Source organism: Pinus tabuliformis, chromosome 9 (genome assembly GCF_031772625.1).
Source record: "Pinus tabuliformis cultivar Carrire ecotype Pingquan chromosome 9, CPIR1, whole genome shotgun sequence".
Taxonomy (NCBI): Eukaryota; Viridiplantae; Streptophyta; class Pinopsida; order Pinales; family Pinaceae; genus Pinus; species Pinus tabuliformis.
In genome coordinates, this window is record NC_142307.1 from 910,773,439 (window position 1) to 910,845,527 (window position 72,089).

The following is a 72,089-nucleotide window of genomic DNA, read 5'->3' on the forward strand; positions in this document are numbered from 1 at the left end:
GGAGCCATAGATGGATGCAAATCACCAAATTCAAGGGGGTAGAGGATATTGGCCACATGGAGAACAAGCTTAGAGAAATGGGTAGGGAGTTAAGTGCTGTAAGACATAGAGAGGCAATCACAAGAACTCACTTGGAAGCAAAAAATGAGTTGCTAAGAAGGCAACTGCAAGAAAAGGAGACACAATTGGCATGCATGGCTAGCTGGTCTATGGAGGCAGTATAGTGCAGAACACCAGCAAAATCATATGGAGTATACCACAAAGACCAAGGGCTACAGTTTCAGATCAAGACTTTGGCACAGAGAGGCACAATGCCTTTCCAAGATTATAAATAGTTTATGGACCTATGTGACCAAATTTCAGCAGAAGACAAGGCAAAGATAGCAGAGTTCTATTTGCATAACATGGCCCTCACCGATATGAACCTATGGGACCCCAATGCTAGGCTAGGGGACTTGCAACTGATGGCCATGGCATCATGGATGAATCATGAGGAGAAAAGGGCAACACAAATAAAAAAGTTAATGGCAAAAGAGAAAAATCAACCCTTAATGATCAGAGCTGAGCCATCAGAGCCCGTGGCTCTCATCAGCGCACACCAGCTTCTTGCAAATAATCCTCAAATTGCCCCTAAATATATCAATGATCAGGCTCAGGCCATTGCAAAATTTGGGAACATGGAAAGATTACATGGGGAAGACTATATTCATGCTTGTATGAGGAGGTGGCACACTCTCCCACACAGTCCGAAAATCAGGGAGTATCACTCCCCAACAATGATGAAAGAAGCATTAAGGAGAGTGCCACTATACAAGTGCTCTATGTAGAGTTTGAAGGCCAATTGGATTGGCCTCAAATTGAGTCCCCCACAGCTGCTAGGCCTACTAGAAGGTAGAAAAGAGAACGAAGAACAACAACAGTGGGAAGAGGTGGATAGAAAGGCAGGATTCTATGACAAAGAAGAGGACCTCACATCAGAAGCATGGGATGTTAGGGAGGCCATCAGGGCCATCAAAGATGAGGAGATGGACTAGTTGCTGAGAGGATGAATAACACATTCAGGAGGGGGTGATGATGAGCCTATATGGGCTCTTTTTGCCTCCTAACTTAGCTTAATCCACCATTCTCATTATTTTATTGCATGTTTTTTTATTATATTTATGCTAATAGAGTGATTTGGGTTGGTCATTATGCCATGGAGTCTAATGTGTGCTTAATGCAGATTTTTGGTTAATTTTGGAGACCAAGTCAAAGATTTAATGGAAATTTGGCAGCAAATATTCAAAGAAGACAAGGGAGAGGATTTATAGGAGGGTATCCCCCTCATTTATGACTCCCCACTTCAAATTATCCATCATGCAGCTCAGAGCACAAGCAGCCACATCAATGCACCAAAGAGGCAACTGAGCAAGTGGAGGATAAATTCTGTTTATATCAAGTTTGGGAGCCAATCCTTCCTGATTTCAAGGAAGTTGTTGGGAGCTTCAGTTGTATAAGTAGAGAGGCCTAGGGCCTCATTAGATTGTTGGAAGTTAGTCAAAATTTTAATTTTTTTTTGCAGCTTTGCTTTGCTCAACTTCGAGCTCACTTTTGTTGACAGTTTCATGTAATCCTATTATTATTTTGATAATGAAGATGAGATCTTGTTCGAGGTAGCACTGAGTTACCTCAGAGGGCTGAAGCTCTTGGGTTAGGGCCCAATCCAAGAAGACAATATCCTCTTGTTTGTATATGTATATATATATATATATATATATATATATATATATATATATATCAGTTTATGAATGAGTTGCTGTTAGATAGATTTCTTTCTTAGTTAAGAATAGGTTGCTTTTGGTGATTTAAAAGGTTGTTTCAATTTCAGTTTGTTGTAGTAGGTTGAATAGTGATAGGAAAAAGATACAAAGAGGCCATCAATAGATCCTTGGCCTCCTTTCCTCCCTTTTGGACCATAAATTGAGGCCAAGACCCTCTTGCTATCACAAAAAACATAGATTTGCCTTTTCCGTAGGATTTCTAGTGTTGCAGTTTATCAAAAGGTTAATGCTTTGCTGTAGATCTATTTCACCATGCTCATTTCTGTCTTTGAAATAAATTTCCTTCCATGCTTTCTTTCCATGTTTTTCAGCATTTACTTTCCTAGATCAGAATTTAGACTAGCTTGATGCAAAGTTCTGTTTTTTATTTAGCTAGTTTCCTTGCTTGCTTAATCTCCTGATGTGAGTTTCAGTTATCTTGCAGCAATCCTCTTCTCACAATAAGTCAGCCAATCAGCCATCACCATTTCTCTTTGATCTATGTTCCACAGGTCACCCAAAGTCCGTCACAAATCTGCCTTAGTTTTCTACAATTTTCTCATGAACTTTCCTTTCTTTCCTTAAACAAGTCCAACCATCTTTCTCTTTCCTGATCCTTCTTGATGAACCATAAACACCTTAACACATCACCCCAGCCTTAAAATACCCTTTCCACCCACTTTCCCACCTTCAAAACTCCCAAAAATTCCCTCGGCATCCTCTTGTAGACTTCCTGTAGATCCCTTGTAGCCTCCTATAGATTTTCCTATAGGTGTCCTTTTGAAGTCCGATTGTAGGAAAAGCCTTCAGAAGGCCACCTGGGACCTCCTACGACCCATCCACACCTTCTTACACCTCTGCAAACTCCAAAGTCTCCCTCCATTGCCACCTAATCACTGCCACTTTCACAAACAACTAAATCACATGCATGACAATTTCACCTAAAAATACATAAAAATCCAAAAAGATGTTTTCTTCTCATTTCCTCCTAGAAATAACTTGATTAGATGTTTTTTACTTCCTAAGTAGGTAATGGCATTCATTTTATGGTTTTTTATCTCTCTTTTAACAAAAGTAGGATTAGTTGGTTAATTAGGGTTTGCTAGGTTTACCTTACATTTCAGTCTTCTTCTCTTTTTTGTAAGAGGACTAGCCTTTGTAGAGTAAGATTTCCTTTCTTTCATCACATATAGAGCTTCTTCTAGAATCCATAGAAGTCGGCTTGAGCTCCTGGTGATCTTGCGCCAGCTGACCAAGTGACAGCTTGCAGTAAGAACTAGTACTTGTGCATACAACACCGTCGCTTCCAAGTTTGTTACGAACTACTGGATTGATAAAAGTAAAGTAGGAAGCCCAGGAGTTGCAACATTATTGCTGCAATAATGGTGCTCACCAAGTACTAATTTCACTAGTATTATTACAAATGATGCGAATAGGAGCATCATATTCAACCTTGATATTCTTGAGTGTTTTATTCATCCAAAGGATATGAGTACAACAAGTAGTTTCTACTATATACTCAGATTCACTTATAGACGAGGAAATGGTGTTTTGTTTCTTACTTACCCAAGACATCACATAGTTCCAAAAAGGAATTTTGCACCACTTGTGCTCTTCCTTTCATCAATGTTACTTATCATATGTACATCAATATATGATCTTAAATTGAAATATTTTCTACTTCCATACCATGGACCATAATCAATTGTTTTTGGTAGATATTTGAAGGTCCTTTTTACTATATTCACATGGATCTCCTCGAGTTAAGCTAAAATCTAGCAACCAAACCGATGGATTACATAATAGAAGGCGTTGAAGAAGTTAGATATAGAATAATTCCAATCGTTGACATATATTTATTTTGATTTCCATTAGGGGACTCATCATCATTGCTTAATTTACATCTAATTACCATTGGTGTTTTGACAGGTTTGCACTCTTCCATACCAAACCTTTTCAAAATTTCTTTTAGATATTTGAATTGGTAAATGAAAATAATTTTGTTTAATTGAGATATTTTTAAGCCAAGGAAAAATGATATTTCATCCGACATGGAAATCTCAAACTCCTTCTACATTTCCTCAACAAATTATTGACCATTTGTTCTAGGTCACTCCTCAAACTGATGTCGTCTACATACACAACAATGAATAGCATGTTTTGATTATTAGATTTAATGTATGAGTTGTTTTTTGTTGTTACTCAATTAAAATCGTGGCGGTTATATATATTTTTCCAATATCGCTTACCAATCTCTTGGGGCTTTTTTAACCCATACAATTGTTTTTTTCACCTACAAACTTGAATCAAACCTTTAGATAGATAAAATCCCTATGAATGTTCAATGCATACTTCCTCCTCTAGTTCACCATTAATAAATGCTTACTTTACATCCATTTGGTAGACTTTAAAATTTCTATGACCTACAAATTCCAAAAACATTCTAATAGCTACATGGAAAACCTGGAAGGAGGTTCGTGATCTCAAAAAGAGAAGGGTTAATATACAAAGAAGGGAATCCGTTCTAGCCTTCCTTAGGCAGTGCCACGATTATATCCTTGATCATATTTATAACTTGCATTTCTCTTCTTTGTAAATCAGTACTGATGATGACTTTTGTTTTAGACTCGAAACGTAGACAACATAAAATGAAGACAGCGGAATATCTGAATTTTGAACCTCAAAAAACACACCACAGAAATCTTCAAATCACTATTGTTACCCTGTACGGAGGGGAAACCTGGAAGGAGGTCCGTGATATCGAAAAGACAAGGGTTAAGATACAAAGAAGGGAATCCGCCTTCCTTAAGCAGTGTCGCAATTATATCCTTGATCATATTTATAAATCGTGTTTCTCTTCTTTGTAAATCAGTCCTGATGATAAGTCTTGTTCTAGACTCGAAACATAGACAACATAAAATGAAGGTTGTGGAATATCCAAATTTTGAACCTCAAAAACCACACCATAGAAATCTGCAAACCATTATTGTTACCCTGCACGAAGGGCAAACCTGGAACGAGGTCCATGATCTCGAAAATAAAAGGTTTAAGATACAATGAAAGGAATCTGATCTAGCCTTCCTTAAGCAATGCCATGATTATATCCTTGATCATATTTATAACTCGTGTTTCTCTTCTTTATAAATCAGTCCTGATGATGAGTCTTGTTCTAAACTCGAAACGTAGACAACATAAAATGAATATTGTGGAATATCCGAATTATGAACCTCAAAAACCACACCACAGAAATATGCAAACCATTATTGTTACCCTGTACAGAGGGGAAACCTGGAAGGAGGTTCGTGATCTCGAAAAGACAAGGGTTAAGATACAAAGGAGGGAATCTGATCTAGCCTTCCTTAAGTAGTGCCACAATTCTATCCTTGATCATATTTATAGCTCACATTTCTCTTCTTTGTAAATCAGTCTTGATGATGAGTCTTGTTCTAGACTCAAAACGTAGACAACATAAAATGAAGACTACGGAATATTTTATTTTTGAACCTCAAAAATCACACCAGAGAAATCTACAAACCATTATTGTTACCTCGTATGGAGGGGAAACCTAGAAGGAGGTCCGTGATCTCGAAAAGACAAGGGTTAAGATAAAAAGAAGGGAATCCAATCTAGCCTTCCTTAAACAACACTGCGATTATATCCTTGATCATATTTATAACTCACGTTTATCTTCTTTGCAAATCAGTCTTGATGATGAGTCTTGTTCTAGACTCGAAATGTAGACAACATAAAATGAAGACTGTGGAATATCTGAATTCTGAACCTCAAAAAGCACACCACAGAAATATGCAAACCATTATTGTTACCCTGTACGGAGGGGAAACCTAGAAGGAGGTCCGTGATCTCAAAAAGACAAGGGTTAAGATACAAAGAAGGGAATCCGATCTAGCCTTCCTTAAGCAATGCCGCGATTATATCCTTGATCATATTTATAACTCACGTTTCTCTTCTTTTTAAGTCAGTCCTGATGACGAGTCTTGTACTAGACTCGAAACGTAGACAACATAAAATGAAGACTGTGGAATATCCAAATTCTGAACCTCAAAAACCATACCATAGAAATCTACAAACGATTATTGTTACCCTGTATGGAGGGGAAACCTGGAAGGAGGTCCGTGATCTCGAAAGAACAATGGTTAAGATACAAAGAAGGGAATCTGATCTAGCCTTCCTTAAGCAGTGTCGCGATTATATCCCTGATCATATTTATAACTCACGTTTCTCTTCTTTGTAAATCAGTCCTGATCATGAGTCTTGTTCTAGACTTGAAACACAGACAACATAAAATGAAGATTGTTGAATATCCGAATTCTAAACCTCAAAAACCACACCACAAAAATCTGCAAACCATTATTCAAATAACTCCTAATCTAGCTATAGCAGAAAATGTTTCATCGAAATCAATACCTTCTATCTGTGCATATCCTTTACACATCAATTTGACTTTGTTTATTACTACCTCCCCATCTTCATTTAGATTATTCTTAAAAAACCACTTGGTATCAATGATATTTTTAACTTTTGGTCTAGGGACCAATTCCCGGGTGCTGTTTTTCTCTATCTGATCTAACCATTCACTAATTAGCAATGTAAACTTTGAAATGGGACCTGTAAACTCAAAATGAGAACTCTAGCCAAAAAGCCCCTAAAACCATGAAAAAACAGCTCAAAAACGAAAAATGTTGATGATGGAATAACATTTTTTTTTTTACCTGTGTAAATTTTCAACATTTTTTAAAAATGGCAGTGAGAACCAATTTTTTTTGTGAAAAAAGCAACCTGAAAATGAAATTTGTTGATGTTGGAATAGCGTCTTTTTTTTAGGATAAATTTTCAACATTTTTAAATAATGGTGTTAAAGATAAATTATGAAACCTTAAAATTTCCAAAAAAATTACAAAAGAAAACAAAATTAAAACAATGAAAAAACAAAAGAAAAGAAAAAACAAAAAACAAAAGTTTAAAAAAATAATAAGAAGTAAATAAAAATATATATTAGAACACAAAAAAAGACAAAAAAAAAACAAAATTAACCTTAAAAAAAGAAAAGAAAAAAGAAAGAAATAAATATAAGTTATGAAATAAGGAAATTAAAAAAACATTTAAAAATAAAAGAAAAAAAAGAAAAACAAGTGGACAATTACACAAACAAAATAAAAAAAATAAAATAATTAAATAAATAATACATTAATAAAAAAACCCTTTAAAAAACACATTGAAAAAAATCATTAAAAAAATATAAAAAACAAAAGATATTAAAAGAAAAATGATAAAAAAAAAACATTCAAATATTAAAAATAAAAAAACATTAAAATTAAAACAATTATAAAAATTATTTAAAAAAAATAAGAAAAGAATAAAAAAGATTTAAAAAAATAAATTTAAAAATGTTAAGAAATAAAAAAAGATAAAATAAAAAACATAAAAAAAATTAAAAATAAAAACAATTATAAAGAATATATATGAAAATTTTTAAATAAAATAGAATAAAATTTAATTTGATGCCCCTTGGGCCCTTGGGCGGCCTCATCCGATTCATAGAATCCGATGAGGCCATCGAGGGGCCCGAGGGGCCATCGAGGGGCCCCTAGGTGGGGATCGGTTGATCCTAAGAATTGGCGAAGGTCCACCCGGGGGCCTGAGGGTCCTTAACCATGGGCGGTTTGAGGTCATATGAGCCCACCCACCGAGAGCTGAGGCTTCTCGGGCCCCTAGGCAGGGCTTGATCGATTTCGAGAAGTGGCCAAGCCCCACCTAGGGGCCAAAGGCGTCTCGGCCCCTAGCGGGTGGCTCACACGAGCTCCACCTGCCCAGGGCTGATGCCACTCAGGTCCCTGGGAGGGGCTTGGCTGATTAGTAGAACTGACCGATCCCTGCCTAGGGTCCCGAGGGACCTCATACCTCGGTGGGTGGAGCTCACACGGGGCCACCCGCCTAGGGCCGAGGCTCCCAGGGCCCCTAGGCAGTGCTCGGATGATTCGGGCCTCAGCCTTCGGTGAGTGGACCTCACATGAGCCTGCCCGCCTAGGGTCAAGGTTCCTTAGGCCACTAGGGTGGGGCTCAGCCAATTTAGGGCCTGTGGGGCCTCGACGTTGGGCTGGTGAGTTCACATGAGGTCCACCCACTCAAGGTTGAGGCCCCTCGGAGCCATGGGCGGGGCTCGACCTATTCCGAGAATCTGTCGAGCCTTAACCAAGGGCCCAAGGGGCCTTGACCCTAGGCGTATGGGATCGATATGCCTAGGGCTGAGGACCCTCAGGCCCCTGGGCAAGGCTCGACCGATTCTGAGCCCTGCCTAGGGGCTTGATGGTCCACAATTTTTATTTTTATTTTTTGTAAATGGTTTTTAAATTTTTTTAGAATGTTTATTTTTTTTAATAATAATTTTTTTTTTAATTGTTTTAAATGTTTTTTTATATATATATATATATATATATATATATATATATATATATATATATATATATATATATATATATATATATATATATATATATATATATATATATATTACTTTGCTCCTTGTGTGAGATTTTACTTTGAATATTTGATTATTTTGTTCTTTATCGAGTTGTCTTTAGTGAGACTTTTTGGAAGCTTTTCCGATGGTTACTTTCGGTCTAATTTCTCTCAACTTGGCAGGAATTTATTGAAATCACAAGCTTGTTGGGTAACCCCTGAACAATTGAAGTACGCTAGGGGTTTTTCAGGGTGATGAATCCATATATACAATAAAAAAGCCACTTTAAATAACACATCAAGATTTTACCTCAATTTTTTCCATCGGATTCCATCACTGGAAAGTCCAAGAAGTTGCACTAAAGACAATTCCATTCTTTATATTTTGAACCTTTACCTATTTCTTTATTTTATCTAATATAATTGGTTCCTAATAATTAATGCTATAAATTAAATAATATTATTCTTGATCTAGTCATTAATTATAGTCGTTTTATGAATGAAGGGTCTCTACATCAATATCTATTTAAGTTGGTGCCATGATTTTCCTCTTCATCTTGTCTTGGCGATGAACCACACTAGATGGTTCGAAACGTGTGGGCAAAAATTCTTCAATGTGATTTTTACCGATTTTTTTTTTTTTAATTCAATATTGATCACAAAAGCCTAAATTGAGAAATTAAAATTTTTAACAAGAAAACGTTATAAAATATATATATATATATATATATCGATATTTAAAAATGACAAAAAGAGTCAAGACCCAATCAATAACATGGAGTCAAGACTCTAATAATAAATAAATAAATTATTAATTTTTTTTGAAGATATAATAAATAAAATAAAAATATGAAAGACTAATTAATCAGGGTCAACCATAAAATAAGGGGCTCAGGCCCTACACGTAAATCAAGGAGCCAAGAAAAAGTAAAAAAGGTAAATACTTAAAGAAGCTAAGAAGATAAAATAATTAAGAGAGCCAAGAACGATCACAAAAATAAAACAAAATTTATTAAAAACCAATTATCAATCGAACAAACGAAAAAAATAAGATAAAGATATCTACATAGAAAAGAAAATAGAAATTGATAATTATTAGGAGGACAGGCTTAGGACCCAACTTCATCTAATATTCTAACCATAGTCTTTGTTCAGATTAGTGGGCCCTTTTTCGATTTCTAAGGCCTCCTTGAATTTCTGACGGTGGAAATGACTAATCTTGGCAATGACTTGGGCCTCCTCAATGTAGATGTCATGCTTATTTTTTTCTGTATGTTATGCGAAGGTAGAGGAGTGTGCCCTACCATGCCTGAGGTCAGTAGCATGTTCACGAATCCTTTGATTAATAGAGCGGCCTATCTCACCTATGTAGGGAGTCCCACATGAGCAAGGGATAACCTCTTCACAAATCATTTGATTAATAGAGCGACCTGTCTCACCTATGTAGGGAGTCCCACATGAGCAAGGGATAACGTCTTGTTAACTTCTTTAAGTTTTTTTTTTACTTTCTCCTGGCTCCTTGATTTATGTGTACAACCTTAGAACCTTATTTTATGGTTGATCCTCATTCATTAGTCTTTTGTATTTTGATTTTATTTATTATATCTTCAAAAAAGATTTAATAATTTTTTTAATTATTATTAGGGTCTTGACTCCATTTTATTGATTAGGTCTTGACTCCTTTTGTCATTTTTGATTGTGCTCCTTGGTTTTGATCGATTCTTCCTTGTATTTATTCATTTCAACCCTTAATCTATTTCTTATAATCCTAATAATTAATGTTGCAAATTAAATAATATTATTTATAAAATAACTGTTTATTACGGTTTCTATTTTTGACTTTGCTCCTTGTTTGAGATTTGACTTTGAATATTTGATTATTTTTATTCTTTATATTTCGAACCTTTACCTATTTATTGATTTTATCTAGTATAATTGGTTCCTAATAATTAATGCTATAAATGAAATAATATTATTCTTGAGCTAGCCATCTATTATAGCCATTTAATGAACTAAGGGCCTCTACATCGATATATTTAAGATGGTGCCATGATCTACCTCTTCATCTTATCTTGACGATGAACCACACTAGATGGTTCGAAACACATCGACAAAAATTCGCTAATGTAATTTTTACCGATTTTTTTTTTTTTTTTTTTAAGTTTCTAATTTTCACCTTTTTTTAAATGTATTTTTCCTTACTCTAATGTTCTTTATTTTTTAAAATTAAATTTTTTAATTTTAATTTTGAACTTTTTAATTATTTTTTATTTTTTATGTTTCTTATTTTTAATGGTTTTTTTTCTATAATTTAATTGTATTTTTTTTTATTCTTGTTATTTTTACTTCAGTTTTTATGTGAATCAATTTTTTTGGATATTTTATTTCAAATGTAATCATTTTTTATATAAAATTCATAAATTTTGTTATTTTTCCAAAAAAAATTGTTACTTTTTCTATAAAAATATTTTGTTTTACATGCCATTTTTAGCGAAAAGTTCCTCAAATAAGTTTTTTTTTTTAATTATATCTATATGGAAAATGTGTATTTTTAATGAGTTTTCAAAATTATAATTTTCTAGTGACAATTTTTTTATGTGTTTGGAAATATTAATTAATGATATATAAATATAAAAAAGATCCTAACCTCACAATATTAATTTTATTATTTTTTTTAACTTTGCCAAAAGAATTAAAAATATCATTATGAAAAAACATTGCAAAGGAAAACAAAAAACAAAAATTTGGAAAACCCTTAAAAAACAAATATCTTAGGACGAAATACATGAAGATGAATAAGACAACTTGAAAAATGGTTAAATAATCAACATTTAAAAAAAAAATTATGTATACTTAGGACATAACAAAATTTGAAGTGTTAAAAATATGCCTTCAAAAAAATTGTTGATGTTTTTCAAAATCCGCATGAAAATCACCAACATTTAATTTTTTTTTATCCACAATTAATACATTAGAAATTTAAAGTGTTAGAAAGAAACCCTATAAAAGAAGTGGTTGATCTTGCATCAACACTTTTCAAAATCAGCATGAAAATCACCAACATTTAAAAAAAATTGTTCATATTTGGTACATAAAAAAATTTAAAGTGTCAAAAATATGCTCCAAAAAAAAAAGGTGTATTCTGGATCAACACTTTTCAAAATTGGTTGAATTTTTGGCTACCTCAAAAAAATGGGTAATTGATATAGTTCCTGTTTCAAATTTTAATTGTTGATTGCCTTTATCTAGTGTTTTGTCTTCACTTGCTTAATTGAAAATTTTGTGTTCCATACGAGATAAGAAAGCAAAATTTTCCTGTCTAGGACTTCCTATGAATTTTCTTCTTATATGAACCCCTAATTTGTTATCTCTAATTATTTGAGTTTTACGATGTTTCTTTTATACATCACTGGATGGAGTTTTATACCTCCAATGGGTCCTTTCTTCTTCTTCTTCTTCATATAGCTCCTCTTGTTCTGCATATTATTTAAAGACGCTCTCCATCATATTATTTTTCATTTTCTTGTGGTTCTACTAAATGTGGTATGGATTCATCTACCCTGACATCAATGCATTGCACTATCTTCTTAGTTCTCTTGTTATAACACTTGTAGACTTTGATTTTAAATGAATACCCAATGAAAATACCTTCATCTTCTTGAGAGTCAAATTTACCAAGTTTGTCATAATTCCTCTTTATGTCGAATTTTCTTCCAAAGACTTTGAAGTGTTTTGCTAAAGTTGGTCTTCCTTTCCATACGTGTAAGGGGATTTGTCACCTTTTGTTCTAAGAATAATTCTATTTGATAGATACACAATAGTTTGAGCTGCTTCTCCCCACAAAGTACTTGCCACTTTATCTTCATTCAACATTTCTCTTGCCATTTCTTGAACTAATTTGTTCTTTATTTCTACTACTCCATTCTGCTATGGAGTTTTGGCCACTAAGTGTTATTTATGATCCCATTCTCTTTGCATAATTTCTCAAATTCATTAGAGGATAATTGTCCTCCTCTGACTGATCTTAGAAACTTGATTTTCATGTCATTTTCATTTTCAACTTATGCCTTGAAAAATTTGAACTTGCTAAGAGCTTATGATTTTTCTTTAAGAAACATGATCGAAGTTGCTTTGGTATAGTCATAAATAAACATAAGGAAAAATTTCTCTCCTCTTGGGCTCCTTGTTCTTGTAGGGCCACAAATATCAGCGTGAACTATCTCTAGGGTTTTAGATGATGAATGCTATTTTATTTTAAAATGTACACTTTCCTTCTTTCCAAATTGGCTTGATTTACATATGGAGCTATATGGATTTGTCATCTTTAGTATGCCTCTTCCTTTGTCTTGCTAATTTTCACTAAATTATTAAAGTTCACTAGGCCTATTGTTTTGTGCCATAGCTAGGTTTTGTCTATATTGCTAAAGAAACAATTTACTCTAGAATCATCAAAGACATAAACATTAGTTGGAGCCATGATTTCTTTTCCTAGTAATTTTCCATTCTCAACTTTCCTTATTTCAGAATCTTTAGAATGAAATGTTACATCTCAGCCATCATCAAACATTTTTCTCACACTTAGGATATTGTGCTTTAGGCCATCCAAATAGAATAAGTTGTGAGCTTTTGTCTTCTCATCTAAGATAACAATTCATATTCCTTTTATCTGGCAAGGTGCATTATTTCCAAATGTGGCACTTCATTTCCTATATTATCTTAGAAATAAGAATTTACTTTTGTCTCCAGTCATGTTATTCTAAAAACCCATTGTCCAAATACCATGTTCTTTTGAAAACCCATTGTCAAAATACCATTTCCCTTCTTGATCATGGGCATATAATGAAAATCGACAGTCTTCAGACCTATCTGGTTTTTGTTTCCATTTATTTATGCTTCCTTGATGTGTAGTTTTCTCAAGAATCTAATTCCTAGGAGGTTTAAAGAATCTACTTCTACATTCAATAGATTTGTGTCCAAAGTTGTTATAATTGAATCATTCAAGCTCATTCCTTGTGGGGTGGGGGGGGGGGGGGGGGGGGGGGTGAATTTCTCTTTCCAACACAAGAGTTCCTAGATCTAGAATTTGGAAAATAACTGGACTAAAATCTTCATTTCTATCAAACCTATTGGCTTTATAGTTAACACACTTATACTTGAAGTTATGACAAGAGAAATGATTTCAAAAAATAGCTTTAGGTACCTAAAATTGTGTTATTGTTGCATAGGAATGGATCTATTGAATTTCAATTACCTATGTCTGTAACGACCCCGAGTTGAAAGTTCATGTTATAAAGTTAGTAAAGGAAAAACTAAGATGCTGATCATGGGACACTTATTCCAAGTTGAATGTTGTACAAAACATCCTAGAGGGGGTTCATTTGGTTTATTATGGCTAAGGAAATTGGCAAAGGAAATGGAAAATAAATTGAAAAGGAAAAGAGGAATTAATTTGCATTTTATTTATGAAAATAATGGAAAATACGAAAAAAGGAAGGCGAAAGGACACTTAGAGTATTCTTCTGGCACTCTAGCATTGGAGAAAAGAAAGAAAAGGAAGGGAAAGAAAGCAAAATGATGTAAAGATCAAGCAAAGAAGAGTTGGATCAAGGGGCTACAACGGGATTAATTGCAGGTACCAAGTCACATGTATGATTTCCTTTCTAGTTTTGGCATGTATGGTATATGCATGTGTGTATTTGGTTCTTTTGCCATGATTGGAATGGGGTTTTCAAGGTGTGATAGTGGTTTCATCTTTGCCTTGTGATTTTTGGAGATCCATAGTCTAATGGGTTCCTTTCATTGGTTGTGCTTTGAATTTTCGGATGGTTTTAAAACTGAGTGAAGTGGTCTTAGGAAAATTCTCAAGAGCCTAGAAATCCCATGATGGTAATGATGGGATACATAGTAAAGCCTAAAGGTGGAGACGAGAAAATTCCTCAAGGTATTGGTAATGAAATCTAGAGGCACCCATGCTTGTTTAGGGCATAGTGAACCCTTGACTGGTTTTAGTTGGATTGCGGTAAATCCTGGTAGTGTATGTTTCTTTGGTTGGGCCTAAGAATCCCTTGAACAATAATGGTTGGATTACGGTAAAACCTGGTTTGGTAGGTGCTTACTTCGGGCCTATAAATCTCTTGATCGGTAATGGCAGGATATGTGGTAAATCTTGAGGAAGCCCTGATTGTTTTTTTGTGAGTCTCACATTCATGCTTGGAATATGGCACAAGGATGATTGGATGAGAGAAAGACTTGGTTCAACCTAATCTATGGTCGGGTGGTACGTGGAAGTCCCTAACTTGGTTGGATTTTTCATATGTTAATAAGAGATCTTTTACTCTTTTATTTTATGAGTATTATACTTATTATTATATGTGGATTTGATGGTTGTTCTATACTTGTTATTATTCTGGTTATATGATGGTTACAAGCATGGTTTTATGAAAAGATGTAGTTATGGATCTCATCTTGTTTTGATTAGCAAATGAATGATTAGTGAATGCAAGACCTGATAGATGTTATCATTAATATTGTGAGAGGGCATCAAAACTTCTTGATGACTTTCAGATAAATATGAGACCTTTATGTTCATATATGCATTTATAACCTGTAGATTACATGTTCACAATGTGTTTGATGAAATGTCTCTCAAGGTCAGGCCTTGTTAGGTCAAGTTCTAGTCTAAGTTTTGTATTAATGGCTTTGTACTTATGTCATTCATCATTATGGGAAGTTATATCAAGTTCTGGGCATAGGTCTAGATCCTAGCCCTAAAAAAGTGGCTCAGATCTTTGGGTCACATGCACAAAATTGGGTAAATTAGACTACAGTTGTTGGAAGGAAAGGTTATGCATGCAACTAGAGGATTAAATTCATTGAAATTCCTTGCTATGCATGTGACTGAAAACCTAGATTAGTAAAAAATTATGTTAACTTAGGGTTATGGCACCTGGAGTGGTTGTTTTCCTTCTGGGGGTCTTATAGCTCATAGGGAATTCCACTTCCTTAACTGTACCTAGGAGGTTGAGTCATATAATAGTAACTATTCATCACATATTTTTCCCGTTGGACCAGTGAACTTGGGTAAGTGTGGGAGGATGGTGTTACATAGTGGTATTAGAGCTCCCAGGTTCAATACTTGGACTGGATGAGTGGAATGTGTTTGTCATGAATGCATGCCAGTTGTATATGTATTTGTTATGCATGTCACTATCTATATTTTTGTTGTGCATGAATTTTTATGGTCATGGTTGTCGTGCATGAGGTCATAATATGTAGTTGGTATTTTCATGCATTAGGTTGATATATTGTTATGATTATACATGTATCGTGCTAATCTGGTTAATTTTGTAGACGAGATTTGCTCCCGTGAACTATACTGAGGTATGTTGGTTATGTTTATATTTGGTTTATCTTACATGGTATACTTACAGGAAGGAGAATATCAAAATGGCTAGACAGAATATGGATTAGAGTTCACAAGACTCTCCCTATAGATCATATGAGAAACATGGTGATGGGTACTCTCCTGACATAGTAGAAACTTTGAGAAGTTTGAAGCCAAAAATAAGAAGTTGCAAAGAATATAATGACATAATCATTCAGTCACAAGAGATTCTTTCCAGGGCACAAGTGAAACAAGGAGAGGTCAATGTAGTTATCCTTCATAGTTTGTCAGACTTGGAGAGATCGTCACCGCTTAGGATCATCCATGGATAGGAGGAAAGGACTAGTGGAGCATATAGTAGCAGGTATCATGGTGGGTGTAGGTTAGATCGAGGTGACACAATAAAAGATGGAAAATATTGGATACACCTTATAAGAGAGGAATTGGACATGGGCTTTACTCTAGTTTTGGTTCATACATGAATCACGGTCATCATCGGTATCATCCTTATAGGAGGAGAGAGAGGGCATATTTTTTAGATGAGTTCAAAAAATTGAAGCCACCTACATTTGACTCATATTTAAAGAAACTGAAAGATGCAGAGGCATGGTTTCTTGGGATGAAAAAATTGTTTTAGTTGTATGATTACATGGAGAACATCAAGGTTAGGATAGTTATTTTCAACCTCAAAGGGAAATCATACATCTGGTGGGAATATGTGGAGCATGTAAGAGACATCAGGACAAAGGAGTTAAGTTGGAATGAATTCAAAAGACTTTTCAGGGAGAAGTACTTGTCAGAAAGGTACTATGACAGTAAATCCAAGGAGTTTTATGAGATGAAGATTGGATCGATGAAAAATGAGGAGTACACAACTAAGTTCCTGGAGTTACTAAGGTATGTATCATATATTAAGGATACACAAGTAAAGTTCATATATTTATCAGTGGATTACATTTAGAATTTAAGGAGAAGATTGAGTATGATGAGCCTCAATCGCTGGAAGAATTCATTGGTAAATTGAAGCATTATTATGAGCAATCAAAGCATAAGATAAAGTCTCAGTAGGGGTGGAAATGGAAATACAAGAGTAAAGGTAAATGGCCACAGAAGTGAACAAGACCTCAGGATGTAGGTGAGAAAGAGAATGTTGTTCGTTACAAGAAGTTTAATGTAGTTGAGAAGAGACATGGGTTGCAGCTTGGAGAGTAGCATAATACAGGTGGTGGTAGGGGATAGTTGCAGTGTTGGATATGTGGCAAGGGGCATCTCAATAAGGATTTCCCATTGTATTGGGGTGGTAGGTCTCAGATCTACAATGCGTAGGAAGCGCAAACAGTTGAGGATGTTGGAAAAAGTATTACTTGGATCTATGCAGCATTAGATAATATGAAGGAAAATCACCAGACATCTATTATCGAGATGGACGGTAAAATTTGCGATCAAGTATTTCAATTTTGATTGAATCTGGATCTAATTATAGTTATGTTAACCCTGACCAAGTGGATAAGTGTGGTTTGAGAAAATAAGATCACATAGAGTCTTGGTTGGTATAGTTCGCTACATGTAATAAGAAGAGAGTTCATCATTGGGTCATAAATTGTGCATTTGAGTTGAATGGTATGCCTACATAAACACATTTGAATGTACTTCCATTGAGTTTATATAGTCTTCTTCTCGGTATGGATTGTTTGTATCTTCATAAGACTAAGGTGGATTTTTATGAGAATATCATGGAGTGCTTGGATGATAATAGAGGACATACAATCTTGTAGGGTAAGAAGAAGTCAATATCAGCCAAAATAGTTACATCTATGCAAGAAAAGCGTAGTCACACGAAAGGATGTGTGTTATTTGTAGTTCATATGTCTAGTGATAAAGGTAAGTGTGTTGAGGATGAAAAATTCTTGAATAGGTACTTGGTCTTGTAGAAATTTTAGAATGTGTTTCCAGTAGAGATTATAGAGTTGTTTCCTCATAGGTAAGTGAAATTTTATATTGATTTGGTACCAGGGGAAACACTAGTGTCAAAGGCAACTTACAGGATGAGAACACTAGAGCTATTGGAATTTAAGTTGCAGTTGAAGGAAATTCTTGACATGAGATACATAAGGCCAAGTGTGTCTCCATGGGGTGCACCAGTGTTATTTGTGAAGAAGAGGAATGGTACTCTTAGTTTTTGCATTTATTATAGGTAGTTGAACAAGGTAACCATCAAGAATACGTATCTGTTGTTGAGGATCCATGATGTAACAAGTTTAAGGGAACAACAGTGTTCTCAAAGATTGATTGAGATCAGGATATCATCATGTAGTATCAAGGAATTGGACACTTACAATACTGCTTTCCCCACCGAGTATGGGCATTATGAGTTTGTTGTAGTCCCTTTCGGTTTGACTAGTTCTCCAACTACTTTCATTTGTTTGATGAATAGTGTGTTGTGTCCTTATCTAGACAAGTTTTTTTGTTGTATTCATTGATGATATGTTGATATATTCTAAGAATGAGGAAGAGCATGCTGAACACTTAAAAACAATGTTGATAATGCTAAGAGAGCATCAATTGTATGCCAAGCTTAGTAAGTTTAGTTTCTTTCAGATGCAAGTTCATTATTTGGGGCATGTAGTTTCCAAGGAAGGCATAGAAGTGGATTAGGAAAAGATAAGAGCTATTATGGAATGGGAAACTCCTAGGAATGTGTATGAGGTAAGATCATTCATGGTGTTAGTAGGTTACTATAGGAGATTCATTAATATTTTTTCATAGATTTCCTAAGCTGTTACATCACCATAGAGGAAAGGAAATAAATTTGAATGGACAAAAGAATGTGCAGCGATTTTTGAGTAGTTGAAGTAGTTGCTTACAAATTCTCTAATTCTCAAGCTTGTAGTTTTGGATAAAGAGTTTGAGAGAGGACTTGGTGGAGTCCTAATGTAGGAGGGACAAGTGGTATGCTACGAATCAAGGAAAGTGAATGAACACGAGGAGGATTATGTGACACATGATCTTGAGTTATCAATGATAATTCATGCATTAAAGATGTGCAGGCACTATCTTCTTAGTAAGAGGTTCATCTTGATGAGTGATCACAGTGGATTGAGATAATTATTTGACCAACCTAATCTGAATTCCAAACAAGCTAGGTGGTTGGCCATGCGTAGTGAGTTTGACTTTGAGATCAATTACATTAAGGGAAAAGAGAAAAGTGTTGTAGATGCTCTTAGCAGAAGAATACAGGTAAATCACATAGCAGTTATGAGTTCATATGGGACATATTTATAGGATTAGATCTTATAGGAAGGACAACAAGATGACAGGTAGAGGGAGCTTAGGCATAGGTTATAGTAGCAAGGCACAGGTGAAAATGATGTGGATTATTAACTCATAGTAGATGGTTTTGTTATATATAGGGACATGATCTATGTGGTGGGCATCAATGAGCTCAAGAAGTTTATCTTGCTGTAATTTCATGCTAAGCCATATTCAGTTCATCCAAGATATCCAAAGACTCTAACGGATGTGAAGAAGTTCTACTATTGACTGAATATAAAGAAATAGGTAACAAACTTTGCGGGTAGATGTTTGGATTCTAACCAAGTAAAGGTGGAGTGTAAGAGTCCAGGTGGATTACTGTAGCCAATTCTAATTTGAAGTCGAAATGGGAGGTCATTTCCATGGATTTAATTATAAGTTTTCATAGGACATCTAAACAAAATGATTCCATCATGGTTATGGTTGACAGGTTGCAAAGGTAGTGCACTTCATTCCAGTGAACTATAATTATTTAGCTAGTGAGGTAACATAGGTCTTCATCACAGAGATAGTGATATTGCATGGTATTCCTATGAAGATTGTGTCAGATAAAGATGCTAAGGTTACTTCTAGGTTTTAAGGAGTTATTTGCAAGTTTTGGTCATGTGAGAAGTTTGCACCTTGGTATTACGGGCTGTTCGATATCCTTGAGATGATTGGACTAGTGGCCTACATACCTGCACAGCCTCCAATAGTGAAAGCCCATGATGTTTTCCATGTTTCATTATTTATAAGATATGTAAATGATCTTGATGGTGTGATTGATTGGTCTGTACTGCAGGTGGATCTAGGAGGAGAATCCCAGCCAGAACCTCAGTGCATTTTGTAATGGAAACAACTCATGCTTTAGAACTGAGCAATTGAGAAATTTAAAGCATAGTGGAAGCACTTTGGGCCTGATGAAGCTACATGGGAGATGACAAATCAGATGTGGGCTATGTATCCTTCTTTATTTGCTAGTGAAGCAAAATGATATTTGGTATATGTACATATTTATGTATGGTCATTATTGTAGATACCACAACGAATTGTGTTATAAAGCTCCAATAAGTGGTATGGTTGTTATCACACAAAAATTGATCACCTAGCCATTTATAACTAGGTGGATCAAAAGACACCATGTAGGATTAATTTTACCATAGTAAAATCACTTTCACCATAGGAAATAATTTAGTAAACAATTTTTATTAAATTATTTCTATTTAAACTAAAAAACCCCATGAGAATAATTGAATAAATCATTATTTATTTAATTTTCTCTAGAAACAATTATCAAATCAATGATTTAATAATTATTTCTAGAGAAAATTAAATAAATAATGATTGATTGAGTTATTCTCATGGATTTTTTTAAATTTTAAATAGAAATAATTTAATAAAACTGTTTTACTAAATTATTTCCTATGGTGAAAGTGATTTTACCATGGTAAAATTAATCCTAGATGGTGTATTTCGATCCACCTAGTTACTAATGGCTAGGTGATCATTTTTAGGTGATAAGAATGATTGTCATGTTGGTTTTTATTTTTAGTGGGTTGTTCAATGTAAATAATGCATGAAGCTAAGTTATAAAGCTCCATGGGAAATATGTTATGGTTTTTAGTTGTCTTGCTAGTTGTAGGTGTCATAGAACACCAAGGACAATGTTCCCCTAAGGGGGAAGGGTCCATAATATCCCCACGGTTAAAATTTCATGTAGTAAAGTTAATAAAGGAAAGAATAAGACCAAGGTCATGGGACGCTTATCCCAAGCTGAATGTTGGGAAAGCATCCTAGTGGGTGTTGATATGGTTTATTATGGCTAAAGAAATTGGTAAAGGAAATGAAAAAGGAATTGAAAAATAAAAGAGGCTTTAATTGGCATTTTATTTATGAAAATAATGGAAAATAGGAGAAAGGGAAGCTGAAAGGTCATAGGTTGAACGTGAGGAGGAAATTGAAGGAAAAATAATGGAAATTAAAGAAAATGGAGTCTTGTTACACAACAATTTGTCATTGTCCCTGTAATCCCCATTCCTTGATCCTGGAGGACCTCTACAGTGAGCCGTACATGCTTACACTTCATGAAGAAACTCCCATTGTGTCCCTCGTCATGAGCAGAGAAATTCCCTTTTGCACCATTTCCCCAAAACCTTATGTTTTTCCTAGTTTACAAGACAAGCGTTAATGGTCCTTATCCTCCTCGCGCCAATATGCATGGATTAACACTGTCGCTAGCACTGACTAGAGTGACTGAGCTTTTTTCTAGCCGCTCTGGTCCTCTTATGGATTATTTTTTTTAAATAAAGAGCTAAAGCTTCCAGCTATAGAAGCGTCGTAATGGAAGTCTGGTAAATGGTTTGGTGGGATGGGATCGAGGATGTCAGTTTGGGATCCTTTCCCCTATAATGATGGAGCTACCTCAAGAGAGAAGAACTTCTCCCATGAGAAGAGGATCCATCTCCCATCCATTCATGCTAAATAAACCTCCCTTTTTCCCAAGCAGAAGGTAGTGTTGAAGTGTTAATGTTGGTGTGCTAGTGCTAATTAAGTTTGGATTAAACAAAAATCTATTCATAGTTGTAGCTCTCTAGTTGGGTGAGGGAGAAGTGTGAATTTGGTTTAGTGTGAAGCCTAAAGGGAAGAGCCTTAAAACTATTATTGTTGAGGCCATCATGGAATGCTAGCAGAAGTGTGTGGGAACCTAGTTTTGTTGGAGGAGAATGACAATATCAAGACAATGGTTGTAATCTCTTCTTGATTCAATATATATGCAACTATCGATTGATTTCCTACATTATTTTTCATCTTACATGTTCACGGCTTAATGTTTCTTGACTTGTTAAGTAGTTTTAATTACAATTTTTCTATTATCACGGTTGTTGTTTGCTATTGTTTACTTTTTTTAGGTGTTTGAAGAAGGAAGAGAGAGATATCTAGAGCAAGAAAGGACATCATCAAACAGGATAAGCGTACTAAGAGGTAGGCCCTCTTAATTGCTTCTAACCTAAGGAAATATTCCATTGAATGTATCAGTTGTGGCTAGACCCCTTATCAGGCTAGAGGAATTTGTTTGTGTCTACACTTATAATTTTACTTCAGCACAAATTGGCAACCATACTGGGGAGCCAATCCTTTTGTTTGTCTTGTTTGAGATTTCATGATTTCATGTGAACTTCTCTAGTTCCACCTTTTCCCTTTGGTTCTGTTTCTTTTCTGTTGCTTAATCGTCTGAGTTTAAAATTCATAATAGAAGATCTGGTCCCTGTTTTAATTTTATTTTTATTTTTTCTTGGCTCCCTCTCTCAGCGCATTTAATCCACTGATAGTTACACTGATCAGTGCGATGTACTGAGAAACAGTGATGCCGACCTCCCTCTGGCGCTTGTTCTTAGTTACGCAATCGCGCCAATGCCTATAAGTGAAGATTAGGGTTTGTCCCCAATCTTGGCTAGTATGTTTTTCTCATGATTTCTACCCTCTAAGGTGTTTAGACCATCTTCTCCCTAAGTAAAGAGCTTCATTTAACTTGGTTTGTGTGTTTTCTTGGTTTAACACACCCTTTGATGTGTTAAGTCTGGCCTTGTGTGAAGTTATTTTTTATTTTTATTTTCTTCTTTGAATCACTCGATTGACGCTATTTTTGGGTAAACAGTCACACTGATCAGGCCTATCAGTGCTAGTTTTAGCCTGAAGGTCATGTTGGTCATGTCGATCAATGCTACTTTTGGACCAAAAGTTGCTCCGGTCTGTGAGTTAAGAAAAGTCAAAATTTCTCTCATTCCAGTGCCAGTGTGTCCTGACCCTCAAGCTCTCTTCTTCTTCCTAGGAGTAACTAGGATGCTTTGTTTTCAATTGAATTAGTGAAAGAGTCTCATTTGTTCTCTTATTTCAAGTGTCTCTTTTCTCTCTCCAAGCATAGATTACATTGTTTGGTTTCTCGATTGAAGCATTTATTTGTTTGGTTTGTTCGATTCAGGGAAAAAGTTGCTTTTAGTTTTATTTATCATGCTTTGGATTTGATTGATGCTTGTTTGTTCAGAATTGTGAAAAAATTCATTTAAATTCCTTTACGTGAAAGATTCATTTTGCATTTTATGAAAAGAAGAACATCATTCTAGTTTACTTAAGAGAAAATATTGCATTAATAGCGTTATTGAGAAGCTAGAATTGCATCATCATAAGCATTGGAAACCAAATGAAACTTCTTTTGTTGTTAAGGGAAGATCAAGTGCATTTAGGGCATGCATAAGTGAAATTTTTCATTCTTTGGTTGTTGCATTGATTGCGTGCTATATATCCCTGAATTAGTGTTAACTTTCATCAAAGAAAGATCTCTTTTCTCATATTGTTGTATGTAGGAGTTTTGTCAGATGATAGAAGTAGGGCCTTGTAATTGAAACCTAATTCAAGATCACTCATTAAAATTTATTGAATTAACCTAAGGAAGCATTGAAACTTAACTCTCACATTTAGTGGTCTAAGCTAGAGACGTGTTTCGACGTCTATAAACCTAGCAGCTATTGTTAGCTTCGACATTAGACAAAGGTAGTATTGATTTGTGCCCCCCGTACCATTGAGTATATAGCAGGAGACCCCTCTAGGCTGCAATCCTTTATCCATAGGAAGTTGAGTCGGCCACCTTGCAAACATGACACGCCGAACACAAGATTTGGGGAGATTGCCTGCCTGTACTTCTCAGTTCACCTGGAGGTATTCTGCAGTTTATGGTTTCTTGGTAATCCCTTTTGCCTAGATTGTCTTAAGCAGTCATTTTGGTCTTTTTGACTCTTTAAATTTAAAATATCACCGAGAACTTGTCCTTCCGGGCTCACTAAATATGAAAGTGACTAGAGTCACCTTTCGTCCTTTTCTCGACTCTTAAAATATGAAAAGGAAAAGTTTTGTTTCGGTTTCTTAAAATTAATTGCCCATGAAATATTCCTGGTTAAAATTATCTTCCTTAGTGTTTCTTTAAAAGTTGATTCCAATGGCAACATTCCTAGAGTCTACCAGTCAAGGTTCCCCTCAGATGGGAATCCTAGTCCTTTTCCTTCTTTTGGAAATGCTGGTGCTCCTTATATGGAAACATTGTCCCTCCTAGGGTTAACCATTGGTTTACCTATCTGGTTATTTTCAACTTCTTTGGTCCTGAGCATTCCAAATCCTACCCCACCATCCCCTTCATTTGAATCACGTCACGATGATTCTAAGGTTGACCCCTCACCTTCTTCCCCCATTTCTTCACCCTCCTCTTCTACTTCGCCTAGTGAAAGTTTAAAATCCAGTAAGCAGGAGGCTAAGAAGAAGAAGAAGAAGACAAAGAAGAAGAAGTCAAATAAGCATGAGGCTAACCATGCAACTATTACTCCAAATTCACCCGTCATCTACAAACCTTCTGATCCTTCGCAGAAGGTAAAATTCTCTTGTAGGCTGTGTAAGGGTGACCATCTCCTTCGAGACTGTCCTAGCATCCCCAAAGTCTTAGAGGTATGGTCTCAAACCCTAAATCGGCCATAGTTGTTGACCTCTAGAGATCATTTCAATGGTACACCTTCAGATAACGATGAAAAGAAGAAAGGGAAGATTACATTCCCCTTTAAGTTAAGTGAAGGAGAGCATCTTCTTCACCTTCGTCCTCTCATGGATAAAGCTTCTAACGTTTTGGAAAATCTTGTAGCTCCTCAACCCTAATTTCTTGTTGGTTGTCAGAGGCTTTCTTCTGACCCTCTCCCGGTTGGTAAAGAGATTGACTTGGATTCATCTCTCATCCATCCTGCTCTTCCTGAGTGTGACTCTCTTGTTGCTATTCCTGACCAACCATTGGTCGAAAAGAGTGTCGATTTGGTTTCACCACCAGTTGCTCACTCTGTTCTAGGAGAGAGTGGTGATCATACTGTTCATGTTCTTTTCGTCTCCTCAGATTCTCATGAATCGAAACATGACCCTCCCATCCTAGTTGTTCAGCGGAGTCCTTCTCCTATTCTTGTACAACATGGCAGAAATGATATGATGCCCCCACCAAGTAGTTATGTCGTCTCTTTCGATTGGGGTCCATTGACAGCTTTCCACCTTCCATCTTATGTGCCTCTCTAGATCACAGTACAATCCTATAATATGGTAGTAGATGACACTATATTAGATGAAGGCACATTTTTAGCATCATGTCTTCTACTACTTGGCAATTTTTGGGCTCCCCATAACTTGTGCCTGTCACTCAGAATCTGTTGGCCTTCAACGGAGGAACCAGTAAGCCCTTAGGAACCCTTCTGAAGTTCCTTATTACTTTGGGAGGAAGGACCATCTCTATAGATGTGATGGTAGTCCAAGTTCTGTTAGATTTCAATCTTCTCCTTGGACGTGACTATGTTTATGTCATGGCAGCTCTTGTTTCTTCAATTTTCCGCATGGTTTGTTTTCTACAGAAAGGGAGAATTGTGACTCTTGATTGATTATCATTCATTGGTCACTATGCGCCTACTCTGCAACCAACATCCCCTATCGGATATTTTTTGCAAGTAGTACCTTCCCCGCCACAGGTCAATTATGTGGCTACCCGTTCCATCTCCACATCTTCTGATGATCACACAGATGGTATAGTACATTATGTACTAGGGGCATTAGAACCCAATTTGTCTTTGGTACCAAATGACATATATTCTTCCGAGAGCATGGTTCTTCCATCTACTGAAGACGTCTTGGGAACCATGTTCTCATATGATCCATGATCAGATAAATTAGCATAGTTCCTTGTCTTGTGTCAAGCTCATTAAGAAATGAAACAAAGGGTGTGAGCATAGTTCCTTATTTTGATATGCATGTCTCTTTTAGATGGATGACTGTGACTATACCATGAGTTATCATATATGATCCTTCTCATTATTGGATGGCTACGACCATACCTTGGTTTCATTATGATCCTCTTTGACGAATGGCTATGCCCATGTCTGGATCCATTCACATGATCATTCTATGGATGGTTGTGTCCATACCACGATTCATGTATCATTTGACAAGGGTTCTCAATTATGTATATGTATCTGTACTTGCTTGCAGGTTTTTCGATGATAGACTACGGTTCCTCGCACTGATTTATAAATCATTTCATTCGTCACTCTAATTCGGTCTTCACACTTTAGGGGGCATTTGTTACACAACATTTTGTCACTATCCCTGTAATCCCCATTTCTTGATCTTGGAGGACCTCTATAGTGAACCCTACATGCTTACCCTTCAGGAAGAAACTCCCATTGTGTCCCTCTCCATGAGTAGAGCAATTCCCTTTTGCACCATTTCCCCAAAAACTTCTGTTTTTCCTAGTTTACAAGACCGACACTAATGGACCTTGTCCTCCTTATGATGATATGTAGGGATTAACACTGTTCCTAGTGCCGAATGGAGCGACTGAGTTTTGTTCCAGTCATACCGATCTTCTTATGGAAATTTTTTTAAATAAAGAGCCAAAGCTTCCAGCACTAGAAGCTTCATAACGGAAGTCTAGTAAATAGTTTGGCCGGATGAGGTTAAGGATGACAGTTTGGGCTGCTTTCCCCTATAATTATGGAACTACCTCAAGAGATAAGACATTTTCCCATGAGAAGAGGATCCATCTCCCATCCATTCATGCTATATAAACCTCCCTTTTTCCCAGGCACAAGCTAGTGTTGAAGTGTTAATGCTGGTGCGCTAGTGCTAATTAAGTCTCAAATAAAAAACAAGCTATTCATAGTTGTAGCTCTCTAGTTGTGTGGGGGAGAAGTGTGAATTTGGTTTATTGTGAAGCCTAAAGGGAAGATCCTTAAAACTATTATTGTTGAGGCCATCATGGAATGCTATCAGAAGTGTGTGGAAACTTGGTTTTGTCAGAGGAGAATGGCAATGTCAAGACAATGGTTGTAATCTCTTGATTCAATATATATGCAACTATTGATTGATTTCATACATGATTTGTCATCTTACATGTTCATGGCTTAATGTTTCTTGACTTGTTAAGTAGGTTGAATTACAATTTGTCTATTATCACAGTTTTTGTTTACTGTTGTTTACTTGTTTCAGGTGTTTGAAGAAGGAGGAAAGAGATAGCTAGAGCAAGCAAGCAAGGAGAACATCAAATGGTATAAACGTACTATGAGGTAGGCCCTCTTAATTGGTTATATCCTAAGGAAATATTCCATATAATGTATCATTTGTGGCTAGACCCCTTATCGGGCTAGAAGAATTTGTTTGTGTCCGCACTTATAATTTTACTTCACCGCAAGGCCTCAATGATAAAAAGGATTCTGAGGATCAGCTCACAAGCTATTGTCCATTTAGTTTTGGAGCTTTCCCTTTATACTCTCTATTCTCTCATAATCTTGTGAATTTAGAGCCTTCTTAGAGCACTCTAACATTTGAGAAATGAAGGACGAGAAAGAAAAGGGAAGTGGAGAACAAGAAAGGAAGAGTTGGGTCAAGCGACTACAATGAGATTACTTGCAGGTATCAAGTTGCATGTATGAGTTCCTTGCTAGTTTTGGTATGCATGTATATGCATGTGTGTATTTGGTTCTAATTCTTTCATTGGCATGGGATTTTCCAGGTGTGACAGTGGTTTCATATTTTCCTTTCCATTTCCTAATAGCCATGGTGTGATGGGGTCCTTTCATTGTTAGAGCTTTGGATTGTCGGATGGTTTTGGAACCAGGTGAGGTGGTCTTAGGAAAATTCCCAAGGGGCTAGAAATCCCTTGATTGGTAATGGAAGGATACGCGATAAAGCCTGAGGGTGTAGATGGGAAAATTCCTCAAGGTATTGGTGAGGAAATCTAGATGCACCCATGATTATTTAGGGCTTAGTGATCCCTTGACCAGTTTTGGTGGTGTTAGGGTCCAACCCTAACCGCATTATCTATGTAATAGGGTCGAGTCATAGTTATAGTTAGTTAAAGATTCAATAAAGCCCATATTAATAATTGTAAGTAGTTGACCCACATTTAAAGAAGGGACCACAGTTAGTTGCAAATGGGCCATGGTATTAGATAGATGGTATTAATAAGAACCATGGTACTAACCCATGGTATTGCACGTATGAATTCTATATACAGGATAGAGACTCCCCTTGAGGAGTGTCGTGTATTATTTTGTATTTGATACCATCTTTATTGTAGGTTTCCCCCTCGAAAAGGCAAGTGAACATTGCTTTCCTTTCTAAATAATAAAACATATGCTGTTATTTCTAATTGTTCTGTGTTCTAGGTATATTTATTCGCATATTTGGTATCTGGTATCTTCTTGTAGGTCAGGAGCATAACAAGTGGTATCAAAGCACTTTCTAGGGCCGGTGGGATCTCCATTTTTATTAGAATTTTTTTTTGGCTAGAGACGTGTTCTGACGTCTTTAAACCACGGGATCTGTCATTCAGTGCATAAAGCTATGGATTTGGGGAGGCATGCATGTAGGAAATACAAGAGGTGGTCACGCTTGTTGGACTCCCTTGTAACCCCTATGGGTACCCCTTCGAGTAGTAGTGCATTAGACAAAACTATGCACGGACTATCTTCCAAGTACCCTTTGGGTATATCGGAAGCCCCATAGGCTCTCTTGAAACCTTGCCATAGATAAGCCGTAGGCCATTTTGCTACTACAGTACACCGAGAACAACACTCGAGGAGATTAATCGCACGTACGATATGGTAGTCGGTTTATTCGGCTAAGGGTATTGATGATCCTCCTTGGTTAGTGCCCTGAAAGATTGGGCTGAGTACTACTGTTGGACCCTTATGTATATTGCGATCTGTAGCACCTGACACTCCTTGAGACCATAGTTCCCTTGTCTCTCTCTAGATCACACATCATCTCTGCCAGATCAAATCTACCAGGTTGGGTTCTTTCACAGCCACAACAATTAGTTCCGCCATTCAGATCTATCAGATTTTCCATTCAGATCTATCAGATCTGCCAATCAGATCTATCAGATCTGCCAATCAGATCTATCAGATCCGACATTCAGATCTAGTAGTTTGGGTTCTGTAGTAGTCGCAACAATCCGATCTACCATTCAGATCTAGAAGCAAGGGTTCAATCACTGCCACATTCCTACTCATACTTTGCAGTTGAGGGTTTCGCCGACAGATCTGACTATTTGTGTGGCTCCTATGCCTGGGTGTGATTCTTGTAGGACATTGGGCATAATTAAATTTTATGGGAAACGTCTACTGTAGTATTCCTAAGCAAGGAATAAAACTCCTTTCGGAGTAAAAAAAAAAAAAAAGGTCTGAGACCCTCCTGGGATGCTTATAGGAGACTTAGCCCATAAGAATCAGGTCGATGGGTTGAGCAAGGTGGTACCATTCACTTGTCAGCGTCAAAATTTCGGGTGGTCCCAATTTTTTTTTTCAGAGTAATGACAAGTGCACTGGATCTATGCATGGTACAAACTAGAGCTCAAGCTATAGTCAATGAGAGGATAGACACCCTTGAGCAAAAGTTGGAGGCATTAACGAAGTAGATCCAGAAGTTAAATGACGCAATCACAAAGGGCAAGTCGGGGGAACGATCGAAGGCATATGATTTTAATTAAAACCTTGATGGCGAGTCTAGCCATTCTCTTCACTTCTATGGAAACCACCAACAGTCCCAGTCTCGACCAACTAAGCTAGACATGTATAAATTTGATGGCTTTCATCTGGCCATATGGCTAGCACAAATGGAGCAATATTTCACATTAAATCACATCAGAGATGATCTGACTAAGCTAACTTGTGTGGGAAGCCTGTACTTGGACCAAGAAAGATGGAAATGGTGGCATTGGCATCAACGATACTATGCAAGGCCAATGACTTGGCGGATATTCTCAAAAGCCCTTTCTGATCGCTTTGACCATGAATCTAACTTTTTGGGTCACCTTACTAAGCTCCGATAGATAGGCATAGTGAACGAATATATTAAAGCCTTTGATGCATTAGCCTTCCGCACAGGAGGTCTAGCAGATGAATTCTACTTGGAATGTTTTATCAGTGGTCTCAAAGATGCCATACAAGCCCACATTTGACTGTAACACCCAGTCCAATGGCTGGCAGCTTGCATGACAAGTCGTGAAGTAGAATGCGCGTTAGCGGCCCAATCGACTCATCCAAATTTCATAGCCAAGGGATGCCCCACCCAGGCTCCGAGTACTACCTGTTAGTGTCGGTCTTGAAAGCCCTCCATTAGTGATCAAAACTCTTTGCATTTGCATTAGTAGGTGTCTCATCAGTGTCAAAATTTGCATCCCGTTAGGCATGCCATAACCCTGATGGAGGAGCTGGTCTATTTATATCCCTCTTGGCTTTGCTGAATCAGGTCATATCAGCTCATTGAGTTTGTCAAGCTGCTCTTGTTTGGTCTTAATGTCAAAATTACAGGTCTAGGGTTTTGGTCAGTTGTCTTAGCAAGGTCATGTCTCTGAAAGTCCTTGAGTGACGAGCAAGCCAGAGGAAGGATGGTAAACATGTTCCATTGAAATTTTCATCATGTATAGTTCATTTTTAACCTTGGATTTAAAAACCCTGTTTTTAAAGCCAAGGTCATGATAATTTTTGTAAAGAGAATAAATTTCCAAATTGTCTTCAGAAAGGCAGCAACAACCCTGGTCCCCTTGCCACAGTCCTTCAGATGATCTACCTGCAAAAAGAATCAGGTCAAAGCACTCAAAAGGTCAACTTCAGGATAAAGGAAACCAAGAAAATCAGTGTTTTTTAAAAGTGTCAAAATAGACTTTATAAAGTGGGTTTTTGAATGAAATTTTTTCAAAGTGAGATTATAAAAGGTAATTCTCCCTCCTTTCACTCTCATTGTGCATTTCGAGCTTCCAAGAGAGATTGTGAGAGAGTGAAAGGCGAAGGAGGCGAAAATACAAGCGTTTCGGGCAGTTTGCAGGTGCGCGACCCGTCCAGGCTCGTGCGCGACCTGTTGGGCGGTGCGCGACCCGTCCAGCAGTCTCCGGCAGTGCAAAAACATAACGGGCGCGACCCGTTGGGCTGTGCGCGACCCGTCCAGGGCTGTGCGCGACCCGTTCATCTGCCTGCTATCAAAACTTCAAAACAATTCCTTCATTCCTCTTCAAACTTGCTTGATCGGTCGAGGTAGGCTCCTAATCCATGGTTGATGGTATGGGTGATGAAAATAATGATGTATGCTATGGTTTTATCTTTTAAATTTGCAAATGAATGGATTAATGTGGCTGTTGCTAATGTTTGTAAAATGCTAGGGTTTTGTGACTGTTTCAAGTGTTTTTTGTCCCATTGATCCCTTCCTTTTTCCCCTCTTTCATTCATAGTCATGCTTGCATCTCTGTCCCATTTCATTTGCACATAAAATGTTGCCTTTTTCCCCCCATCCCTAAGTTATAAACCCTACCCCTCTCACAAGCACTCAAAACCCTAATTTCCTCTACCATACACATGTAAAAAATAAAACAAAAAAGAAAAGATACATTTGTAAAGAAAGAAGAGAGTCATGTGAATTTAATGTGTTGTATATCTAAAGGCATGTACATAATCCCTATATACCCTTGACATCCCCTTGTACATGAACACTTTCCCTTGATGTGAAAATAATGTGTATGTACTCCTTAATGTGCATGTACTCCTTAAGAACAGAAAAAAGAGCAAAATTTGCCTTATGACACACATGAACTCCTACAAGAAAATTTGGTGTATGGTGTCCCTATGCCCCAATTGATATATGTATCCCCTTACATGTTCATTATCATACATGTTTTGTCCCATATGAGATGTTCTTTGCAAATAATTTCCCAATGTTAAAATTGTTCCTATATGCATGACAATTTGTAAAGTTTCCTTTGAAAATTCCCTGTTATTATCATATATTCCCATTCCTTGTTAAGAAGTTCCCTCCCCTAACATTCCCCTCATGTTTTTTCCCCTTGAAACAGCATAGAGTTCAGTACTTTTGCAGGCAGAGGCAGCAGTTCAATTTGTCCTTCAATTTTCCCACCTTGCTCCAAAACCATGTCAGATACCGAGACTTATGAGCAAGGTGATGACCATTCATCATCTACAGAGATTGAGGAACAGAGGAGGCCTCGTAGAGGGGGTAAGGGAGGTCACCATAAGAGGGAGGAGCCTACTTCATTGGCAGAGTTACAGGCTTGTCCTTTGGCACTGAGTTGTTTCCAGTACATGTCATGCTATCAGTTTTGTGAGAGGCTCTCTTAGATTCAACATCATAGAGAGTTGGCCCGCTTGTTTGTCTTACACCTCCATGATGGACATGTCACTCTTGCAGGGGTGAATTTCATATTGAAACCCGAGGTGATCTCAGAGGCTACAGGTATACCGAATGTGGGTGAGGTGTGGTCTAAGCGCAGACTACTTGATTTTGTTCACTTTGAGGCCTATGTCCGGCCATCATTTGTGAAACTGTTGGCAGGTGTTTTCCCATTCAGATTTCTTCGGAGTGAGTATGCTCCCCTCATGAGACTTATCATGCATTATTTTACATGTGAGGGCAGATTTTCACAGGTGTATTCATATCACATTCGCCTGTTGATGCATTTCACCTGAGTGAGGATGATGAACCTCCCGATCTTTTTGTTTCAGAACATTCAGAGGATGGTACCCATGTTGCAGAGGAAGACCCCGACTCAGCAGTATAGGAGCCTTTGTCACTATGGTTTGATCCAGCTTATAGTCTCATATCAGTTAACACAGCAGGGCATCTCATGGGAGGAGTTCATCTCCCGTGAGTTTTTCACAGTGCCACCTCGGCCACATTAGGAGGCCATTCATGAGGAGGGGGGACCATCTCAGCAGCCTGATGCTCCCATCACCCGACATGTCAGCTCCACTCCTATGGTCACCTATCAGAAAGGCCCAAGGGCCTTATTTGCAGCAGCTAGGCAAGTACTATCTCCACAACAGGTGGAAGGGGTCTCGCCTTCATCTTCAGAGCAGCGAGTGTTATCTCCACAGCAGGTGGAAGGGGCCTCGCTTTCTTCACCAGCAGAGGTATTGCAGAGGGGCAAAGAGCCCATGGTTCATGAGGATCCAGTGATCGATCTTGAGGTCAGTTCTCCTAGCCAAGAGGCAAAGGAGATCATTCAGCAGCTTAGGGCCGAGAATGATACTTTGCAGTGGAAACTTGAGGGTGCCCAATGGACCATCACATATCTAGAGCAGCGGAACACACAGCTGGAGGAGGAGAAGGCACTTGATGAGATTTGGAGGATTCGTAGTGATCGAGTCCTAAACCGTAGGAGGCCCGGTGATCCATTGCCTGTTGACCGGGAGTCTTTGCTTATTCAGGAGAATTCCCACTTGGAGAGGCTGTTGGCTAAGGCCAACCAAGACAAAAGGCTGCTAAGGAACATGAAAAACCACTATTGGGCGAGGATGCACATTTGTAAAGCAAAGATGAAAATGTTCCAAAGAAGGTTGACCGAGGCACTTAAGAGGAAAAAGAAGGCCAACCCACTCCGCATCTTGGCCGAGGCTTCTCTCACTCATCATGACACTCACTAGCCTCTTCACAACATCAAGCACACATTTTTTTTTGAAGTTTTGGCTCATTTTTGGGCAATTTACAGGTTTTGGCTTCTCAACGGGTCTCACCCCCGGTGAGACCCTTTGTCATCGTAGCTCCGTTTTGCGAAAACTCAACATTGATGGATTTTTCATACAAATTTACATATTCCCATACATTACCTTGGGTTTTCATGGAGTTTTGGGCCTCCAAAAGGTCAAAATACAGCCAAATTTTGACTTTCTGCCCCTTTTTTGAGCTGCAGAAGTAGTCTTGGGAGAATTGACTTTTTACTAGGCAAATGACCTCCAAATCCAAAAATTCCGGTTGTGTTAGAAATTAGACTCAGAGGCCTTTCCAACGAGCTATCCTGCACCTGATTCTGACATCGGGAAGGCCTCCAAACAGGGCTCCAAAGTGCGCGACCCGTTGAGCTGGATGTGCGCGACCCGTTGAGGGAACTTTGCCAGATTTGACAAGTTCAGCCCAGAATTTGCAGTTTAGCTCCAGTTTGACTTGCTGAGGTCGATGGTGGTCCTTTTGAATGTACTTGTGGCACTTTTTGGGTACTTTTACTCTTGTTTTAATCTTCTAGAAGTTTCTCTCATGTAAAAGGGTAAAATTGACTGTTTGAACTGGTTTCCAAGTTTTTAGAGGCAAGTTGTTTTGACTGCCTATTTTGTAGTGCTTAGTTTAGGAGTTGTTCAAACAGCTCCTAGGATAGTGAGCTCGACCCCTAGAGGTGGGGAAGAGGTTAGATCATCTATATTATGTACTTTCATGCTCATTTTCATGGTTGGACTCTTGAGGGAGAAGCTATCACTGTATTATTCACTTGTATCTCTGCAATTTTTGGCTAAGGAAGACCAGGGTTTTGCAGTCATCACTGGGATTCTTGTGGACTCATTGTGTTGATGGTGTGTCTCTTCATGTTATTGTAAGCTTTGTTATGTGATTCATTTCCTTTCTATACTGCTGCATATTAAACAAATGAAGTGATAAAGTTAGAATTCATGCTTGCATGCTCTGCTTTCAAATTTGTTTAATTTCTATGTCTTCTACTGTCTAAAGAGAATTCAAATCCATTGTTTGCTCTCTTTAGCCTTCTTTTCTTTCTTCCTAACCATCCACTTCAGCTAAAGACATCTACACAAGTTCCTACCTTGCCCCAAAGACCCCCTTGCAGAAACTGTGTCCAATCCCTGCACCCTAAATTGCAGTTCCTCAATTTGCCACCAAAAACCACAAAAACCCCAAAATGAACCTTCAAATCCGTTTACTAGCCTAATATCAGTGTTACCTTGATTTTTCATCTCTTCCCATTGAAAATTTACTGAGATTGACCAGAGAGAGCCTTCTCCTGCCCCGTAGGGCTAGCTACGAGACTGAATGGTTTGATGTAGCTTTGAGATTTTCCTTTTCAGCCTGAGGTGAAATTTCAAATGCTAACACTACCCAAACACTTAAGGTTAAAAAGGTGTCACCAGTAGAAACGGTGAAAAGAAGAAAGCAAGGATTGTGTTACTACTGTGATGAGAAATACTCCCTCGGGCATAAATGCAAGGAACCCAAATTCTTTCAAATTGATGCTACTGATCACAGTTCTTCTGAGGAAGCCCCACCATTTAAGGGACTAGAGGAGGAAGATGAGGACAACCAGCCAGACAATGAGCTCCGAGCTACACCTGAAGAACTAGTTATCTCACTTCATGCTTTGGCAGGAATTTCTTCTCCCCAAACTCTCAAAAGCAGAGGTTTTACTAAGCATCACCCCGTAGTAGTCTTGATTGATAGTGGTAGTACGCATAACTTTATCCATCAAAGAGTCACTAAAGTAGTGCATTGTTTTGTGAGAGTAGTCTCTAATTTCCAGGTCCAGATTGCTAATGGGGGGACGATGAAATGTGAAGGCCGGTGTGAAAATGTCAAACTTCAAATGGGGGATTATCACCTAAAGACCCACATGTTTGCCATCAACATTGGTGGGTGTGACATTGTCTTGGGTGTTGAATGGATCCGCACACTTGGCCCAATCACAATGGATTTCCAGGAGTTACATATGAGCTTTAGGCAGAATAACCACACACATACCCTCTGCGGACTCCAGGCAGGTGCTCCTTCTATCATCAGCTTGCATAGGATGGAAAAATTATTAAAAAAGGGTCACCATGGAGTTATAGCCCAATTTAATGCCATCTAGGCCTTCGAACCCACTTCTCTTCATATTCATCCAGAGATGCAACAGGTCTTAAACAACCATCTGCAGGTCTTTGACAAGCCTCATGAGCTTCCACCCTCGAGAGGGGAACATGATCATAGCATTACTTTGATCTCAGGGGCACAACCACCAAATGTGTGCCCATATAGATATCCTTTCTCCCAAAAGAATGAGATTGAAAAAATCATCAAGGAACTCCTGGAAGCGAGTGTCATTCATCCTAGCATTATTCCTTATTCATCACCTGTGGTCATGGTGCTCAAGAAAGATGGGGAATGGCATATGTGTCCAGACTTCAGGGCCCTCAACAAGCTGATGGTCAAAGATAAATTTCCCATCCCGGTTGTTGATAATTTGCTGGATGAACTAAATGGGGCTCAACTCTTTACTAAGCTCGACCTTCACTCGGGCTATCACCAAATTCGCATGAAAGAAGTAGAAATTCCAAAGACTGCTTTCCAAACTCATGAAGGCCATTATGAATTCCTAGTTATGCCATTTGGTCTCTGTAATGCCCCATCCACTTTTCAGAGCCTCATGAATCACCTGATCAAAACATATCTCTGAAAATTTGTCCTTTTTTTCTTTGATGACATCCTCATCTACAACCTCACTTGGGAAAAACATTTTCAGTATTTAGATCTTCTCTTGCAACTGCTTCGGAAGCATAAATTATTTGTCAAATTGTCCAAGTTCTCTTTTGGCATGGAAGAAGTTGAGTATTTAGGCCACATTGTGGGGCGTGAAGGTGTCAGGGTGGATCCCAAAAAGATCCAGGCAATGCAGGATTGACCTCAACCAAAGACCTTGAAGAGTTTGAGAGGATTTTTGTGTCTCACCGGCTACTATCGTAAATTTTTCAATAATTATGATCGCATCACTAGACCCCTCACTCACCTTCTCAAGAAAAATTCATTCCTCTGGAATGATAAAGCGCAACAGGCATTTATAGCTCTCAAACATGCCATGTGTTCCACTCTCATATTGGCACTACCTGACTTCACCAAATCTTTTGTGATTGAATGTGATGCTTCAGGTACGGGTATTGGGTTGTATTAATGCAGGAAGGTCGACCCTTGGCCTTCACTAGCCAACAACTGAGTGGGACAAATCTGCGACAATATACCTATGAGAAGGAGATGCTGGCCATCTTACATGCAGTGGATACCTGGCAACCATACTTATTGAGGCGGCGTTTGCAAATCCGCACAGACCATCAAAGCCCTAAATATTTTTTGGAGCAACACCTATCCTCGCCACAACAAAATAAATGGCTAGCCAAAATGTTGGGATATGATTATGAGATAATTTACAAGAAAGAGCACGAAAATTTCATAGTGGATGCTTTATCATGCCAATTTGAGGAGGAAAGCACCTTGCTAACAATCTCTCTTCCTATTCCAGAGTGGATTGAAGAGGCTCGCAAGGAATGGTTTTCACACCCTTCGCTCTCCCAACTCATTAATAAATTGTAGGCGGATCCAAATTCCACAGCAGGCTACTCTTAGAAGGATGTGATTCTTCACTACAAGGACAAAGTAGTGATATCACCAACATCCACCCTCAAAAGTGATATTTTGGCAGAGTTTCACTCATCTCCCACTGTAGGCCATTCAGGCTTTCAGAAGACTTATGCTCGCACTCGACGTTCATTCTTTTGAATAGGCATGAAAAAGGACATTATTACTTTTGTAGCTGAGTATGATGTGTGTCAGTGCCACAAAGGAGAAATAGTAAAATCCCCAGGCATTTTACAGCCATTGCCCATCCTTGCCTCAATCTGGATAGAGGTTTCTATGGATTTCATTACTAGTCTTCTAAAGTTAGGCAACAGGTCAATCATGATGGTGGTTGTAGACAGACTTTCTAAGTATGCTCATTTCTGTACCGTACGCCACCCTTTTACACTAGCTTTGGTGGCTCAATCTTTCATGGACCAGATCTTCAAATTGCATGCCATGCCCACTTCCATTATGTCTGATCGTGACCTGATATTCACAAGTAACTTTTGGCGGGAACTCTTTAGGCTACAAGGTACCCAACTACAACTCAGTACTTCCTATCATCCCCAAACTGATGGTCAAACTCAAGTAGTCAACAAATTTCTAGAGACCTACCTCAGGTTTTTCACTTCAGAAAACAACATATATAGGTATAGTGGTTACCTCTAGCTGAATGGTGGTATAATACTAACTATCATGCCACCACCAAAATGACTCCATATGATGTCGTTTATGGTCAGTTACCTCCTTCGCCTACTTCTTATATTTGGGGATGCTAGAAGGTACAAGCATTGAATCAACTCCTATAGAACCATGCAAACATGTTCGCCCACCTCAAAGAGAATCTCCATCAAGCTCAAAATCACATGAAGCAATAGGCATACCAACATCGTTCATAGCAAAAATTTCGGAAAGTGGATCACATATTCTTGAGGCTGCAACCATATAAGCAAACATCACTCAAAATAAAGGGTTGTCAGAAATTATCTCCAAAATTCTACGGACTGTATCAAATACTTCAGCACATCGGAGAAGTAGCCTACAAGCTAGACTTGCCACCCATTGCAAAAATCCATCTCGTCTTCCACGTCTCATGCCTCAAGAAAGTGGTTGGGAACCATTGCAAAATTCAAACCAGTCTACTGGAATTGGATGAAGAAGGTTCAATTTGGCTCCAACCTGAATAGGTTCTTGACACGCGAGAATGGCACTTGCGTGGACGCATGATCAAGGAAGTCCTCGTCAAGTGGAAAGACACCTCTCTAGAAGATGTGACCTGGGAACCAACCAATGTTTTTCTGCAGTTTTCACAGCTTCAGCCTTGAGGACAAGGCTATTTTTTTGGGGGAGGGCATGTTAGGGTCCAACCCTAACCCCCTTATTTATGTAATAGCGTTGATTCATAGTGCTTTATGTGAAAGATTCATTTTGAATTTTATGAAACGAAGAACATCATTCTAGTTTACTTAAGCGAAAATATTGCATTAGTAAAATTATTGAGAAGCTAGAATTGCATCATCATAAGCATTTGAAATCAAATGAAACTTATTTTGTTGTTAAGGGAAGATCAAGTGCATTTAGGGCATGCATAACTGAGATTTTTCATTCTTTGATTGTTGCATTGATTACGTGCTATATACCTTGAATTAGTGTTAACTTTCATTGAAGAAAGATCTCTTTTCTCATATTGTTGTATGTAGGAGTTTTGTCAAATGTCAGTGGTAGGGCCTTGTAATTGAAACCTAATTTAAGATCACTCATTAAAATTTATTGAATTAACCTAAGGAAGCATAGAAACTTAACTCTCACATTTAGTGGTCTAGGCTAGAGACGTGTTTCGACGTCTTTAAACCTAGCAGTTGTTGTTAGCTTCAACATTAGACAACAGTAGTATGGATTTGTGCCCCCCGTACCATCGAGTATATAGCGGGAGACCCCTCTAGGCTACAATGCTTTATCCATAGGAAGCTGAGTTACCCTCCTTGCAAACATGATATGGTGAACACAACGTTTGGGGAGATTGCCTGCCTGTACTTCTCGGTTCGCTTGGAGGTATTCTGCAGTTTATGGTTTTCTGGTAATCCCTTTTGCCTAGATTACCCTGAGCAGTCATTTTGGTCTTTTTGACTCTTTAAATTTAAAACATCACTGAGAACTTGTCCTTTCGGGCTCGTTAAATATGAAAGTGACTAGAGTCACCTTTCATCCTTTTCTCGACTCTTAAAATATGAAAAGGAAAAGTTTTGTTTCAGTGTCTTAAAATTAACTGCCCACAAAATATTCCTCGTTAAAATTATCTTCCTTAGTGTTTCTTTAAAATTTGATTCCAATGGCAACATTCCCAGAGTCTACCAATCAAGGGTTCCCCTCAGATGGGAATCCTGGTCCTTTTCCTTCTTTTGGAAATGCTGGTGCTCGTTATATGGAAACATTGTCCCTCCTATGATTAACCATTGGTTTACCTATCTGGTTATCTTCAACCTCGTTGGTTGGGAGTGTTCCAACTCCTGCCCCACCATCTCCTTCATTTGAATCATGTCACGATGATTCTAAGGTTTACCCCTCGCCTTCTTCCCCCATTTCTTCACCCTCCTCTTCTACTTCGCCTAGTGAAATTTTAAAATCTAGTAAGCAGGAGGCTAAGAAGAAGGAGAAGAAGACAAAGAAGAAGAAGTCAAATAAGCATGAGGCTAACCATGCAACTATTACTCCAAATTCACCCCCCATCTACAAACCTTCTGATCCTTCACGGAAGGTAAAATTCTCTTGTAGGCTGTGTAAGGGTGACCATCTCCTTCGAGACTGTCCTGGCATCCTCAAAGTCTTAGAGGTATGGTCTCAAGACCTAAATTGGCCATCCCCATTGACCTCTATAGATCATGTCGATGGTACACCTTCAGATAAAGATGGAAAGAAGAAAGGGAAGATTACATTCCCATGTAAGTTAAGTGAAGGAGAGCATCTTCTTCACCTTTTTCCTCTCATGGATAACGCTTCCAACGTTTTCGAAAACCTTGCAGCTCCTCAACCCCAATTTCTTGTTGGTTGTCAAAGCCTTTCTTCTGACCCTCTCCCGGTTGGTAAAGAGATTGACTTGGATTCATCTCCATCCTACTCTTCCTGAGCATGACTCTCTTGTGTCTGTACCCTACCAACCATTGGTCGAAAAGAGTGTCGACTTGGTTTCACCACCAGTTGCTCACTCTATTCTAGGAGAGAGTGGTGATCATACTGCCCATGTTCTTCTCGTCTCCTCAGATTCTCATGAATCAAAGCATGACCCTCCCATCCTGGTTGTTTAGCAGAGTCCTTCTCCTATTCTTGTACAACATGGGGGAAATCATATGATACCCCCACCAAGTAGTTATGTCGTCTCTTTCGATTGGGGTCCATTGAAAGCTTTCCACCTTCCATCTTATGTGCCTTTCTAGATCACAGTACAATCCTACAATATGGTAGTACATGGCACTATATTAGATGAAGGCGTGTTTGTTAGCATCATGTCTTCTACTACTTGGCAATTTTTGGGCTCCCCACAACTTGTGCTTGTCACTCAGAATCTATTGGCCTTCAACGGAGGAACCAGTAAGCCCTTAGGAATCCTCCCGAAGTTCCCTATTAGTTTGGGAGGAAAGAGTGCCTCTATAGATGTGATGGTAGTCCAAGGTCCGTTAGATTTCAATCTTCTCCTTGGACGCAACTATGTTTATGTCATGGGAGCTCTTGTTTCTTCAATTTTCTGCGTGGTTTGTTTTCTACACAAAGGGAGAATTGTGACTCTTGATTAATTGTTGTTCATTGGTCACTGATTGTCTCCTATGCAACCATCATCCCCTATCAGCTCTTTTTTGCAAGTAGTACCTTCCCTGCCACAGGTCAATTATTTGGCTACCCGTTCCATCTCCACATCTACTGATGATCACACAGATGGTATAGTACATTATGTACTAGGGGCATTGGAACCCGATTTGTCTTTGGTACCAAATGACATGTATTCTTCCCAGACCATGGTTCTTCCATCTAGTGAATACCTCTTGGGAACCATGTTCTCATATGATCCATGATCAGATAAATGAGCATAGTTCCTTGTCTTGTGTCAAGCTCATTAAAAAATGAAACAAAGGATGTGAGCATAGTTCTTTGTCTTGTGTCAAGCTCATTAAAAAATGAAACAATGGTCTCGAGGATAGTTCTTTTACTACGTCAACCTCATTAAAAAAGAAGCAACTTCCTTTTCCAAATCGTGTATTTGATTAAATCTTGTAAAATCTCGGTCGAGTCTTTCCTGGATCATGAAAGTGAACCTTCATTCCATTCACTTATCTGAATGAAATGAAGCTTGGGGGGCATGTACCTTGATTGAGTCATTATGATGGGCGGCATGCAAACTTATAGCAAGCATAGTTTTTCATTTCAAGTTTGTGTAAACATGAAACCAAACCCAAACAGAGTTCTCTATGGTTCAAGCTTGTGTAAAATTGAACCCATACCTAATTTACATCTCGTGATTGTCTTTTTATCAGCTAATTTCTACTATATGAGCCTTGGATGTTTCATTCCATCACCACCATCTCTTTGGTCGATCATATGCTTTCACTTGGTTGTTTTGCCTTTCCTGAGAAATTGCTGCGATGAGTGGTTTCATTAATCAACCTCTTGACTATTACATTTTTTGAGAAGTTCTATCATCACCAAAACCAGTTGCTACCCTTTATACCACTCATTCGTCTAGGACGAGTCAACTTTAAACTATTTTCTGACTCGTAAAAAATGAAAAGATCACCGAGTATTTTTCCCTTTTTGACTCTTTAAAAGATAATAAAAACAAGAGGTTTGCTTTCAACTCTTTTCCAATCCTTTAAACACGAAGAGGTAGCCGAGCCCTTGTCATTTCTAACTCGTTAATAGATACAAATCATAGTGTGCCTAGTATATGTTTACCCCTTTCTCAAGATAGGATGCACTATTTACGAAAAAGGTACTCCTTGACTAAAATGGTCAAGCGGTTCTCTCAACTATTGTTTTCTACCTTTTTAGGCTCGAGAGAAACAAATGTATGAAAAGGGACCATGTGGAGTTTTCTTTTATATGTCTTTTTGAAACTCTCTAAACATGTAAAATATACTAAGCTACATCTTTGTCATACTCGTTAAAATATTAAACGACATCAGATTCGTCACCATGACGAACATGAGCTTCTGCTTCCTAGGGCTCATTAAAATTTCTAGGTCGAATTCGTCCGAATAATGAAATTATAGTGCAAGCATATGCTATCCCCTTCAATCTTGTGATTAAAAGAATATTGGGGTACCTACCAGAAATGGAGGGGGAAAATTTGGAAATCTAATCACTTTTGTCGGCATCTCACTATAAAACATGACGCTTTCTGCTTTGTGTCAAGTTGGGATATCCTCCTTTGTATTGTTGACCTTCCTGGGTTGGGCCATTCATTTTTTCCTTCCATTTAATCTCTACCACGTCATCATGACCACTGATCCTATGGATCCAAAAGCTGCCAAACTTCCAATCGTGTCGCCGATATGTTGAAGAGCTGACCTTATGTAGTTATATTTACCTCTGATTCTCTATATCATCCAAAATCATTTTGCATCCTTTTGTCTCGCGTCGATGATGTGAGATACATTATGGCCCTCCATTAACACGGTTGCTTTCTATCAACTTCAACTCATTATCCGGGAAGTTGACCAAGATATTCCTTTCCACTACCTTAGAGCTGGCATGCGCTAATGGCAAGTTATTCGCACTCGACGACAAGATCACATCATTGGCTTTCGATCGAGTGATTTCATGGGTGTTCAAATTTAGTTCCTCTATTCACATTTCGTGGATTTTGTTGATAGTACCTTGAGGACCATTGTCATTATTGGTGGTTTCTATCATGCTTGTTAACAATTTACATCATTGACTAGTAATCAAGTGACCTTCTAGCATGTTCGATGTCAGCACATCTATTTGCATGTTAGAATTTGTACTTTCATCGGGTTGTGTTGGAGCACAAGACCTTGGGCTCAGATCACGAAAGTCTAGGTTGCGAAGTGATGTGACATGGTTATGTTGATATGCATGTCTCTTTTAGATGGACAACTACGACTATGCCATGAGTTATCATATGTGATCCTTCTCATTATTGGACAACTACGACCATACCTTGGTTTCATTATGATCCTCTTTGACTGATGGCTGCACCCATGCCTGGATCCATTCACATGATCATTCTCTAGATGGCTATGTCCATACCACGATTCATGTATCATTTGACAATAGTTCTTAGTTATTTATATGTATCTGTACTTGCTTGTAGGTTTTTCGATGACAGATTACGGTTCCCCGCACTGATTTATAGATCATTTCATCTGTCACTCTAATTCAGTCTTCACACTTTAGCGGGCATTTGTTACACAACATTTTTTCACTGTCCCTATACTCCCCATTCCTTGATCCTGGAGGACCTCTATAGTGAACCCTACATGCTTACCCTTCATGAAGAAACTTCCATTGTGTCCCTCTTCATGAGCAGAGCAATTCCCTTTTGCACCATTTCCCCAAAAACTTATGTTCCTAGTTTACAAGACCGACGCTAATGGCCCTTTTCCTCCTCACGATGATATGCAGGGATTAACACTCTTCCTAGTGCCGACTGGAGTGACTGAGTTTTGTTCCAATAATACTGATCTTCTTATGGAAAATTTTTAAATAAAGAGCCAAAGCTTCCAGCACTAAAAGCTTCATAATGGAAGTCTGGTAAATAGTTTTGCCAAATGGGGTTGAGGATGTCAATTTGGGCTGCTTTCCCCTATAATTATGGAACTACATCAAGAGATAAGACCTTTTCCCATGAAAAGAGGATCCATCTCCCATCCATTCATGCTACATAAACCTCCCTTTTTCCCAAACACAAGCTAGTGTTGAAGTGTTAATGCTGGTGTGCTAGTGATAATTAAGTCTGGAATAAACAACAAGCTATTCGTAGTTGTAGCTCTCTAGTTGTGTGGGGAAGAAGTGTGAATTTGATTTAGTGTGAAGCCTAAAGGGAAGAGCCTTAAAACTATTATTGTCGAGGCCATCATGGAATGATAGCAGAAGTGTGTGCGAACCTGGTTTTGTCAAAGGAGAATGGCAATGTCAAGACAATGGTTGTAATGTCTTGATTCAATATATATGCAACTATTGATTGATTTCATACATGATTTGTCATCTTACATGTTCATGGCTTAATGTTTCTTGACTTGTTAAGTAGGTTGAATTAAAATTTGTCTATTATCACGATTGTTGTTTGTTGTTGTTTACTTGTTTCAGGTGTTTGAAGAAGGAAGAAAGAGATAGCTAGAGCAACCAAGAAAGGACATCATCAAATGGTATAAATGTACTAAGAGGTAGGCCCTCTTAATTGGTTCTAACCTTAGGAAATCTTCCATATAATGTATCAGTTGTGGATAGACCCCTTATCGGGCTAGAGGAATTTGTTTGTGTCCGCACTTATAATTTTACTTCACCACAAGGCTTCAATGATAAAAAGGCTTTTGAGGATCAGTTCACAACCTATTGTCCGTTTAGTTTTGGAGCTTTCTCTTTATACTCTCAATTCTATCATACTCTTGTGAATTTAGAGCATTCTTAGAGCACTCTAACATTGGATAAGTGAAGGATGAGAAAGAAAAGGGAAGTGGAGAACAAGAAAGGAAGAGTTGGGTCAAGCGACTACAATGAGATTACTTGCATGTATCAAGTTGCATGTATGAGTTCCTTGCTAGTTTTGGTATGCATGTATATGCATGTGTGTATTCGGTTCTACTTCTTTCATTAGCATGGGATTTTCTAGGTGTGATAATGGTTTCATATTTTCCTTTCCATTTCCAAATAGCCATGGTGTGATGGGGTCCTTTCATTGTTTGAGCTTTGGATTGTCGGATGGTTTTGGAACCAGGTGAGGTGGTCTTAGGAAAATTCCCAAGGGCTTAGAAATCCCTTGATTGGTAATGGAAGGATACGCGATAAAGCCTGAGGGTGTAGATGAGAAAATTCCTCAAGGTATTGGTGAAGAAATCTAGAGGCACCCACGATTGTTTAGGGCTTAGTGATCCCTTGACCAGTTTTGGTGGTGTTAGGGTCCAACCCTAACCCCCTTATTTATATAATAGGGTCGAGTCATAGTTATAGTTAGTTAAAGAGTCAATAAATCCCATATTAATAATTTTAAGTGGTTGACCCGCTTTTAAATAAGGGACCAGAGTTAGTTGCAAATGGGCCATGGTATTAGATAGATGGTATTAATAAGAACCATGGTACTGACCCATGGTATTTCACGTATGAATTATATATATAGGATAGAGACTCCCCTTGAGGAGTGTCATGTATTATTTTGTATTTGATACCATCTCTATTGTAGGTTGCCCCCTCGAAGAGGCAAGTGAACATTGTTTTCCTTTCTAAATGATAAAAAACATGCTGTTATTTCTTATTGTTCTGTGTTTTGGTTATATTTATTTGCATATTTGGTATCTGGTATCTTCTTGTATGTCAAGAGAATAGCAAGTGGTATCAAAGCACTTTCCAGGGCTGGTGGGATCTCCATTTTTATTAGAATTTTTTTTTGGCTAGAGACGTGTTCCGATGTCTTTAAACCACGGGATCTGTCGTTGAGTGCATAAAGCTATGGATTTGGGGAGGCATGCATGTAGGAAATACAAGATGTGGTCATGCTTGTTGGACTCCCTTGTAAGCCTTGTGGGTACCCCTTCGAGTAGTAGCACATTAGACAGAACTACGCACGGACTCTCTTCCAAGTACCCTCTGGGTATATTAAAAGCCCCATAGGCTCTCTTGAAACCTTGCCATAGATAAATCGTAGGCCATTTTGCTGCTATAGTACACCGAGAACAACAGTCAGGGAGATTACTCACACGTACGATATGGTAGTCGGGTTGTAGTCGGACCCTTATGTATATTGTGAGCTGTAGCACCTGACACTCCTTGAGACCATAGTTCCCTTGTCTCTCTCTAGATCGCACATCATCTCTGCTAGATCAAATCTACCAGGTTGGGTTCTTTCATAGCCACAACAATCAGTTCCACCATTCAGATCTATCAGATTCACCATTCAGATCTATCAGATCCGCCAATCAAATCTATCAGATTTGCCATTCAGATCTAGCAGTTTGGGTTCTGTGGCAGTCGCAACAATCCGATCCGCCATTCAGATCTAGAAGTAGGGGTTTGATCATTGCCACATTCCTACTCATACTCTACAATTGAGGGTTTCGTCGATAGATCTAACTATTTGTGTGGCTCCTATGCCTGGGTGTGATTCTTGTAGGACATTGGGCATAATTAACTTTTTTGGGAAACGGCTACTGTAGTATTCCTAGGCAAGGGGTAAAACTCCTTTCGGAGTTAAAAAAAAAAAAAAACGTCTAAGACCCTCTCAGGATGCTTATAGGAGACTTAGCCCATAAGAATCAGGTTGATGGGCTAAGCAAGGTGGTACCATTCACTTGTCAGCGTCAAAATTTCGGGTGGTCCCAATTTTTTTTTTTCACAGTAATGACAAGTGCACTGGATTTGTGCATGGTACAAACTAGAGCTCAAGCTATAGTCAATGAGAAGATAGAAACCCTTGAACAAAAGCTGGAGGCCTTAACGAAGTAGATCCAAACCTTAAATGACACAATCACAAAGGGAAAGTCAGGGGAAGGATCAAAGGCATATGATTTTAATGAAAACCTTGAGGGTGAGTCTAGCCATTCTCTTCACTTCTATGGAAACCACCAATAGTCCCAGCCTCAACCACCCAAGCTGGACATGTATAAATTTGATGGCTCTCATACGGTCATATGGCTAGCACAAATGGTGCAATATTTCACATTGAATCACATCAGAGATGATGCGACTAAGCTAACTTGTGTGGGAAGCCTGTACTTGGACCAAGAAATATGGAAATGGTGGCATTGGCATCAACGCTACTATGCAAGGGCAATGACTTGGCAGATATTCTCAAAAGCCCTTTCTGATCACTTTGACCATGAATCTAACTTTTTGGGTCATCTTACTAAGCTCCGACATATAGGCACAGTGCAAGAATATATTAAAGCCTTTGACGCATTAGCCTTCTGCACAGGAGGTCTAGCAGATGAATTCTACTTGGAATGTTTTATCAGTGGTCTCAAAGAAGCCATACAAGCCCACATTCGACTGCAACACCCAGTCTCATGGTTGGCAGCTTGCAAGATAGCTCGTGAAGTAGAATGCGCGTTAGCGGCCCAGTCGACTCATCCAAATTTCATAGCGAAGAGACGCCCCACCCAGGCTCCGAGTACTACCCAAACACTTAAGGTTCAAAAGGTGTCACTAGTAGAAATGGTGAAAATAAGAAAGAAAGGATTGTGTTACTACTGTGATGAGAAATACTCCCAGGGGCATAAATGCAAGGAACCCAAATTCTTTCAAATTGATGCTACTGATCACAGTTCTTCTGAGGAAGCCCCACAATTTGAGGGACTAGAGGAGGAAGATGAGGACAACTAGCTAGACAATGAGCTCCGAGCTACACCTGAAGAACTAGTTATCTCACTTCATGCTTTGGCAAGAATTTCTTCTCCCCAAACTCTCAAAAGCAGAGGTTTTACTAAGCATCACCCTGTAGTAGTCTTGATTTGATAGTGGCAGTATGCATAACTTTATCCATCAAAGAGTCGCTGAAGCAGTGCATTGTTTTCTGAGAGCAGTCTCTAATTTCCAGGTCCAAATTGCTAATGGGGGGACAATGAAATGTGAAGGGCACTGTGAAAATGTCAAACTTCAAATGGGGGATTATCACCTAAATACCCACATGTTTGCCATCAACATGGGTGGGTGTGACATTGTCTTGGGTGCTGAATGGATCCACACACTTGCCCCAATCACAATGAATTTCTAGGAGTTATATATGAGCTTTAAGTAGAATAACTACACACGTACCCTCCGCGGACTCCAGGCAGGTGCTCCTTCTATCATCAGCTTGCATAGGATGGAAAAATTATTAAGAAAGGGTCACCATGGAGTTATAGCTCAATTTAATGCCATCTAGGCCTTCGAACCCACTTCTCTTCATATTCATCCTGAGATGCAACAGGTCTTAAAAAACCATCTTCAGGTCTTTGACAAGCCTCATGAGCTTCCACCCTCGAGAGGGGAACATGATCATAGCATTACTTTGGTTCCACGGGCACAACCACCAAATATGTTCCCATATAGATATGCTTTTGCCCAAAAGAATGAAATTAAAAAAATCATCAAGGAACTCCTGGAAGCCGATGTCATTCGTCCTAGCGTTAGTCCTTATTCATTGCCTATGGTCATGGTGCTCATGAAAGATGGGGAATGGCGTATGTGTCCAGACTTCAGGGCCCTCAACAAGCTGATGGTCAAGGATAAATTTCCCATCCCGGTTGTTGATAATTTTCTGGATGAACTAAATGGGGCTCAATTCTTTACTAAGCTTGACCTTTGCTCAGACTATCACCAAATTTGCATGAAAGAAGTAGAAATTTCAAAGACTGCTTTCCAAACTCATGAAGGAAATTATGAATTCTTGGTTATCCCATTTTGTCTTTGTAATGCCCCATCCACTTTTCAGAGCCTCATGAATCACCTGCTCAAACCATATCTCAGAAAATTTGTCCTTTTTTTCTTTGATGACATCCTCATCTACAGCCTCACCTGGGAAAAACATCTTCAATATTTAGATCTGCTCTTGCAACAGCTTCGGAAGCATAAATTATTTGTCAAATTTTTTGAGTTCTCTTTTGGCATGGAAGAAGTTGAGTATTTAGGCCACATTGTGGGCTGCAAAGGTGTCAGGGTGGAGCCCAAAAAGGTCCAAGAAATGCAGGATTGGCCTCAACCAAAGACCTTGAAGAGTTTGAGAAGATTTTTTGGTCTCACCGGCTACTATCACAAATTTTTCGACAATTATGGTCGCATTGCTAGACGCCTCACTCAACTTCTCAAGAAAAATTCATTCCTCTAGAATGATGAAGCACAACAGGCATTTATAGCTCTCAAACATGCCATGTGTTCCACTCTCATATTGGCACTACCGACTTCACCAAATATTTTGTGATTGAACGTGATGCTTCAGGTATGGGTATTGGGGTTGTCTTCATGTAGGAAGGTCAACCCTTGGCCTTCACTCGCCAACAACTATGTGGGACAAATCTGGGACAATCTACCTATGAGAAGGAGATGATGGCCATTTACATGGAGTGGATACTTGACAACCATACCTATTGGGGCGATGTCTTCAAATCCACATAGAAAATCAAAGCCATAAATATTTTTTGGAGCAACACCTATCCTCGCCACAACAAAATAAATTTCTAGCCAAAATTGTTGGGATATGATTATGAGATAATTTACAAGAAAGGGCGCGAAAATGTCATAGTGGATGCTTGATCATGCCAATTTGAGCAGGAAACCACCTTGCTAACAATCTCTGTTCCTATTCCAGAGTGGATTGAAGAGGTGCGCAAGGAATGGTTTTCACACCCTTCACTCTCCCAACTCATTAATAAATTGTAGGCGGATCCAAATTCCACAGCGGGCTTGTTAAAATTGGCAACCAAGCCAAAACTTCATGTGGGTCATCTTATTCATGGCTAATAATATTTTTATTAGATTCCTCTCGTCGAGAGGTGTAGGATTGATATAAAGATCATCCAATTCCGATAAGTGTTCATGGAGATATGAATTTATTTTGATTATGGAATTATTATCAAGCCGACCTACAACTCATGTAGGCTCAGAAGCCCAACAGTCGCATCTATTCACCCACCAACGTTGTGTATAAATATAAGAGGAATTTTCCTCATTTGGACTCACTCATCTCATCACATCTCTCTCTCTCTCTACTGCGCAGATATGAGTCTCTTCTCTACTGCGCTGAAATGGGTCTCTCTCTCTCTCACACATGTGAAGCCGGAAGCTGTTGAATTTGAAGCTGCAACTGAAGAAGTAAAGATTGACTTGCAAGGCCTAGAAGATCTCCTCTTTGGCACTGCGTTGTAGGTTCATCTGAACCTCCTTTGAAAGCCGTAACTTTTGGTGGTGGAATGAAGTTAATCCGACGAACAGTTTGCAAGATATCGACTGCCCTACTTTGAAGCCCGAAACTGCTGAAACTGAAGCTGCAACTGCAGAAGAAAAGATTGACTTGCGTGGCCTAGAAGATCTCCTCTTTGGAACTGCGCTGTAGGTTCATCTCAACCTCCTTTCAAAGCCGCAACATTTGGTGGTGGGATGAAGTCAATCCGACGAACGGTTTGCAAAATATCGACTGCCCTAGTTTGAAGCCGGAAGCTGCTGAAACTGAAGCTGCAACTGCAGAAGTAAAGATTGACTTGCACGGCCTAGAAGATCTCATCATCTGAACTGCACTGTAGGTTCATCTGAACCTGCTCTGGAAGCCAAAACTTTTGGTGGTGGAATGAAGTCAATCCGACTATCGGTTTGTGAAATATGGTCTGCCCTATTTTGATAATGAAGCCGCTAATGCTGATGCTACTGATCTAGGGTTTGCTACTGCTGATATGAATCAGATTTATTGTACTATTTCTCTCTGCTGAATTATTGAAGATAAAAGAAGATTTGATCAAAGGGTTTCCCCACACATTGTGGGGTTTGTCCCTGGCTAGCCGCCACATCTTGTGTCTCTTGTCTTGGCTTGTTTTCTGTCGATCGTTTAATGTTCTATCTGCACTTTACTTTATGTACATGTGATTGCTAATCAATGGAATATAATAAGAAAAAGAAGTAAACTGTTATAAGCATAGAACATACCATAACTTAACACGGTATCAGAGCTGAGGTGAAGAAAAAGGCCGAGCAAGAGCAAGAGCAATCATTGAAGAGAAGATTGGCAAGGCTATCCTAAAAGAACTATGGGGTCCTCAACACTCTTTCCTGCCGAAGACAAGCTCCGTGAGAAAGCTGACTATCACGGATGAAAGATGTCTATCGATCTAACCCTTCAAGATCAAGGAATGCTGGACCATGTAAGAGGCAATATTGTTGAACCTTCATCAAATGCATCTGCTGCTGCCTGGAACAAATGGAAAAATGGAGAAGTCAAAAGAAAGAAGATCATCCGGGACTCTATCGACAAGCGCTTGGTGGCCTACATCTCTGATCTAGACACCTCCAAGGAAATCTACGACAGACTGGTGAGTTTATTTAAAGTTAATGATGCAAATCAAGTTTTGTTTTTCAGAAATAAGCTGAGGGAAATCAAGAAAGGTAAAGATGAAAGTATGCAAGCATACTTCTTAAGAATCACCGAGATCAAGAACGATCTCATATCTATTGGGGAAACTATTACTGACAGAGAAATGGCACTCACAACTCTTGAAGGATTACCATCTGAATGGTATGTGTTCAGGACTACTCTTCTGAACTATAATGTAATTCCTGGTTTCGAGGAATTAATGGCTAGATGCATTCAAGAAGAAACAAGGGAAGAAGTGTAAGAAATGCCCATGCCTAAAGGTCCTCCTGCTGCCTTTTCTTTTCATGCAAAGAAAAGAAATAATTCTGGGACTAAATCAAAAGGAAAGGCTGGACCTAAGGCTAGAAGAAAATGACGATGTTACATTTGCGATAAAGCAAGTCACTATGCAACGGAGTGACCTGATAGAAAGGACTCACTCTAGGACGATGATCAAAATCCCTCTGATGGCAATCAAAGGAATGACAAATTCAACAGCAAAGGTAAGAGGAGAGCTGGGAATCAAGGAAGAGGACAAGCATTCAAGAAGGCCAGAAATTCCAGGATGTATTAAATACACCTGACCTCAAAAAGAACCTAGTGTCCATCTCGGGAACGGAAGACAAAGGCTACAAGGTAACCTTCAACGATGGCAAGGTATGTATATGAAAAAATAACGTTAAAGATGACTTTACTCTTGGGTTTAGTGTTGATTCATTATATCAGGTTGATGGAAGTCTGCTAGGTGTCATGTCTTATGACACATCTCTTCAGTCCGAACTTTGGCATCGGAGGTTTGCCCACCTTCATTATAAAGCTATACTCGGTGTAAGACAAATGGTGATAGGGATGCCCGAATTCTGAATAGAGAATGAAGGTGTATGTCCAGGATGTGCTGAAGGAAAGCTCAAAAGGGGACCATTCCCCTCAAGCCAAAGCAAGACCTCTGATATATTACAATTGGTTCACTGAGGCATACCTGAGGTTGGCATTAAGAGGGAGACTGCTACACCACATACTCCTGAGCAGAATGGTGTGGTGGGAAGGAAGAACCGCACGATGATGGAAGCTGTCTGGGCCATGCTACATGATCAAAGACTTCTGATGTTTCTATTGGCTGAAACTACAATCACCGTCGTATATGTACAAAATTGATGCCCTCATCAAGCATTGGGTTCCAAGACTCCTGAAGAAAAATTCACCGGTAAGAAACCTGATGTTTCTCATTTTAAAATTTTTGGAAGCCCTGTATACTTTCATGTGCCGAAAGAGAAAAGAAATAAATTGGGAGCATCGGGAAAGAAGGGAATTTTCGTGGGCTATGGTGAAAATACTAAAGGCTATAGAATCTATGTAGCCGGTCAAAGGGAAGTCATAATTAGTCATGATGTCACCTTTGACGAAGATATGGCTCTGAGCAAGGTGATCAATCTTCCGACTTTGAGGAGCTCTCAAGAAGCCGACACCAGGGAACCGAAAGAAAAGGATGATGAATCAATTCCTGATGTAGAAGAACCCATGGATCTGATTGATCCTCCTCCATATGAGCCTTACTCTTCTAGGAAGAGGCCTTCATGGCTTAAGGGGTTACTTGATGATGCTGAAGGACATGCTGCACCCTGAGGAACCTTCCGTCAAAGTAAGAAACTTAATAGGTATCAAGGATACCTGACCATCATGAGCACGATCATACAAAATGAGCCTTCGTCATTCTCAGATGCCATCAAGCATCAAGTATGGAAGGATGCTATGACCGAAGAATATGAGTCTATCATAAAGAATGATGTTTGGGAAGTAGTTCCCAGACCCCAGGACAAGACTGTTGTTACTTCCAAATGGCTTTACAAGATAAAGCATGCAGCAGATGGAAGCACGGAAAAGTATAAGGCTCGTTTTGTTGCTCGAGGTTTCTCCCAAAAGGAAGGTATAGACTATGATGAGATATTTGCACCTGTTGCCAGATATACGACCATCCACTCGATCATAGCCCTTGCCACTTCACAAGGATGGAACCTACATCAGATGGATGTCAAGACTACGTTATTGCATGGCTCAATCAAAGAAGAGGTCTACGTGGAGCAACTCGAAGGATTTGAGATTTATGATCGAAAATATCATGTATGCAGGTTGAAGAAAGCTCTCTATGGGCTGAAGCAAGCACCCCGAGCATGGTATGAGAGGATCGATAGCTACTTGATGAAGCTAGGATTCACTAGGAGTGAAGCCGATCCTAACCTTTACTTTAAGGTTGAAGATGACAAGCCTCTCATACTGGTGTTGTATGTGGATGACCTCTTTCTAATAGGTGCAGACCCTCTCATTCACGAATGTAAGAGGGAGCTGGCCTCTGAATTTGAAATGAAAGACCTAGGACTGATGCACTACTTCCTAGGACTTGAAGTATGGCAGAAGCCAAGGGAAATTTTCCTATCTCAAGGGAAATATGTGGTAAAGATATTGGAAAGATTTGGTATGATGGACTGCAAGCCTGTGACTACCTCGAGGATCTTAACTTTTAGAAGTTATATGGTAGTGATGTCGGACCAGATTTGGGAAATGCCTCTGAGTTTCATAAACTCATTCGCATTGATGTTCTTGGTGAACCTCCGTCCAAACATATTTTTTGCAGTTAGCATTGTGAGCTCATATTTGGTTGAGCCTCACTGGATTGATGCCAGGAATCTTCTGAGATGTCTTCAGGACACAATCTCTCGTGGATTAAGATACACTGTCGGAGATGTGAGACCACTTGGATATACTGATGTTGATTGTGCAGGCAGTGTGGTGGACCGTAAGAGCACTTCCGGGTGCTGTTTCACCTTGGGATCTGCTTCGATATCCTGGATGAGCAGGAAGCAGAAGTCAGTGGCTTTAAGCACCACTGAAGCAGGATATATTGTTGCTAGCATAACCTCGTGTGAGGTAGTCTGGTTGCGAAAGCTCTTCAGAGAGCTGTTTGGATTTACATTGGATACTACTATGATTCTCTATAACAACTAGAGGTGGGATTCGATTATTGAGGAATCTCGTATTCGTCGATTGCTCCAACAGATAGACATCATCTTGGATATGGTAAGTTGATGAGCAAGGAGGCTCCATCGCATTAAGATGATGTACAGGTTGATACACCTTGTCAAAGCCCCGAGGAAAGATCTAATCTGTGATTTTCCCAAACGACTTGGAGTCGGTAAGAAACCCTTGTACAAGGGTCCTGCATGTTGCATACATTGAGCTCTGGGAGCTCTGAGGGCTTGCTGTTATTACTGGAGCAACATACAACCACAGGGTGACTCACCCTCCCCTGGTGGTGCACACTGGAACAAGATGATTCGCTCTCTTGTGGGACAAGATGATTCGCTCTCTTGTGGAACAGGATGATTCGCTCTCCTGTGTAGTAGGATGATTAGTTCTCCTGTGAGGCCTGGATTGATGTGTTCTCCATGGTGATTGTAGTAGGATTAATGTGTTCTCCTATGAGGCATGGATTGATGTGTTCTCCATGGCGGCCTGGATTGATGTGTTCTCCATGGCAATTGTAGCAGAATTGATGTGTTCTCCTGTGAGGACAGGATTGATTAGTTCTCTTGTCGAGGCATCCTACCCATGTAGTCTGGGACTCATGGGAAGTACCTCTCATCTGATCCATGAGCAGGGAAATGAAGTTAGGGACCATAGTAGTACCGATGGACGCATCGTTGTAACTACCGTACTCCCTACGCTAAGATGACCTCCATTTATCTGAGATCAATGATACTGGTTTGGGACCAGTGGTAGGAGTTGTACCATACTATGACGCTGACTTCGGGTCGGTTGAGACTGGTCTGGGATCAGTGGTACATACTCTGAGACTGAATTTGAGTCAGTGGAGGATGATATTAGTTTGGGACCATTGGAGTTGTACTCACTATGACGCTGACTTTGGGTTGGTTGAGACTGGTCTGGGACCAGTGGTACATACTCTTAGACTGACTTTGAGTCAGTATGATACATCCTCGATCATTTATTCTTCTTCATAATTCAGACAAAAGTAGAGTAGAACGGAACAATGCAAGAGCAGAGCAGAATAGAACAAAACAATACAGATTAGTGCAGGGCAGAACAAGACAAAGCAGAACAAGACAAAGCAGAACAGGAAAAATAGAGCAGAGCACGGCAAGGGTCAGGCTGTACAAGGTAGTGCATTTGATGGATGAATAGTAACGACTGATAGACAGATTGCATATGAAGTTCTCCATGGTTGAGAGGGAGTGTTAAAATTGGCAACCAGGGAAAAACTTCATGTGGGTCATCTTATTCATGGCTAATAATATTTTTATTAGATTCCTCTCGTTGAGAGGTGTAGGATTGATATAAAGATCATACAATTCCGATAAGTATTCATGGAGATATGAATTTATTTTGATTATGGAATTATTATCAAGCCGACCTACAACTCATGTAGGCTCAGAAGCCCAAAAGTCGCATCTATTCACCCACCAACGTTGTGTATAAATATAAGAGGAATTTTCCTCATTTGGACTCACTCATCTCATCACATCTCTCTCTCTCTACTTGTTGTGGGGAAAAGTATCCGATGCGGATGACCCTATCCCTACTCTAAAGGTGACAGTCTTTAGCAACAACTGAAAGTAAAGCTTTGATGTTTTCCTTTATGAAAGTACAGAGAGGGGGAAGAAATGATCAACCAACCTGGTATCCTTCGCTTAGTCGATCTTGATCCTCTCTCTTTGTCTCTTGTTCCCAGCTCCTTGCTCTCTTTGTCGGTCCTGCTACACACAAGCCCTGCACAAAACGAGAGAGGAAACTACAAGATACAAGTACTCATAACTGATGCATGGATTAGAGTGAATCAAATATACATGTAAATACAATACATCAATGCAATACAAGTATATAGGAGAACATGCAAAACTTTATTGATAGAAGTAACAGGGTTCTGAGAAGGTTACAACTAATGATGGCTCCAATCCAGCAGCACCTCCCCAGCAGCAAGAACTCTCCTCTTCACCTCTAGTAAAACAATCACCCAATAGCTCTAACTGTAATCCAACAGCACCTCCTTGCTTTACACAAAATTCCAGCCTCCTTAGACCTCATAGAAGAGCTCTATATATAGGAGAGAAGAAGAGAGGATGAGTCAGCTTGAGGCTGGCATAGAGCTGACTAGTGTCCTCTCCCTCTTCAGTTAATCTTCAGTTCTTGAGTCCACTTGGAGATCCTTGCTTACACATGGTGATCAAGTACCTCTTACTCATCACAAGGCGAATCTGATGAACCAAGTGTCAGTTTGGAAGCTTCCTGGGCAGTTGACACCTTGCAGGATGACTGTGCCACTTGGCCAATCTCGCCCAGCGCAGGTAGCCTTCATTACTTTTGACTTCCAGCGCAGGTACAGAGTGGGACAGTTGCATTCCAGCGCAGAAGCTCAGTTAAGCAGCTGACATGATCCAAAATAAGCCTGTTTTGAAGTGTTTTCAGGTGGAGAACTGATTGGAAGTGCTGTTGTTTGATGACCTTGTTCTTTTAGGGGTAAGAACAACATGTTTAGGGACTGAGGATCCCTGTAATTATTGACATTCCATGCTCCATGATGCGAGGCACAAAAATGTCTATAACAGTTGCCCCCTAAAGTATGAGGCCGTTTATCGGGTGAAATGCTTTATCTAGAGGATCCGAAGTTCGTTCCAGTACTGAGGAGAGTGCCCTGTAATACAATACAATACAATACATTATTTTTCATTCATCATTATTCTCATGATCTAGCTGAGGCAGGCATTCCCATGCTCAGCTTTTTATAAATACATTTTGGTACATATGACAGACGATCGTCTAAAGATAGACTGATAATTTTCTGCTGAAATTATCATCCTTTGAGTAGGATGATCATCTGCTGCAATGATGTACATGGCAAATGCTTTTATATTTCCTGAATATATATCGCAGCCCGGATGGATGAAACTAGATCCGGGGTCTTCAAACTCGTTCGATCTTCACTCTAAGTACAAGTCGATCCATGTGAGAATTGCGCTGAAGTCGAACATGGAAAGACATCGCTTGATTACCGGTCAATAATGTAAACCGTTAACAAGCGCGAGAGGAATCACCAATAATGACGATGACCCTCAAGGTACTGCAGTACAATTCACGTGGCGTGAATAAAGGACTTGGCGTCGAACGCCACGCAAAATCTTCTGGTCGAAGGTCATTGATGTATACCTGTCGCCGGAAGTGAGAAACTTGCCATTGAGGCATGCAAGCTTCAAAGTACTGATGGGGGTGTTCCTAGATCAACTTCTTGGATAATGAGCTGATGTCGACAAGAAGCGATCCGTCAAAGGAGGGCCTTAATGAATCCCACATCAATGACACGGAACGGAGCTAATGACTTTAGTGGAGGTGAAAACAAACTGTGACATATGATTCAGGGCGGCGATCATGAATGGATGAAGGATAATGTATGGCAGTGGATGGGACACGGTTGACACTTTCAGAATGACCCCTCTTGAACATATAACGACACTGATGCGATGGATCGGTAGCATTACCCCAAACGTGGATGGTGTGGCGAGGACCATGGTGATGAGACCGGTGAATGAAACAACCCAACCCGATGTGATACGGAGGAAAAGTGTCATGTTCAAGAGTGACTTGCTACCATTAAACTTTGAATGTTCTCCCAATTTTTCCCCAGTCATTTCTGACCAGTACCTCTTTATTTTTGTCAAGCTTGAGGAGGATAACATATGCTTGTTCTATAACCTGCCCTTCGGGCAAGCCCATCGCTATGATTTAACGAGCCTAGCGATAGGGAAACTCGTTCTCGTCTAAAGACAAGTTTGTCGCTATTTAACCATTTTAACGAGTCTAACGACAAAGAAAACTCGGTCCTTTTCATTTTTAGAGAGTCTGAAAAGGTACAGAAAGTTAACTCCATGATTCCTTTTTCGTCAGCAAATCCCTTAAGTCCGAAAAAGTATAAAACAATACAGAAGGGATGGCTGTTCGGTACTTTTAACGAGCCGAACAAGACAAGCGCTCGATCCTTTTGTGCAATAATCCCTCAGGTCCAAAAAGATTAAAATTTAGGGGAGGGATAGCATTCCGGTCATTTAACGAGCTGGAAGGCCAAAACTCGGCAAACTTTTCATATTTTACGAGTCAGTGAAAAGAGCTGAAAGAAGACTCGTCTTTTGAGGAACGAGTGATAAACAGGGATAGCTACAGATTCCAGGTACAGGTTGGAATTTTCCAATCACGGCAGTGTCACAAGGATGGCTAGGTGAAAACACTCTTCGCAGCTGTTTCTCAAAAGAGGTAAACACACAAATGGAAGTGAATGATCGGCCAAATGAACAGTGGAGGTGATGGATGAAAACACGATCAAGGTTCTTATGGCTGATGAATTTACGATCTCAAAAGGTTATTTACCGGTTCATTTTTTCCATGAGCTTGAACTCTGAGGGAAACTTTTGCTCACACTTTTCTATTTTTTAACGAGCATAAATTCAGTCCTAAAACTGCTCGGATTTGCGTTTATTTTTTAACGAGCATGAACTATATGCTAAAACTGCTCGATATACCAGTCATATGAAGAACGCCTCTCGTAAGGACCAATTTTTATAGAGCTTATGCCTTACCACAGCTGTGCTCACTTTTGGCAAATTTTACTTTTGCCCCACAGGCTTTCTTTCATGCAAGTTTGGAAACGGCTAATCTTAAAACCAGATAAATAACCGCCCCTAGCTTGCACTCCAGAAAGTTTGCATGCCCCCAGGTATAGGATAGAATTTCGAGGCTGCCCCTCCTCTCCCCTACTTCTGCTTTTCTTTGGGTGTTCACATTTATTTGTCATCTTGCTAATCTAATGCTAACGATACTTGTCTTCTCGTTATTTTAAGGGGTCTTACGCAGTACTCAGGCTTCCCGTCGGCCCACTTTTGACAAAAAGCTATTTATGACAATAGGAGAACACTACTCAAAGATAAAACATTGGTATTATTGAGGGAGGCTTGCCTCTTTCTTATTATTCCAAAGACGGTTCGATTTGCTGCCGCAGATCAATCTCTTTCTTCGGCTGTGCCTATCATTGGGTTGTCCTAAGATGGTTACCCTCTGTCACAACAATACGGTCTCCTTCTTAATAGACTGCCCCTGCTTATCCTTCAAAACACATGTTTCGATGGGCGAGGCTTGAATTTAAAGATGGTGACTACTTGTTGTAATAAGGGAATTCCTACTCGGGCATTGCCCACTTTTTTAGACAAAGGTGAATGATTCCCAAACACATAACTTTAACAAAAGATCATTTTTCCAGAACAACCCCACTTCCTACGGACGGGGTACGGACTAGTCATGTTCTCCTGCGGAAATTCTGTCTTATACCCGGAGTTTCTTCTGCCCGAAGCAGACTAGGGTGCATGCCCCCTGGGTCCTAGTCTTTCTTTCCGAATCACTCGCGCTCATCGGGAAGGAGGACCGGGGGCGGAGGCGAATCTTGAGTGAACAGACCATTTAGGATTGGTATTTGACTATTTGCGATGCGAGATCCCGGAAATGAAAGTTGGTCTACGAGCTTGACCACCCTTCCTTCATGTGGAAAACACATTACTCTAAAGAGTGAGGAGACTATCGCTCCCATGCAATAAATATAGTCGCGTCCAAGGAGTAGGTTATAATCCAAGGGTCCTTGAACTACCAACACGTTCATCCTGACGGTCTTCCCCTTTAATGTAACAGGTACATCGGGGAGGATCCCTAATGGTCGACTGGTTCCTTTATCAAAACCTGAGAGATTTCTCAACTCAGGTAAAAGCGCCGGGGAACCCAGTGCTTTCCAAGCAACAGAGGAAAGGATACTCACAGACGCCCCTTCATCAATTATAGTACCAGCCATAATCATTCTATAGATCTGGACAATGATTCTGAATGGGGTACTGGCTGGTAACCGGGGTCTGCCTAGTTGATTCCAATCAAAGGATACAACCAGGTTGCTTGGCGGTGGGACCGAATATACGGCCGGATACGACTCTGATGATGTTCCTTCCTGCGATAAAGGAATGGGCGCATTGCCCTGATGCTCATCGGAGTCGGTGCTGATGAAAAGAACCTGGATGGTGTCATCCTTGTTCTCATCAGTGAGGGTGTCGCATGAAGATGACTCTTCGGCGACGGTGCCATTTGAAGACGGGTCTTCAATGACGGGGTCATTGGATGATAGAACCTCTGAAGGAAGAACCGGGCCAACTGCCGTATCGACCTTTAGACTTTCGTCTAGTCTAGATTCAGTAGGTTCATTCTCAATGACCGACACTTCAGCTGACCACTTGAGTGGTTCAACCGGATTTTCAACTATCGAGGGATTAGGCGCGAGTTTTTGATATCCAGGTGGAAGTCGCACTGGTGACACCGGGCGATCTTCCAAAACTCTCTTGGCCTCATCTAAGAATGGACATTTGTGGATGGCATGATGACCTTCACACAATAGACAGGGTGATCTTGGTCCCCTTCTTCGTCCTTCACTCTCGCTAGTTGACGGAATGCAATCAACATGACAACCAGATGTTGATGCTACCGGATTGTGCAACCTTGGGGACCAGTCCCTTAGTATCCGGGGAATACAAGGACAATCACGATGGAAATGGATCCCTTTGCAAATGACACATGGCGATTTAGGCCCGGTCGGTGCAGTGTGTGGGTTTTTGTCAGCTTTCTTCTGCTTGCCCCCAGTCGCCTTCGCCAGAGGCTCCTTCTGCTTCTTTTCATTCTTCTTCTTTTCCTTCTTCTCCTTGGGAGGCTGACTTTTGCCGGCTCTACCTTGCGAAGATGAAGGATCAGAGGAAGTATCATAAGAAGTGGAAGGCTGGTGGGTAGTTCTAGATTGTTCTGACTGTTGATTCGAATGCTCAGGATTAGTGGCGATCTGGACTACATTAGTTGAAAAGAGCCATACAGGAAGGCCGATTGTCAATCCTGGAAGCAACAATGTAGCCATATGAGGCGCACCAACATCTCCCCAAGAGGAGAAGGGATTTGGACTTCCGCCAAGGTTACTTCCTTGGTTGGTGGGCTCCATACTTTTCAACTGAAAGATCAACGTGGGAATAACAGGTGATTATGTTCCGCTTTAAAATAAATTTTATTAACGACGCTTTTAGACACAAACTTGCTTTTTCATGTTTTAAGAGTCGAGAAAAAGCTAAAGATGACTCTAGTCGCCTTCGATGTATTAACGAGCCCGAAGTGACAAATGCTCGGTTGGACTTTTTCAGTTATAGAGTTTGAAAAAGGCCAAAAGAAACTGCTCTGGAGATCTAGGCAGAGGGTGTGCCAAACCTTTCGCGAAACCACAGAATACGTTTTACGGTACGGGTGGTCGATCTTCGTGAATGCTGTGTTCACTGCATCGCGATCAGTAGGGCGGCCGACACGGTTTCCTAAGGATAAAGGATAAAAACCTATAGGGGTCTCCCAATATACGCGACGGTACGCGGGAGCTCAAGTCCGTGTTAGTGCCACCGACTCTCAGGAGGAATCACCCACCTTCGTAGAGATCGACAGTCACTATGTTTAACGACGCCGGAACACGTCTCTACCTAGACCTCTAGATGTTTGCGTTAAATTCCAAAGCGTTGTTATGTAAATTGAGTTTATTTTAATGTTGATCTTTCTTAACAGTTTGCCTTTCAGGTTCGCCACGAGATGTATATATACAACTTCCTATATGCAATCTAAGAATGAGAAGCAAATCTTTTCAATCTTTCAACTTTGAAAACCTTAATCTACTTGAGGGAAAAGAAGGACACAACTTTTTCCACAGATCAAAGAACACACACTAAAATGCACATCTTCCTAAATCGTCAAGCATACAGTCAAATGCAAAATGCACAATGCATGTATTTCTTTTCGTTATCCTTAATGTTGATGCTAGACAAAAAGGAAACTGTTGTATGATTTTGAATCTAATTTCAAGTAGAAATAAACAAGCTTGTCCACAATAAAAAAGACACCTTATGATAGACTTGTTTGAACACAGGAAATGTATAGATTCAAACCATAAAAGTGAAGAGCAAACAAACTCAAACAGCCATGAACAGTAATAAAATTAACTCAAAAGATCACAAAGACACTTTTACAGTTCAGGATCTAAGAGGCCACAACTATACTGGTTCGCTTTTCACAATGGGAAACTGTAACTGAAACAAGAAATACTGAAAGAACATTCACAGTTTCATCACACAACTGAGGCGGAATAATGTCAAGGAGAAGTGGCTTATAGCAAGTACAATAACCAGCAAGCAATCAGCCAAAAACAAGTGCAAACAGGGCCAAGACACAATAGGAAGACTGAGCAAGACAAGGGCTAACTGGACCAGCGCAGGTTCTAGTCTGCCAATTCCACTCTCAGCGCAGTTCCCGAAGGGAGTACCTGCGCTGTAATGCAGGCTGCCTGTGTACAGCCTGCACTGACTCACGAGAGTTTCGTCTACAAAGAATTCCGGGTCATAAAAAGCTCAAAAATGCACTGTTTTTACTGAAATAAAAAGCTATAGGTCAAGTACAGGCTAAGGGATGATCAAGAGGATGAAGATCTATCACAAAGAGTAAAGAGTCTTTTGTAGATAAGCTCTTCAAATCTTGAATTTGCTCAGCAAATGAGCAAGAGTAGCAGTCCCTCTACTTCGCTTTTGATATAGTCAAAAGCTTTTCGATTTGGTACTCTTTTCTTCAAGAAATGAATAGCAAAATACTACAAACACCAACAAGATACTAGGCTCCCTAGCGGAGTCGCCAGTTTGTTGTGGGGAAAAGTATCCGATGCGGATGACCCTATCCCTACTCTAAAGGTGACAGTCTTTAGCAACAACTGAAAGTAAAGCTTTGATGTTTTCCTTTATGAAAGTACAGAGAGGGGGAAGAAATGATCAACCAACCTGGTATCCTTCGCTTAGTCGATCTTGATCCTCTCTCTTTGTCTCTTGTTCCCAGCTCCTTGCTCTCTTTGCCGGTCCTGCTACACACAAGCCCTGCACAAAACGAGAGAGGAAACTACAAGATACAAGTACTCATAACTGATGCATGGATTAGAGTGAATCAAATACACATGTAAATACAATACATCAATGCAATACAAGTATATAGGAGAACATGCAAAACTTTATTGATAGAAGTAACAGGGTTCTGAGAAGGTTACAACCAATGATGGCTCCAATCCAGCAGCACCTCCCCAGCAGCAAGAACTCTCCTCTTCACCTCTAGTAAAACAATCACCCAATAGCTCTAACTGTAATCCAACAGCACCTCCTTGCTTTACACAAAATTCCAGCCTCCTTAGACCTCATAGAAGAGCTCTATATATAGGAGAGAAGAAGAGAGGATGAGTCAGCTTGAGGCTGGCATAGAGCTAACTAGTGTCCTCTCCCTCTTCAGTTAATCTTCAGTTCTTGAGTCCACTTGGAGATCCTTGCTTACACATGGTGATCAAGTACCTCTTACTCATCACAAGGCGAATCTGATGAACCAAGTGTCAGTTTGGAAGCTTCCTGGGCAGTTGACACCTTGCAGGATGACTGTGCCACTTGGCCAATCTCGCCCAGCGCAGGTAGCCTTCATTACTTTTGACTTCCAGCGCAGGTACAGAGTGGGACAGTTGCATTCCAGCGCAGAAGCTCAGTTAAGCAGCTGACATGATCCAAAATAAGCCTGTTTTGAAGTGTTTTCAGGTGGAGAACTGATTGGAAGTGCTGTTGTTTGATGACCTTGTTCTTTTAGGGGTAAGAACAACATGTTTAGGGACTGAGGATCCCTGTAATTATTGACATTCCATGCTCCATGATGCGAGGCACAAAAATGTCTATAACACTACTGCGCAGATATGAGTCTCTTCTCTACTGTGCTGAAATGGGTCTCTCTCTCTCACACATGTGAAGCCGGAAGCTGTTGAATTTGAAGCTGCAACTGCAGAAGTAAAGATTGACTTGCGTGGCCTAGAAGATCTCCTCTTTGGAACTACGCTGTAGGTTCATCTGAACCTCCTTTGAAAGCCGCAACTTTTGGTGGTGGAATGAAGTCAATCTGACGAACGGTTTGCAAGATATCGACTGCCCTAGTTTGAAGCTGGAAACTGCTGAAACTGAAGCTGCAACTGCAGAAGTAAAGATTGAATTGCGTGGCCTAGAAGATCTCCTCTTTGGAACTACGCTATATGTTCATCTAAACCTCCTTTGAAAGCCGGAACTTTTGGTGGTGGAATGAAGTAAATCCGACGAATGGTTTGCAAGATATTGACTGCTGAAACTGAAGCTGCAACTGCAGAAGTAAAGATTGACTTGCGTGGCCTAGAAGATCTCCTCATCTGAACTGTGTTGTAGGTTCATCTGAACCTCCTCTGGAAGCCAAAACTTTTGGTGGTGGAATGAAGTCAATCCGACTGTCGGTTTGTGAGATATGGTCTACCCTAGTTTGATAATGAAGCCGCTAACGCTGATGCTATTGATCTAGGGTTTCCTACTGCTGATGTGAATCAGATTTATTGTACTATTTCTCTCTGCTGAATTATTGAAGATAAAAGAAGATTTGATAAAAGGGTTTCCCCACACATTGTGGGGTTTGTCCCTGGCTAGCCGCCACATCTTGTGCCTCTTGTCTTGGCTTCTTTTCTGTCGATCGTTTAATGTTCTATCTGCACTTTACTTTATGTACATGTGATTGCTAATCGGTGGAATATAATAAGAAAAAGAAGTAAACTGTTATAAGCATAGAACATACCATAACTTAACAGGGCTACTCTTAGGAGGATGATATTCTTCGGTACAAGGACAAAGTAGTGATATCACCAACATCCACCCTCAAAAATCATATTTTGGCAGAGTTGCACTCATCTCCCACTGTAGGCTATTCAGGCTTTCAGACGACTTATGCTTGCACTCGATGTTCATTCTTTTGGACATGCATGAAAAAGGGCATTCTTACTTTTGTAGCTAAGTGCGATGTGTGTTAGCGCTACAAAGGAGAAATAGTCAAATCCCCAGGCACGTTACAGCCATTGCCGATCCCTGCCTCAATCTAGACAGAGGTTTCTATGGATTTCATTACTGGTCTTCCGAAGTCAGGAAACAAGTCAATCATGATGGTGGTTGTAGAAAGACTTTCTAAGTATGCTCATTTTTGCACCGTACGCCACCCTTTTACACTAGCTTTGGTGACTCAATCTTTCATGGACCAGATCTTCAAATTACATGGCACGCCCACTTCCATTGTGTCTGATCGTGACCTGATATTCACAAGTAACTTTTGGCGGGTACTCTTCAGGCTACAAGGTACCCAATTACAACTCAGTACTTCCTATCATCCCCAAACTGATGGTCAAACTGAAGCAGTCAACAAATCTCTAGAGACCTACCTTAGATGTCTCACTTCATAAAAGAAACATCTATGGGTACAGTGGTTACCTCTAGCCGAATGGTGGTATAATACTAACTATCATGCCACCACCAAAATGACTCCATATGAAGCCATTTATGGTCAACTCCCTCCTTCACCTACTTCTTATATTCAAGGATGCTCGAAGGTACAAGCAGTGAATCAAATCCTACAGAACCATGCAACCATGCTAGCCCACCTCAAAGAGAATCTCCATCAAGCTCAAAATCACATGAAGCAATAGGCATACCAACATCGTTCATATCACAAATTTCAAGAAGGGGATCACGTATTCTTGAGGCTGCAACGATATAAGTAAACATCACTCAAAGACAAGGGTTGTTAGAAATTATGTCCAAAACTCTACTGATTGTATCAAATACTTCAGCGCATCGGAGAAGTAGCCTACAAGCTAGCCTTAACACCCACTGCAAAAATCCATCCCGTCTTCCATGTCTCATGCCTCAAGAAAGTGGTTGGGAACCATTGCAAAATTCAAACCAGTCTCCCGGAATTGGATGAAGAAGGTTCAATATAGCTCCAACCTAAACAGGTTCTTGACACGTGAGAATGGCACCTGAGCGGACACACGATCAAGGAAGTCCCCGTCAAGTGGAAAGATATCTCTCCAGAAGATGCGACCTAGAAACAAACCACTATTTTTAAGCAGTTTTCGTAGCTTCAGCCTTGAGGACAAGGCTATTTCTATGGGGGAGGGCATGTAAGGGTCCAACCCTAAACCCCTTATTTATGTACTAGGGTCAAGTCATAGTGCTTTACGTGAAAGATTCATTTTTCATTTTATGAAAAGAAGAACATCATTCTAGTTTACTTAAGCGAAAATATTGCATTAGTAGCGTTATTGAGAAGCTAGAATTGCATCATCATAAGAATTGGAAATCAAATGAAATTTCTTTTGTTTTTAAGGGAAGATCAAGTGCATTTAAGTCATGCATAAGTGAAAGTTTTCATTCTTTGATTGTTGCATTGATTGTGTGATATATATCCCTAAATTAGTGTTAACTTTCATCGAAGAAAGATCTCTTTTCTCATATTGTTATATGTAGGAGTTTTGTCAGATGATAGTGGTAGGGCCTTGTAATTGAAACCTAATTCAAGATCACTTGCTAAAATTTATTGAATTAACCTAAGGAAGCATTGAAAATTAACTATTACATTTAGTGGTCTAGGCCAGAGACATGTTTCAACGTCTTTAAACCTAGTAGCTATTGTTAGCTTCGACATTAGACAACGATAGTATGGATTTGTGCCCCCAGTACCATCGAGTATATAGATGGAGACCCCTCTAGGCTACAATCCTTTATCCATAGGAAGCTGAGTCAGCCACCTTGCAAACATGAACGCTAAACACATCATTTGGGGAGATTGCTTGCCTGTACTTCTCAGTTCGCCTGGAGGTATTTTGCAGTTTATGGTTTTCTGGTAATCCCTTTTGCCTAGATTAGCCTGAGTAATCATTTTGGTCTTTCTTACTCTTTAAATTTAAAAGATCACTAAGAACTGGTCCTTTTGGGCTCGTTAAATATGAAAGTGACTAGAGTCACCTTTCATCCTTTTCTCGACTCTTAAAATATGAAAAGGAAAAGTTTTGTTTCAGTGTCTTAAAATTAACTGCCCACGAAATATTCCTAGTTAAAATTATCGTGTTTAGTGTTTCTTTAAAAGTTGATTCCAATGGCAACATTCCCAGAGTCTACCAGTCAAGGGTTCCCCTCAGATGGGAATCCTGGTCCTTTTCCTTCTTTTGGAAATGCTGGTGTTCCTTATATGGAAACATTGTCCCTCTTATGGTTAACCATTAGTTTACCTATCTAGTTATCTTCAACCTCATTGGTCCTGAGTGTTCCAACTCCTGCCCCACCATCCCCTTCGTTTGAATCACATCACGATGATTCTAAGGTTGACCCCTCACCTTCTTCCCCCATTTCTTCACCCTCCTCTTCTACTTCGCCTAGTGAAAGTTTAAAATCTTGTAAGCAGGAGGCTAAGAAGAAGAAAAGGAAGACAAAGAAGAAGAACTCAAATAAGCATCAGGCTAACCGTGCAACTATTACTCCAAATTCACCCCCCATCTACAAACCTTCTGATCCTTCGCGGAAGGTAAAATTCTCTTGTAGGCTGTGTAAGGGTGACCATCTCCTTCAAGACTATCCTGGCATACCCAAAGTCTTAGAGGTATGGTCTTAAGACCTAAATCGGCCATCCCCATTGACCTCTAGGGATCATGTCGATGGTACACCTTCAGATAATGATGGAAAGAAGAAAGGGAAGATTAGATTCCCCTGTAAGTTAAGTGAAGGAGAGCATCTTCTTCACCTTTTTCCTCTCATGGATAAAGCTTCCAACATTTTGGAAAACCTTGGAGCTCCTGAACCCCAATTTCTTGTTGGTTGTCAGAGGCTTTCTTTTGACCCTCTCCCGGTTGGTAAAGAGATTGACTTGGATTCATCTCTCATCCATCCTGCTCTTCCTAAGCGTGACTCTCTTGTCTCTGTTCCTAACCAACCATTGGTCGAAAAGAGTGTCGACTTGGTTTCAACACCACTTGCTCACTCTGTTCCAGGAGAGAGTGGTGATCATACCTTCTCGTCTCCTCAGATTCTCATGAATCAAAGCATGACCCTCCCATCCTCATTGTTCAACGGAGTCCTTCTCCTATTCTTGTACAACATGGGGGAAATCATATGATACCCCCACCAAGTAGTTATGTCGTCTCTTTCGATTGGGTTCCATTGACAGGTTTCCACCTTCCATCTTATGTGCCTTTCCAGATCACAATACAAGGCTATAATATGGTAGTACATTGCACTATATTAGATGAAGGCGCATTTGTTAGCATCATGTCTTCCACTGCTTGGCAATTTTTGGGCTCCCCACAGCCTGTGCCTGTCACTCAGAATCTGTTGTCCTTCAACGGAGGAAGCACTAAGCCCTTAGGAATCCTTCCGAAGTTCCCTATTACTTTGGGAGGAAAGACCATCTCTATAGATGTGATGGTAGTCCAAGGTCCGTTAGATTTCAATCTTCTCCTCGGACACGACTATGTTTATGTCATGGGAGCTCTTGTTTCTTCAATTTTCCACGTGGTTTGTTTTCTACACAAAGGGAGAATTGTGACTCTTGATGAATTGTCGTTCATTGGTCACCAAGCACCTCCTCTGCAACTATCATCCCCTATCGGCTCCTTTTTGCAAGCAGTACCTTCCCCGCCATAGGTCAATTATGTGGCTACCCGTTCCATCTCCACATTTGCTGATGTTCACACAGATGGTATAGTACATTGTGTACTAGGGGCATTGGAACCCGATTTGTCTTTGGTACCAAATGACATGTATTCTTCCCAGAGCATGGTTCTTTCGTCTAGTGAAGACCTCTTGGGAACCATGTTCTCATATGATCCATGATCAGATAAATGAGCATAGTTCCTTGTCTTGTGTCAAGCTCATTAAAAAATGAAACAAAGGGTGTGAGAATAGTTCTTTGTCTTGTGTCAAGCTCATTAAAAAATGAAACAATGGTCTCGAGGATAGTTCTCTTACTGTGTCAACCTCATTAAAAAATGAAGCAACTTCCTTTTCCAAATCGAGTCTTTGATTAAATCTCGTAAAACCCCAATCGAGTCTTTCCTGGATCTTCAAAGTGAACCTTCATTCCATTCACCTATCTGAATGAAATGAAGCTTGGGGGCATGTACCTTGATTGAGTCATTATGCTGCGCGGCATGCAAACTTATAGCGAGCATAGTTTTTCATTTCAAGCTTGTGGAAACATGAAACCAAATCCAAGCAGAGTTCTCTATGGTTCAAGCTTGTGTACGATTGAGCCCATACCTAATTTACGTCTCGTGATTTTGTTTTTATCAGCTACTTTCTACTATATGAGCCTTGGTTGTTTCATTCCATCACCACCATCTCTTTGGCCGATCATATGCTTTCACTTGTTTGTTTTTCCTTTCCTGAGAAATCGTAGCGATGACTGGTTTTGTTAGTCAGCTTCTTGACCATTACATTTTTTCAAATGTTCCATCATCGCCAAAACCAGTTGCTACCTTTTATACCACTCATTCCTCCAGGATGAGTCAACTTTAAACTATTTTCTGACTCGTAAAAAATGAAAGGATCGCTCAGTATTTTTCCCTTTTTGACTCGTTAAAGGATAATAAAAACAGGAGGTCTTCTTTCAACTCTTTTTCGACCCTTTAAACACGAAAAGATAACTGAGCCCTTGTCATTTCTAACTCATTAACGGATGCGAAACATTGTGTGCCTAGTATATGTTTACCCCTTTCTCAGGCTAGGATGCACTATTTACGAAAAAGGTACTCCTTGACTAAAATGGTCAAGCGGTTCTCTTAACTATCATTTTCTACCTTTTCAGGCTCGAGAGAAACAAATGTACAAAAAGGGACCATGTGGTGTTTTCTTTTATATTTCTTTTTCAAACTCTCTAAACATGAAAAATATACTGAGCTACACCTTTGTCATACTTGTTAAAATATTAAATAACATTAGATTCATCACCATGACGAACATGAGATTCTCCTTCCTAGGGCTCATTAAAATTTCTAGGTCGAATTCGTCCGAATAATGAACTTATAGTGCAAGCATATGCTATCCCCTTCAATCTTGTGATTAAAAGAATATTGGGGTACCTACCAGAAATGGAGGGGGAAAATTTGGAAATCTAATCACTTGTGTCGGCATCTCACTATAAAACATGACGCTTTCTGCTTTGTGTCAAGTTGGGATATCCTCCTTTGTATTGTTGACCTTCCTGGGTTGGGCCATTCATTTTTTCCTTCCATTTAATCTCTGCCACATCGTCATGACCACTGATCCTATGGATCCAAAAGCTGCCAAACTTCCAATCGTGTCGCCGATATGTTGAAGAGCTGACCTTCTGTAGTTATATTTACCTCTGATTCTCTATATCATCCAAAATCATTTTGCATCCTTTTTTCTCGCGTCGATGATGTGAGATACATTATGGCCCTCCTTCGACACGGTTGCTTTCTGTCAACTTCAACTCATTATCCAGGAAGTTGACCAAGATATTCCTTTCCACTACCTTAGAGCTTGCATGCCCTAATGGCAAGTTCTTCACACTCGATGACAAGATCACATCATTGGCTTTCGATCGAGTGATTTCACGGGTGTTCAACTTCACTTCCTCTATTCAAATTTCGTGGATTGTGTTGATAGTACCTTGAGGACCATTGTCATTGTTGGTGGTTTCTATCATGCTTGTTAACAATTTACATCACTAACTGGTAATCAAGTGACTTTCTAGCATGTTTGACGTCAGCACATCTATTCGCATGTTAGAATTTTTACTTTGATCAGGTCGTGTTGGAGCACAAGACCTTGGGCTTAGATCATGAAAGGCTAGGTTGTGAAGTGATGTCACATGGTTATGTTGATATGCATGTCTGTTTTAGATGGATGACTGCAACTATACCATGAGTTATCATATGTGATCCTTCTCATTATTGGATGGCTGCGACCATACATTGGTTTCATTATGATCCTCTTTGACGGATGGCTGTGCCCATGCCTGGATCCATTCACATGATCATTCTCTGGATGGTTGTGTCCATACCATGATTCATGTATCATTTGACAAGAGTTCTCAGTTAAGTATATGTATCTATACTTGCTTGCAAGTTTTTCGACGACAGACTATGGTTCCCTGCACTGATTTATAAATGATTTCATCCGTCACTCTAATTCGGTCTTCACACTTTAGAGGGAATTCGTTACACAACATTTTGTCACTGTCCTTGTACTCCCCATTCCTTGATCCTGGAGGACCTCCATAGTGAACCCTACATGCTTACCCTTCATGAAGAGACTCCCATTGTGTCCCTCTTCATGAGTAGAGCAATTCCCTTTTGCACCATTTCCCCAAAAACTTTTGTTTTGCCTAGTTTACAAGATCGACGCTAATGGCCCTTGCCCTCCTCACAATGATATGCAGGGATTAACATTGTTCCTAGTGCTGACTAGAGTGATTGAGTTTTGTTCAATTCATACCGATATTCTTATAGAAAGTTTTTTAAATAAAGATCCAAAGCTTCCAGCACTAGAAGATTCAAAACAGAAGTCTGGTAAATAGTTTGGTTGGATGGGGTTGAGGATGTCAGTTTGGGTTGATTTCCCCTATAATTATGGAACTACCTCAAGAGATAAGACCTTTTCCCAGGAGAAGAGGATCCATCTCC